General features: G+C 49.0%; 2 protein-coding genes across 6 annotated transcripts in view; one reads left to right on the forward strand and one right to left on the reverse strand.

Moving 5' to 3' along the window:
- Positions 1 to 2,628: 2,628 nt before the first annotated feature.
- On the reverse strand, positions 2,629 to 43,737 carry RPRD1B (regulation of nuclear pre-mRNA domain containing 1B). Of its 5 annotated transcripts, XR_008597079.1 has the most exons (9): positions 43,468 to 43,737; positions 35,216 to 35,345; positions 33,150 to 33,283; positions 23,595 to 23,707; positions 18,050 to 18,176; positions 16,612 to 16,787; positions 10,211 to 10,262; positions 8,357 to 8,563; positions 4,575 to 4,674 (listed from the first exon to the last, which is right to left on the reverse strand). XR_008597079.1 is itself a non-coding variant. In XM_054981090.1 (8 exons), the coding sequence occupies exons 1-7, from the start codon at positions 43,616 to 43,618 to the stop codon at positions 10,245 to 10,247; spliced, it is 849 nt and encodes a 282-aa protein (XP_054837065.1). In that variant the 5' UTR covers positions 43,619 to 43,737; the 3' UTR covers positions 4,575 to 4,674; positions 10,211 to 10,244. The 5 variants fall into 5 exon arrangements, 4 of the variants coding, with proteins under 4 accessions (XP_054837062.1, XP_054837061.1, XP_054837065.1 ...); XM_054981090.1 differs by lacking the exon at positions 8,357 to 8,563; XM_054981087.1 differs by lacking the exons at positions 8,357 to 8,563; positions 10,211 to 10,262 and having other exon boundaries at positions 2,629 to 4,674; positions 43,474 to 43,737.
- Positions 43,738 to 47,448: 3,711 nt separating this feature from the next.
- The window catches only part of TTI1 (TELO2 interacting protein 1), a 24,919-nt gene continuing 1,976 nt past the window's right edge, over positions 47,449 to 70,391 (forward strand). Inside the window, exons 1-6 of the mRNA XM_054979061.1 lie at positions 47,449 to 49,795; positions 52,244 to 52,444; positions 54,171 to 54,319; positions 57,781 to 57,921; positions 60,570 to 60,774; positions 62,567 to 62,654. Coding sequence (XP_054835036.1) covers positions 47,491 to 49,795; positions 52,244 to 52,444; positions 54,171 to 54,319; positions 57,781 to 57,921; positions 60,570 to 60,774; positions 62,567 to 62,654 — 3,089 coding nt within the window. The 5' untranslated portion in view covers positions 47,449 to 47,490. The remainder of the gene's footprint in view (positions 49,796 to 52,243; positions 52,445 to 54,170; positions 54,320 to 57,780; positions 57,922 to 60,569; positions 60,775 to 62,566; positions 62,655 to 70,391) is intronic.

Raw genomic sequence — 70,391 nt, forward strand, 5'->3', positions numbered from 1 at the left:
TTAAAAATAATCCATGCAGTTTCTCTGCAATCTCATAATCCTTTAATTATCCAGGGGTCTCACCATCACCTTACGCAGTTCCCTGCTTCTGATGCATTTACAGAAATTCTTCTAAGAAGCTGCTCCTCATATCCTCTTTTCAACTTCTGATTCTGTCAGGGCCTGAACTCCCCCTTTCTCAGTCAGGGAAGGCCTCTACTTAAAGCAGGGGTGGGCAATTGTTTTGGCTCGGGGGCCACTTTGTGGGAGCGGAGGTTAGCGGAGGGCCACACCTTTTAAAATGATTGCATTCATTAGTTAACTTTGCATTTCAGAAAAGGTATAAATTGTATCATAAAAATCAATAAGTATAAATTAAATAGTGGTAGTTTTATTCAATTTATTTATTGTGCTAATTTCGTATCATCTATAGCTGCAAGCACATTTAATTTTAGAATCAGTTTAATGAGACAAATGTACCCTATCATACTTTTCTACTGTCTTGGCGGGCCACAAAAAACTCTATAGCGGGCCGCATTTGGCCCGTGGGCCGCAATTTGCCCACCCCTGACTTAAAGGAAGCCTCTTCGTGCCTAGCGGGGCTTCCTTGACCTTACTTATGTAGCGCACTGGCCTCTTCTCAGATTGGATGGTGGTATCTTCCAAACGTCCTACTGGGATTTGGCCTTCATGATGCCTCTCCTAAATTTCCTTTTGGCCCTTCATCCGGAGAGGTTTCCTCACAGCCCTGCAACTGCACAAGCCATGCCCTCCGTGGCTGCCGCCTCTTCCGGGATGGCCGTGGAACCCTGACTTCGTGACTAGGACAGCAGGGCACCCCTCTGGGATCTGCGAACTGAGGAGAGCGTCTGAACATGCACAGAGTGTTGGTCACTCATACGTCACGCTCTGTCTTACATGCACCTGGGTCTTCTCCCTTCTGAATCAAGCCCTAGTCCCTTCTGCATAGGAAATCCCTCAGATTTTTACAAATCTCAGAAGAGACTTTCACAAATATTGACCTGTTAACATTTCTGATGCTGTAGCAATTAAGAGATCCAGAGGGGTTAGCCGTGTTAGTCTGTAGTAGCAAAATAGTAGAGTCCAGTAGCACCTTTAGGACTAACCAACTTTATCGTAGCCTAAGCTTTCGAGAACTACAGCTCTCTTCATCAGATCAGCATCTGACGAAGAGAGCTGTGGCTCTCGAAAGCTTAGGCTACAATAAAGTTGGCTAGTCTTAAAGGTGCTACTGGATTCTTTGCTATGTAGCAATTAAGACTCACACAGTTGTAAGGTGCCCAAATACCATCTACGCTCTCACTAGCAGTGAAGCTGAAACAGCAAAATACACACCCTGACCCCACCAACCCCAGACAGCAGAACGGAAATGTTACACTAAACCGTTACTGGATCAGCTTTCCGTAGCCAAAGCCCACTTTGTCAGGTACACGGAGTGTCATGTTCAGTTGGCAGAGATTTATGGTGAGGGCCCACAAATGGCAAAAGGGCAGGGTATTACAAAGAGACCCAGAAGGCACATTTCCTAGGAGAAGGCACATGATAATCACACTGCAGAGCACTGGTGAAAATGAGAGCCAGGCAGGACCTTCCCCAACCACTGACAATTTGGCAACACAGGGCAAACCTCCGCTAACCGATGAACCGTGGAGAAGGGCCCACACCCGCAGACTCGCAACCTTTTTGTTTCTGGGCTTTTGTTCACCTGTGGACTGCAATGGAATGTGCTACACCTCTGGGAAGCTGGGGCCTCCTGGACTTTTGGCAGAACCTCTCTCTCGCCCTCCCATGGGTGATGGTGGCATTTGGTATAAATCTCTCTGCCAACTGATGCTTTCAGGTGTGTAGCTGTGTTGGTCTGCAGTAGAACAGCAGGATTTGAGTCCAGGGGCACCTCAGAGACCAGGGTAGGAGCTTTCGAGAGTCAGAGCTCCCTTCTCATCCAACTGAATATACAGTACGCCTGATGAAGGGGGTACTGGCTCATGAAAGCCTCTGCCAAACTATGTTAGTTGCAGAAGACTAACCGCAGCCGACTACCACCCCTACAGTATTTGATAGCTTACCTTTAAGAACTGATCACTCCGTGGGGAAAACACCATCCATACACAGGTGGCCATTTACAAGATACTATTTGCAGTATGTCAAATAAATCGGAAAGTTCTACACTTAGCCAACTGTGACGAAGAAAGTCCAGCAAATTACTCAATCCCAGAGGCACCCCGCTGCTCGGGCAAAGGACACGCCCTCGGACAAGTGGGGATATCGAGGTGTCCTTCAACAGTTTGAATGCCATGCGCAAGACCCGCAGATAACGATAGAAGGTGACCCACTGCTGCCCAACACTGTTCTGGGCTCTGCTCTCAGTGCGGAGACTCTGCCCCGCAGGACAGCCCCCTCTTCCCCCCAGCACCAGAGGCAGGGCGCTTCTCGACAGCAGTTGCTGGGGGGACACAGGCAGGAGGCTGCTCGGCGGCTACCCTGCTTGTGGGCCTCCTAGAGGCAGCTGGCCGGTCACTCGAGCAAGCAGGGTGCTGGGACTGGGCGGGCCTTTGGCCTGACCCCGCATGGCTCAAAAGAGGAGACTGGAGGGCCCTGCTGCCTTTCAATAAAGAGCCACGCAGCCACTGAATGACACCCTCTTTATTCAAAAATATATTTATGAGACATTTCAGAATATACTGCTGCTTAAATGGCAGCCTATACCTCTAAGTTTAATTCTAAATCACTTCATATATAGATTTAAGAAAACGCTTTGATCTTGAAAGGATACCCGCCCCCACCGACTGCGAAGGTGCCCCGACAGACTCCTGAGCCTCCCTGATCTTGCAAGTCAAATTAAATCCATATACTTTCAGTTATATTAAAATAAAGCATAAAAATATTGTGCAGGGGGGAAAGAACCCAAGTCATTTCTATTTCTTTAGACCCAGAAGGTGGTACTCACAGCAAAGCCACTCAAATAATCAATCTGAGATGCTCAGACTGGTTTCTTTGCCCTAAAGGTACTTTGTTTCCAACTAGAAATGAGGCCAATTCATGAAGTCCCTTTTAACAGGCAACCCAGATGCAGGGGGGGGGGGGCTGGCCTGGGGCCTGCATGCAGCAAAACGGCCTCACGAAAGCCCCCCCCCCCTCCTGGTAACATTGTGATGCCACGTTCATGAAACCAACCTGGAACTTCTTCCAGCACCTCGTAAGTACTGGGCATGTGTGTGTTTGTGTACGCATGCACGCATGCTGCAAAGACTGACAGCCTCAGCAGGGAAGGAGGTTTTCAGTTTAAAACGCAACGTCTGAGCGCACCAAGCCTTGAGGGGCAACACACTGCCATGGCTGCCTTTGGCAAAACAAGGGCCAGACTGCAGGACACTTGCCGGCCCCATGAAGGAAAAGGCAGTCCCATCGAGGCGATCAAGGCTGGGAGAGGCCAATTGCCTCCTCTCAAACTGAAGGGCAAAGGATGCCAGGACCGCCCTGGTAACAGGTAGCCCACTAACAGCTTTTGATGGCGGGGGGGGAGAGGGGGGGGAGGTGGCTCTCCCCAAATAAACTAGTCCTAGCTTACATGAATGTGTATGTAGCATAATTATGCACTAGTATCACTGCAGGTTGGTGAAGGGAGAAGAACAGTCAGGGTGAACCAAGATGGATGGATGTAGATCAAAGATGGGCACTACTCATCTACCCCACGGGAAGTCTCCTCCACAACCTCTTGCTCAGGTGAGTGGGGCTACGATTTGAGGATTGTGGCCACACATAACAGCCTTCAAAGTTTAGCCCTTCTGCTAATGCTTACAGAGAAATTTAGACTGACAGTGTTTCAGAGAAGTGGTTTCTCTAGTGCTCAGACACACAACTGCAACTGATTCACATGGTGAGAAGAAAGAACTGTGGTGCCAACACAGACACAGACACAGGACAGCCTGCGCAACACTGCTTGGGGAGCAGCGCAAGCTCACGAGCAGCACTGCCAGGGGGAAGTGTGCATTCACCCAAAGGTCACGAGGACATGCTTCGGTCACTGGTGGCCCGCACACTGCAAAAAGACAGGTCACCTGTAAAGCAGCATCCTGAACAACTTGCGAAGCCCACCCAGAGATCAAGCTTGACACACAACAAACCAGTTCAGAAAACCACCCAATTCTTTTTATACAGGGGGGGCGGGGGGGGGGGGAGGCAAGCAGAAATCAACATTGTTTTTGCTGAAAACTCTCAGAAGTTGACACACACACATGATTTGCACAGTCTGCTGCAGAAACTGGAAGTGCTAAGGGGAACCAAAGACAACGTGAATGTTTGCCAAATACAAGTAAAGCTGTCCTCCTTTCAAAGGACTGGTAGCCGCACCCGCCCCATCAACATGAGAGGCAGCGTGCGCCGCGGAGAGGGCCAGAGGACGGTCTCTGTCACTTCCTTCCTATGTCGGCTTGCTGGGAGAATCTCCAGTCGTCATGTGAGTTCTGCTGACGTTAACTGGAAGGGGGGCAGGGAGGGGAGGGGATGCAGACCCCATGGCGGGTCCTAGTCAGTTGAGAACAGGTCCCCAGCAGACGGCAGAGGTGCCAATCCCCCGGTGACGTTGGGCAACAGCGACAGATCGGGAAGGCTCTGGATGTGGGATTTGAGCTCCTTGCGGACCTGAGTTACCCGAGCGAGCTTCTGCTTGTACTCCTGAAACAAACAAACAAACAAACAGAAGGGTTAGGAGGCGCTTCTTCCTCAGTCTCCCCATGGCTGCAGAGAGAGCCGGTTTACTGTGAGCACTACTCTCAAACCACCCTTTTAAGTGGCCATCCAGCATGAATGCCATTGTCAGTACAGACACGAGCTTCAATTCTACAACACTTGAACTGGATCCTCAGCACAAATGGTAAACGCCAGAGGGAGGCACGGATGCAGGCAGGGATAGACTGGAAGAGAGGAGGACAGAAGCAGCTTGGAAATAACAGGGGTCCCAAAAGAGGGCGTTTCTTCACTACACTAGCGACAAAGCCCATTGTGGGGGTGGGGGGGATACAACGGGCTCTAGAAGGAGCAGGGCAGGCGGGCCAGGCATTGCCTCCTCTGCGGCACTCTGATTTGGTTGGGGGGAGGGCAAGGTGGCCAGGCCTGGCATTGCCCCCTCCCCAGCACCGTGAGGGGGGCAGCAGGCGCCATGGTGGGCACCCGTGACTGGAAGCAGCTCGTTCCAACCCCACTGGCACTGGATCGGGCTGCTGCAGGCAGGAAACGCCTCCAGGGAAGGGGGGGGGCAAAAGTTGCCCTGATGGGCTCCTGTGCCCAGCAGCAGCCCATTCTGGCCCTGTTGGTGCTGGATCAGGGCCCTGCAGGCATGGAGTGCCATTGGGAGGGGGCTCCTGGCAGGCTCCTGCGTCCAATAGTGGCCCATTCTGGCCCCACTGGGGTCAGAACATGCTGCTGCCGGGGCCACTGCAAATGGGGAGTGTCCCCGGGGGGCGGCAACATGAGCCCCGGCGGACTCCTGCACCTGACAACATCTTGTTCCAGCCCTGTTGGCACTGGATCAGGCCGCTGTAGGTGAGGAGTGCCGCCAAGAGGAAGTGTCGGCAGGTGACCTGGCAGGCTCCTGCTGCCGGCAGTGGGCAGTTCCGGCCCTGTTGGGGTCAGAATGGACTGCTGCAGGCAGGGAATACTGCTGGGGGGGGGTATCAGGCACCCTGGTGGGCTCCTAAGCCCAGCAGCAGCCTGTTCTGGCTCCTCCTGAGGTAACAGAGGCCAGGTCTACTTGGCAAGCAAAGAACTAGAAGGTAGATCGGACCTCTGGGTTTACAGAGGCCAGGTGTACCAGCTCAGCAAAGGAATAGGAGGTAGACCTAGCCTCCACCGGACTGGCAAGGCTATGGGCAGTAGACTTGGCCTCCAGGAGTATGAAAGCCAGGCCTACCCTGTCAGCAAATCCATGATGAGTAGACCTGGTCTCCATAGGTCCAGAGGCCAGGTCTATTGAACCAGCCAAGGAAAGGAGGGAGACCTGGCCTCCAAGGGCTCGGAGGCCAGGTCTACCAGCTGGCAAAGGGATGGGCGACCTGGCCTCCGTTTCCAGTGGTGGGGGTGGGGTGGAGGAGGGGAGCAGGCAGCGGGGCGCTGCTGCGTCCAGTGCAGCCCCGTTCAGGGTCACGCCGGGCTGGAGGTACGGTCCCGTTTGGGGCCATGCTGGGCAGGCTGGGGAGCGCGCGAGCGGGGCGGCTCCAGCTCCTCCGCCCGGCAGCCACCCGGATCAGGCAGCTGCCAGCGGAAAGCGCACGAGGGGGGCAGCTCCGGTTCCTGCGCCCTGCAGTGACTTGTTCCGGCCCCATTGGCGGATGGAGCAACTCCCCTCTTCCCCCTCTAGGGGCGCACTAACGCGCCTGCTCTGGGGAATCTCTGTGAAACGCGCTTACTGAATTATGTTATGGGATGCCCAGGGGAGGAGAGCGAAGGATGGCATGACGTCCGTGGGGAGGAAGGAAAAGCAGGCTGGCTGGCCCTGAGATCTCCAGGTGGGCTCAGCACACCCCTGGCTTCCAAAGGCCCTTGCAGACCTTACACAGAGGACAATCCAGGCCTGCCACTCAACGAAAGTGTGCGCGCATTGCATTCAACAAAAAGAAATGCCCCCAACTTCAGCCACTGCCCAAGTGCTGCCCAGGTGAGTAGAAACTAATGGAGAAACTTAACTGGGCAAGACTCCCAACTTTTTTAGGCTTTCCACGTACCCACAAAACATCTGTTAAAAGACAATGTTCAGTCTAACACTGGCTTAAAGCGGATCCTGTCCTGAAGTATGAAACCAACCCAACAGCCAGGGAAGACTAAGACTTAAGGCTGCTGCGCAGTCTGTGCTATAATGGTCCAGACTGTGTGTGTAGGGGGGGAGCGGGGAACTGGCATAAGTCAAGGTATCCCTCTGCTCCCCCTCCCCAGCGCAGAAAGCTAGACTGTGCGGGAGAAAGCAAGGGAGATTCCGGCCCGCATCCAATTTGCATTTGACTGTCACCTCGCAAGGAGTCCACAAGTTTTCCACTCTCACCAGAAGCAAGCCTGATCCTCCCAGATCCCACTTCCCCTACAGTGATCTTGACTCTCCCTGTTTAGACACACTTTTACTTAACTGCTCCCTCTGCATTTCCCCCCAGTAATGCAATTTATCATTCTGGAGACTAAACAAACATAAACTTAGTTCTATCTGAAACATATGAAAATCACATCAAATTTAAGCACCCTCAGGCCCAAATGGACAAGGAAAATCCTTCGGAAGGGGCTGCGACTCAGCCTCCATCTACACGTTAAAGTCCTCATGTCTGTTGGAGAATCACCCTCCTGCCCTGTGGGGACTCAAAGCAGGCTATATTGTTCTCTGCTCCTCCGCTTCATCTTCTCAGCAGCCCTCCGAGGCAGGCGAGGCTGACAGCGTGTAACTGGCCCAAGGTCACCCAGTAAGCTTCCACTGCAGGGTGGGGATTTGAACCTGGGCCCCCCAGCCTGATGCTTTAACCACCACACTGGCTCTTGAAAAGAAGACGAGTGGGACAGAAACAGGCGTTCTATTCTCAACGTAAGACAATTAAGGCTTCTTCCACCGGAAAAAAATGGGGACAAGAGATGCACACCGTGCAAGGACGACTTAGTTTGGCTTTGCACTCACTAAGAACTTTGTCCATCTACATTTTGACCATGTTCTAGTTATCAGCTAAGGAGACCTACCCATTTATAAAATTCTTGACGGCTTTTCTTGTGAGAGAAGGCCTTAAAGCCACTTAGGTCAGCGGGGAAGATTGGCCCTCAGCAGGCGTGCTTTTCGGGACATGCCCAGAGAGGGAACAGAACCTGCAATTACAGGTTCCCACAAACAAGAGCGCTGGAAGGCTCCAGGCCTGCGACCAACCCACAGCACATTTTCCTCCCACCTTTCCTCCCGAAAGCTCCGGGTGGCGTGCGTTTGGCTCTCCCTTCTCACATTTTACCTTCACGACCTTCCAGGTTAAGGTGAAGTGCAGCTGACCCGGGATTGCCCAGCGACCTTTAGCAATGGATGTTTGAACCCAGGGCTGACTTCATTACGCTTCCCTCTTTCTTACACTGTTCGGGGAAGGGAAGCCGCACATACAGCACTTCCTACACAAGAATTCTAAAGGCAGAGAGGGTGGCAAGGAAACCCGAGGGCGGCTGGGTGACCGTTCCTTTCCCCAATTCACAGACAGGTACAGCCCTCCCAGTCCTTCGTAGATCACAACCTTCCAAGTCTTCTCAGGTGCCATCCAGCTCTGCCAATCTACTCCAAACCCGAATAACCATTTCACCACTGGTGCACCGGAAACACACAGCAGCAAACGCCACGGGACAAGTAACTTACACCCTGGTAGGAAGAGCAACCAGCAGCTGAACAGTTTATGGGCAAGCACTCCTAGCTTGCCTTGGGATGGGATGGACAGAAAAGGTGGTTTTTTTCTTGAGCTCCAGCTCTACTTGCGGACAGGAGGCCAACACAGATGAAGGTACAGATAGCTGACTGTCAAGAAGTAGCTGCCTAGAAAAAGGACAGGTGCTGATGGATGCTGTTCTGGGAGGGTGGGAGGAGAAAAGAAGAAGAAGAGTTAGAGGCCTTGCTCTCCCTTGCCCAAGAATGCAGGGCCTAGCAACGGGGGAGGCAGGGATGGTGGATCCTTTCCCCGGTCTCAGGGAAGATAAGCCAGGCAGACAGGCCAAAAAAGGGAGCCCGTAAAGGCTGGGGAAGGCACATTCCTAGCAGGAGGTGGTTGGGCTCCTTTTCTCTCTGGGCAGCTGCCTCTTTTCATCCCACCTGGGAGGAGACTGCAGAACAGTCCGTTCAACGCAGGGGACGAGGGTGGTTCTTTCTAGAACAGTCAGAACAGAAACTTCATTCTCAAAGCAGGAGGAGTCCCATTTGAAGTACCTCCTTGTATCAGCACCGGCAGGAGGATCTAAGAAAACATTCTCCTCCACCACCCCTATTCTAGGAACACCCTTGAGAACAAGGCAGGGAGAACAGCAGTGGCCCGACTCCTTAAAACAGGCTAATTCGTTCTAGAAACATTTTTGAAAAATCCTAGATTAGAACACCTCTGGAATTTCGAGGAAACCCAGGCTGACAACAAGACAAGGCCATCGTATAAGAAGCCAAGACCATTCGCAAGTAATTTTAAAAGGGGGAAAGCATTTGAACATATAACCTTAATTGCTCTGTTTAGCTCAATTTAAGATGAATTATAAAATGGCAAGACTTCTGTGCTCAAGCCAACGATCAGCGGATGCCTGGGACACACAGCAGACGTATGGGAATCTGAGACCCAGTGTCCCTCATAGCCTGGGGGGACCCTCTTTCTTTCACCCCCCCCCTTTTCCGGCAATTAAAGTGGTGGTTTCAACAGGGGATTCCAGCCCAGTCAAGAGGAGCACAGGCTAAAGAAAGATCTTCAGCTCCTGTAGGGCTTCTAAATCAAAAAGAGTCCAGTAGCACCTTTAAGACTAACCAATTTTATTTTAGCATAAGCTTTCGAGAATCAAGTTCTCTTCTTCAGATGCCTGATACAGAGTCTCTGTATCAGGCATCTGAAGAAGAGAACTTGATTCTCGAAAGCTTATGCTAAAATAAAATTGGTTAGTCTTAAAGGTGCTACTGGACTCTTTTTGATTTTGCTACCACAGACTAACACGGCTAACTTCTCTGCATGTAGGGCTTCTGGCAGTGCTGAGCTCACTGTGGGACCTAGAAGCGTTCTGGATCCACTTTAGGCAGATGTCTGGTGAGGGACAGTGTACCTGCCCCAATACCAGTCACTTTCCAGAATTGCATCATGACAATTTCCTAGGGTCAAGAAGAGAGACTACATTTGGAGTTCCTTTGTACAGCTACCATTACCCAAGTTCATGACAGAGCTGAAAAAGCCCTCGGGGGAGACCAATTAAGACGAGGGAGGAGGCACAGGGTGAGGGAACTGGGTGAGGGAACTGGGTGCAGCAGAAATAGAAGGTGCCTGGCCAACTATTCAGGATTTTAGGTAGGGAACACTGAGCAGTAACAGGATGAAAGTAGACTTAAGACAACTGAAAAAGTGAAGTATACACAAGAGAACAACGAACACCTCCCAGGACTAAAATAATTTGGGAGGATACTTGAAAGGAATCAATTATGCAGATATAGATCTGGAAACTGAAATGAATTAAAAGTTGCAAAAATCAGTATTACCTCACATTGGAAAAAATTAGAACCATCACATGTCTCAGAAGATCTGGTCCATCTAAATTAAGAGAAATGGAGTTTGTCAAAAAATGGACCCCATTTATAATGCTTTGGATCTACTATGTTCCAAGATAATGGTCGTCCTTATGCATTGCTGTCATATAGTGTAATTGTTTTAAGCAAGTGCTGTTTTTAATCCAATGCCAATGTTTTCAATCAAGGGTCATGCTTTCTGCAAATAAACCAAGGTGGTTTTGAACGGTTGCTTGAATCTGGTATAAGGGGGGCAATATTTCTCAGTAACTGACAGCTTCTCTGTTCTTTTTCTCCCCTGGAAAGCTTAACGGCAAACAAGCCACTAGTAACGGGGTGGGGTGGGGGGAGGATGTTTGCTGAAGGTCACTATATTAACTGCTCTAAGTGGGACATTCAACAGCTGCCCTCTAAGGGAGAGCTGGGACCGTTTCCAAAAGAATCCTTTCACACAGATTCTCACTAGAGGAAAATGAATCAAGAGACCCGAAGTTATACAAAAATGGCCTAGTTTTCAAGTTATAGCCTCCCAGACTTCAGCCCCCTCAAAAGAAGAAATGGTTGATACAAGAACTCGGGGGGGGGGTACACTACAAGGCAGGGAAGGTGCCGCCCAGGGCCAATGCAGACCGTTAAATGCTTAGCAACCGGTCAGAAGAACGGCACCGCTAGGCTGCAGCAACGGCTAGAGGGACAAAGAGTGAAATAAAATCATTAAAGAGCTTCAGAGCCAACTACGATTATCAGCAGTGCAGAAGGAAAGCAGACCACATCTGGGGGCTCCAAGCTGGACACACATCTGTTCTTCTGGTTTCCAGCATTCAACACAGCCTTCAAAAGCAGCCCCAAATCCACATGTGGCTCTAAATCCCACCCCCCAAATCCGCCCACTTCTGGACCCCCAGATGGCAAGGGCAGGAGAGAAAGGGAAGGTTAGCCAAGGTGTTTCAAATCCACCAGAGAGGAGAGATTCTGCAACAGAGAAAACCAACAAGGAGGGCTGCACGAAAGGCAACGGGGGTTTCCCGCTATTTCGCACCATGGCTGCTCTGCTGTAGATCACAGCCCTTCCAGCCGGACACGCTTGGCTAAAACACGCTCAGGGGCTACACCCAGATGCCTGCTTTGGACCGGCAGCATCTGGTTGGTCCATTTGCTCCTTAAAGGAACAAGACTGCAGCTGGGCTTCAGGAGGATGCGGGCAAAGAGCAGAGACCGCGCAGTACGGCTGCCCTTCCCAAGCCCCCTGGATGCCCAGACTAATAATGGCCGAGCAGGTGGATCTGGCAGCTGCAGAAAAGGGACCTCTTTAGACTCAGGGGCGCCACTTTCTAAACAGGGGGATTCACGCCCTTCAGACCAAAAGGAACACAGTACGAAAATCTGGAGGGAAGCATAAAGCTGAGGGAGGAAAATTTCAGGGGCAAACAAGTGGCTCCTCTGTCCCTGCAGTCCTCTGTGTGGGTGCCCCTAGTTTCACAGCAACAAACGGAGACGAAGCTCGAGATTGCTGCCCCAGCCCAGTCCTTTTGCTCCATGTTCTCAGAGCGACCACCACGGCAAGCTTACGCAGGAGTTGGTCTCTTCACTTGCTTGAAATCTGTGCCAAGTCTCAAGTACCATTCTCTAACGCAGCCGGCACACAGTGTACGAGCACTTACTGAGGCCTGTAGCATAATCTAGATTTATACACACAACCCCCACCCCCCACCCCGCCAGCTGTACAAGAACAGCCAAGGTCAGTGGTGCATAAATGACTGCTGGACTGGGGAGCGGGGGAATCAAAATGGCTCCCAACAAAGGGGCACAAGAAGGTCCTGCCAGTCAGGCGGGCATACAAAAGATCACTTTTGTTTGGAAAGTGGCCCAGGAATAAGACAAAGTCCTGCTTCGGTGATGCTGGCAGTTCTGGACGCTGTCTGGCACGGGTGTGGCCAGCGGCGATGCTCCAGGCTGCCGCCCGTGGTCCACTGCTGCCATGGCCTATTTCAAATGTTCCCAGAAAGTCAAAGGGTGGCCCCTTGGATACATGGCTTCAAAAGGAGATTGAGCCACTTCATCCAAGAGACATCTGTCAATGCTAGAAGCTGCAATGGCTGAAAAATGTCCCTGTAGATTCAGAGGCTGCATGCCACTGAATCCCAGAATGCCACGGGGCAACCTGAAAAACACACACCCCTGCTGCAGCAGCCCCTGTAAACATAAGCAACCCAGACTTAGGGGTCTGCCTGTGTGTGAAGGCCGTGTGTGCTGCTGGTGCAAAACCAAACTAAATCCAAATGGAGACTTATGCCAGACCCTGCTCGGGCCTCCCTCCTCCAAGGACAAGAAGTTCTCACAGTGCCAGGCCAGAGCACCTGAACCTCACAGGTCAGCTGTTGCATCTGTGCCAAAGTCCCTGTTCTCATCAGGTCTCCTCCCCCCAATCAGAAGGCACGCCTGTATTACAAAAGCAAATTTGGAAAACGCTCCATTTTTCATCAGCGAGCAACTGCAATTCTAACTGCTTTGGCCCACAAGCTAAATCATTATAAGTTTACTAAGAGGGCAACATGGGGAAGATAAGGGTATGATTGTAGACCAGGATTCGAATGCATTTTGTATTTTTCACTTTCGTTAATTTGAAAATTAATCTATCAGCACATAGACTGATAAGAGGAGAAAGAAGAAATGGAAAGAGAACACAAGAAGCATGTAGGATGACAACAGAGAGGGAAGAGAGCACATGCTAGAGAGCAGTGGAGGGGGGAAAAAGAGGTGGTTAACGTTGAAGGCCTGAAATAAGAAAGTTACAAGCAGTAGCAGAGATATTCCTTCTGTGGCTGAATCAAAGACAGGAAGAAAAACGGCCCTCGGAACAATCTGGGTGTCTTTGGATGGGGTCCATGAGGCTGGCTCTCAGGGATCCATGCTGCTAACAGTCTTTTGCCAATGCAAGAGCGACTCCAACTCAACAGAAGGCTCCTTAACCAGGAAAGCTCTGTCAGGGGCACAGATCCATGGGATCTAATACATTCTTTCCAGCTCTAAAAAAAATCCAAGTACTTTGTGAGGATAGATGTTACACTTGGCGGGGCGGGGGGGGGGCAGGGAGGGTGTTAAAGAGGAGAATGAAATTGAGAGGGCAGGTGGCCTTGCCTGGAGCAAGCTGGAGTCCAGCTCCCCTCCCTCAAGGTTTAACAAGCACTCCTGCTGAATGAAACATTTGCCACTGGGGAAAAAATCAAGGTTTCCAGAGCATCAAGGGGACTGTGGGAGGACAGCACTCCTAGTGACGTCATGAGATCTCACCAAGAGGAATTCTGGATTTGTGCCCAGCAACCGCCAACTGCTACATGGGGGATCTGGAGATGCAGCCGACCTGCCCCTGCCCTGAGCTGGGAGAAACGCTACTTAGGTCTCCTGCAACAGCAGGGCAGTGCCTACGTGCAAAGGCAGGAGGAGATGGAAAGGCCCTCCAGACCGAGAAAGAGGCCTTTTGCAAGCACATGGCCTTCCTCTGAGATGACTTCTTTCTCCGGGCCCCTCTCGGCAGAGAGCTGGCTAAACCAGAATAAACATTATGTGCTGTATCGGCCAGGCTCTCTGGACATATTTATGAACAGGATTCTTAACCGCAAAGAAGAGCAAACTATCAAAACAAAGGAAAATCCCGTTACTGGCCTGCTAAATGGACTCTATCCCTCTGCAAGGAAAGCTGGTCTGCACCCACGGGATAGAAGCTGCCCTTAAAAGGGAACAGCTAGGTCTAAGGAGTAAAAACTTAACCAAACAAAAAGCGACTAGGCTTGATAAAGGCAGCCTGCTCAGCACTTGCATAACATGCTAAATGGGATCAGGCAGACAAATTAAAAACCACAATGCATAAATTAAGCTCAATCCAAGTTTAGTTGAGGAGAGAATCAGGGAAGATGTTAAAGGCACAACTGAAATGGAAGGAAACTCATTAAAAAGATCAAAATGCAGCCTTAGGCAGCATTGCCTTTCCAAAAGATGCCACAGGGAAGATTTAGCCATTCAGTGAAACGGCAGTCCAGGCTTCAAGTCAGAAGCAACGCCAATGGGCCAAGGTGTGCATGGCAGAGTTCACATCTAATGCTACCTCTGAATAGCAAAAATGATGATCCCTGACTGTAAGAGCCCAGATTTTCTCTGGTACTTTATTTCCTACAGCCTCACTTGCTTCTCATACTTGCTGGCTGGCTGACTTAAAAACCTGGAAGACTCGTTCAGAAAAAACGCCCAGGGAACACCAAACTATGAGTTACATGTGGCAAACTGGGTAAGGCAAGAAGGCGCTATCAAATCTTAAATCAAGGTATGGTAGAAGTTCGCTGACAACTTCACACCTCTGGCTAGTAAAGCACAATAAAGCCTTCAGATAAAGCATGATGCGTACACATTTTAGTAACCCCCCCCCCAAGGAATGTGATTGAGCAGGTATTAGAACTTTACAGGCAGCTGTAATGGCACGTGCCAACTTTCGTGGCAACGGCACTATTGAAGAGATACAGTGTGAAGCTTTGTATCATCCCACTCCCCTTCCGGTGGGTTGTGCAGCCAGGAAGATGACAGCAGTTCAAGCGGCCACCACTCTTCAGTACTTTCCTCTAACAACATGTGTTTATGTGACAGATCACAGCACAAGCTCTCAGAGCCCTAGAGCAGGGCTATTTCAGGATTCCTTGAGCAACAGCCCGTGAGAAGCAAACCTTCATGGACAATATGGATTTACAGAATTTTCTGGCTGAAGGCTGACAGGCTCGAGAGACTGCTGACACAGTGTTTAGACAACCGCTGCGTTCATCCAGAAACTGGGATGAACTATTTTTTGCTACCCGAAAGGCGAAACATGCTTTGAAAATCTGGAGCACCCTGAAGACATACAGTTGCTTACCCTTATTTGATCACAGCACTGCAGGCATTGGCTTGGTTAGCTGAATAAACCCAGAGTTAGACTGGTAGACGGGAGGCAACTTTCTCTTCCCATGTCACTCTAGGAACTCATCTTGGCTTTAATAATGTCCTTTCTAATGGAGGCAAGTCGCTGTTTTTCCCAAGATCAGAACACAAAGCAAACTTGGCTGTCTTGTTTTACTGTCAAGCCCTGCCCCCCCCGACATTATGAAATGCTGCCACAGCCAGAACATTTTATTAGAAATCTATACAAAAAAACCTTCTCAACAGGGGGCCTGAAAATATCACTATACCAAGCATTTACCACCCTCCCAATTATGGGCTGAAGAAGTCAGTAAAACAGAATTTTGGAGGGGAGGGGAATAGAGAAAGGAAGATGGACAGAAGCTGTTCTTATTCTTATAAAAGCTTGGCATTTGCATGGATTAGATCCAGTGGAGGGCACCCTGCCGTATTCAGGGCTTGAGCGTGTTGGAGGGCCTCACTGGAGAGCCACTGAGGCGCTTCAAGCAAGGCCGCTTCCCACTCCCTCCCTCTTTTCGAGATGCCCAGTTACAGGGCTGCACCAGGCTCTGCCACGTCCCTGAGCTAAAGAGGCCTCTCCAGCGAAGCGAGAGGAGCTCACCCTGGCCTCGTGCAACTGCCCTTGCGTGGCAGCGAGGGCAGGAAGAGCTGTGGTCCAAGCGCTGAGCTGGCAAAGCGGAGCAGCCCCGTCTCAGCCTGCCTGGTGCCTGTGTAGGGAAAACTTGGGAGGATCTGGGCGTAAGAGCTGATTTGACAGCATTTCTGCACATAAATTACCTTGTCTGCCCTCTGACCGTCTGGGAAGGTGACAAATTCCAGCTCTCAACAAATTCCAGCTACTCAGGACCAGTTCTGAAAGCAATGCCTACAATTACAGCCCCCGAGGCAGTTGCTATGCAACTTGGGAAGCACGCTTACCAAGATTAAGCTCAAAGCAACATGCAGCTTTGCAGGGCAATGACAGCAGTCGCAGGAAAAGGAGCCCCTCTGGCCCAACCTGAAAAGGAGCCCCTCTGGCCCAACCTGAAAAGGAGCCCCTCTGGCCCAACCTGCCCAAGCACTGCTCTGCCCTGCTAAAGAAGGACTGCACATAATGCACCTGGATATCCTGCAGAGCACAGGCAGCTCTGTCTCGTTGCCCAGACCACCCCATTCCCAGGGGCTTCAGAATGTGAACTGCATTTGTCATGACATCCAGTCCACCAAGCTGTAACCAGGAAAGGCGCCTTTACTCTTTGCCCCAATATGCAGAAAGGAGATGCTGAATTACAAAGAACTGCCAGGGCTCCAGCTAAACTGATAAGCAGGCAGCCCAAGAACAAGCGGGGAGTCAAGGAAGCAGAAGTTTGCATTCGGAAGAAGCTAAGGTTGACCTGAGAAGTTCACACCTTTCAGGAAGGACCGCTTTGGATACTCAGTTGAGCAAAACTCACTTCCAGCTTCTTCTCTTTCTCCGTCAGCACGTCCTTCTGATTCTGCGTGTACTCAATCAACATGCGTGCCAGCTGGCGCCGATCCTCCAGCTCTGCCGCCAGTCGCCCATTGTACTCCGCGAGCAGCAAACATGCCTCGTCCACTGTCTTTGAAAGGCGCTCCGCTGCCTCTTTGTCTGTGTGCAAAGGAGACAGAAAATGTACATCAGCACCATTCAGCGAACCTTTTCTCTTGTTGGCAAAAGGCAGCTTCCCAGCAGCCAACCTCTCAATCTATGGAAAACGCTAACCAAAGAGGTTTTGAATAACTCCAGCAAACGACTGCATAGTTTTTAAAACAGAGGCCTAAGACAAGGCACGCTTTCCACTACTACTGCTGTAGCTAACCTTCAGCTTTGTTCTGGAGAGTCAAACAATTAGGGGGCAATCTGGGAAGCAGGTAGGGACAGACCGTGTGAAAGCTGCCCAGGTGAAACCAGAGCTCCTCAGACGGATGCGCAAGGCCTCCGGCAGCAGCTTAAGGGAAGCCTCCTGGCCCTTTAGCCCTTTAGGTGACCCCCACTGAACGGGTACCTGCAAGGCTCCCCGCTTTGTTCACCTGCAACTGCTTCCACTTGCCTGCCATCACAGGGGCAAAACGAACAAGTCCGATTATCTGAATTTCTCATTTGAACCTCCTGGGGCCATCGTGGCCTGATGCCACATGGAGGTTTTTCTCCATTCCAGAAACTCTAGACATGCATTTTTGTTTTTTTGGTTTCTACAATGTCATCCTCCATTCCTCCACAAATTGTGAGCAGCCCCCCCCCCCCAAAAATAGCTCATTTTTAAAAAAAAAAAATCTGAGAGGTGAAAAAAATATCTTTCCCAGCATGGTGTTGTTGAGATAGATTTGACAGAATATGATTTTAGAAGGTGAAAATTAATCACTGAGAGGAACAACAGTTGGCAGTGGTACATATTTAAAAGTTCAAACTGAAAAGTGATGGATGTGCGTCTGGGGTGGGAGGGGAACCGTCGACACACAGAGGCAGCGATCCATTTTTATGAAGAGCACCTGAAGCGCTGCGTGTTCTGTGCGTCATCAGGCTGCTTCCGACTTACGGGGACCCTGCGAGCGAACGAACTCTAAAACCAACTCTCGTTCACAGCTTTGCTTAGGTCTTACAAACTGAACCCTGACTGTTACCACCCCATCAACATCTATGCTTCAAAAGATGACAGCTGGGGCTGGATTGCTAGGCGGTATCTAAGCCATATTGTGGCAAAGAGTGGAAGAAACCTCAAGGGGAGAAAAGGGCTGAATTGCCCTGAGTCCCCTGGAAGGGAGGTGAGGGCTTAAAGCCACACTTGATCAAACTAAGCTAAACCTGTACACTCCGTTCCCTGAACAGAAGAGAGGCTCATGTCACTCAGTGCTGGTGCTTCAGATTCTTACCTGTAATCTTCTCTAGCAGGGACACGTCCTGAACCTCTTGGGGAAGAGAGGCGATTTTCTGCCGCACTGTGGCATCTCCCGATGCTGCATTTTCCAGATCTTGCAGTGCTTTGATCAAGTCTTCAGTCTGCACAGCAGAGAGATAAAAGACAGCACTGACCAACTGCTTCCTAATGTTACAGCTACCACGGTCCTGCCATATACATAGGCACAGCCATATCCAAGTACCTCATTTCTGATGCTCAGTTCTACGAGTCCTAGGAAGTGGAGTTCAAAAGATGTTCCCCACCTTTTCCGAAGACTCAAAAATCTCCTTCCAATGCTGTGGGCAACTCTTTCCCAGAGAAGTCTCCATCCCTAGCCCGCACTTTCAGAGATATATTACATGGAGCTAAGAGTTACTTTTCAATAGCATGCCTGTCTACCTTAAGGCAGGGTGAATGCTTGAACAGGAGGACAGCTGCAGTCATTTCTGAGGTGGACATCAGAGCCAGCCAAAAACGCTTTGCTGCCTCAAGGAACCTACAGCTTCTCACATCACATGTTGCACCATATGCACCAAGCAGACAGCTACCTCTTGACCAAACAAGAGTATTCACACATGCTTGCAACAAGTTGCCTGCAGCTCTGCTCCATGGGGCTGCCAGCTCAAAGTCTGCTGCCTGCAGCTCCTATCCAGGGGATAAAGATAGTTGTGTCCATAACAGATTTCGTTCCCTTTCCATTCCTGCCTCCTCCCCGCAGCCAGTCCTAGACTATTTTGCAAGCTATTTTTATGTATCTTGTTAAGTGAGGACCTGTACTTTGGTTATAAAGTGAGTCAAGTGCAAGGAAACAGAAACAGACTGGGCATCTGGACCTGGTCCAATGAAGGTAGAGACGTTTCAGGTATGTGCACCATTTAGCCATCTGTTTTTATCTGTTCTTCTTCGAAGGAATTCTGGGCAGCAGACATGGAGCTTTCCCCCTGGCCTGTCCTCGCAGCATCCCTGCGAAGTAGGCTAGGCTGAGAGAGTAAACCCAAAAGCTCTCCCCTAGGCTGAGCGAGTGGCTAGCCCTGGTGGAGTTTCACTGCAGAGCGGGAACTTGAACCCGAGTCTCGCAGGTTCTGGCCTGACAGTTTAACTACTGCAACAAAGCAACACAAAAGATTTTTGACTTTTGAAGACTGACTTCAAAATGTTCAGAAATGGCTCACTGGTCAGCCAGGAAGCAGCTGTAAAGAATGGAACATAGACCCATCCTGAGGAGCAGCCAATTATCCTTCCCCGCTCCCCGCCCCCGGCACCGAGACTCAAAGTTAGTTAAGGGGAGGGGCTCCAGAGTAGTGCAATTAAGACTTCTACTTGAATCTACTGAAGACATTTATAATTTTACAAAGGTATGAGTTCCCCTCACCAACGAGTTAATCACCGCTTCTCAGGCCCCAGCTAAACACATCCTCTATTTCAACAATAAGCAGCCCTTGCAAACCCTGTGCTACTGAGCAGGTTCTCTGGAGCACACTGCAGTTCAAGGGAGATGAGAGCACAGCACGCCCCTCGTCAGCTTTCAGTCGGCAATTTGAACTACACAGATGAGTACGAGGGAGAAGAAGAAAAGCCAGGAGGGGCGGAGGTCAGTTACTGCAACACTGGCCTCGTTGCAGCAGTCCTTCAAAGGCATCAGTGACTGAAGTAACCTAATAAAAACAGTTCTGTATGCCACTTTGCCTACAGCACATGCAGTGCTTGAAGCGGCCTACAAGAACAAAAACGTGCCCAAAATCCCAATTCCACAAAATAGCAACAACAATAGCTGAAAGCTTTTACTGGGAAAAAGTGGAACCCCCTTCAGTTTCATCTTGGCTCTACCTCTCTAAAAACACAAATACGTTTAATGAGCGGTGGTCTATATTTGTTAACTTTTGGCACGGCAAGTACAGGAAGGAGCTTGTCCCGATGTATCATAAAAGATTACTTTTCCTGTGGTTTCTTTGGCATTTTAGTTGAGGTACTGCATTCAGGGATGTTCTTATTTTTGTAGAAACAAAAAAAAAATCTCTGACACCTTAAGAGTTAAGACTGCCATAACCGTTTAACACTTAAGTCAGCTGCAAAAGGTTCCTGAACATGCCAAGTTTCCATCCACCGATGAACAACCAAAAGGACATGCTCGAGTTAGAAAAGATGCCAAAGAATGAAGAAATCATCAAACGGTTAGAGCACTTTCCTTCATAGAAAAGGATAATGGGATTTGGGACTTTCTGCTTAAAAAGAAGACAACTTTGAAAGCGGGATCATGGCCTGACAGAGGTTTACAGAATTATGTCCCGTGCGGCAAAACAGAATTTTTTCCCCTTTTCCATAATACTAAAAATAGTTAATGAAACTGAGGGCGAACAGATGCAGGACAGACAACATAAAGTACCTCTTTACCCATGCTATTCAGTATGTAATTGCCGATTTTATTTTTATGTTTGTAAGTGTTATTTATTGTGTTTTAAATTGTGTTTTTTATGATGCTGTGACCCGCCCTGAGCCCACTTGCGGGGAGGGTGGGATATACATCCAATAAAATAAATAAATAATTTATGGAATTTGCAGCAACAGAAAAGCTTTAGAAGGAGCCTGGGCAAGTTCACAGTGGAGAACTCTAGCAATGGCTATTGGCCATAATAGCTTAAATCACCTTGACTTTCAGAAGCAGTGTCTCTCTGAATACCAGATGGTTCCTGTGGCACCTATTTGGCCACAGATAGTACAAGATTCCAGACTAGTTGGATTCTGTCTAGCCTAGTAGAGCACCACATAGCAGTGATGTGGTTTTCTCAGAAAAATCTGAATTGTAAAATGTTCTGATGCCTTCAGTAGAGTCTGTTTAGCATGTTTACTTTGACTTCTATTTAATACAATTTAAGAAGTACCCACTGTTAATCATAGTAAGAAGTAAATCAAGTACAGCTTAAACGTTATATTAAAAGTTTTATGTGGAAATTAATGGCAATGTAGCATGCAGTCCCCTTACACTGCTTATTTTAAGACAGCAAAGGCACTGAAAACGGTGGGCGCACATCAGTTTTTAGCACCCCCGACACACTGCAGAAGGGGCTGGGCGCCCATGGATTTCAACATAATTTAACTCTTTTCCATAGAGGTGGCTGGGGCAACTCCGTTCAAGTGTCACTCTCAGGAGGATAATTTACATTACTTTGTTCGGTTGTTATTATTATGGTCACTACGATACTCCTTCCATCATGTGAAAGGAGGCACATAAGTATGCTTTCTATGTTTTACCAGCACAGCCAATGGGGTGAGTTAACAGCTTGATTTTTATTAGAACTGCACGTATTTGTAGCTTTGCTCTCCTCCCGCCCTGCCCCCCCCCCCAGCATTTACCATTTAATTAAAACATACAACAACCCTAAAGATAACCACCCAAAGGACATTAACAGCAGCGTAGGAACTGCCGGCCCTGCTTAATACTGCTCTGGGAACAGAATGCACTCATTGTTATTAATTTTATGGAACGATCAACCTTAAGAAATGGGAGACTCTCCACCCTACAACTCTGCCTCTAAGGAGAGAGGTCTTCACAACCTGAGAGAATCCCTCACTGCTTGCAAGAGGCCCTGCACGAGTCTCCCTCGAAGCGAAGGGAAGAAGCGCCAGGCTGCTCTGCTGCTGTCCAACGCAGGCAAGGCTTGCACAGGCATGCCAACCTGACGCCTGAAGCTCCCCCGTGACAATGAAGAACTCTCTAATAAGCAGATGCACTTCTGAACTTTAAGCAGGCCTGTCTGATCAAAGATGCCGCAGAAGGAATGAGCAGCATCGCGCACACACACACCAGAACTGTCCCCGGACGAGAGAGAGAGAGCACGGCCCTTTGCCTCGGTGCCTGAAAAGCTGCCGCCTGGCCTTGCCTGTTTCCAGCCTCCACTTCTACAAGCACACCCTAACCACTTGCGGCATTCCTCTAACTCTCCCCACTCCCTCAAAAACGCTCCCGTGCCAAGGGGTCAGACTGAGCTACCCCTGGCGTCGTCTGCAACCGAACTGTGTTACAAAACTCCACAAGATTTCTACCTCATCTTAAGCCTACCACAGTTTGAAGACCCTCCCCACAAAGTGTCAGCAGCAACTGTTGTGAAATGGAGTCGCCAATGAAGAGGAGGCCCCGCTCTTTTCAGAGATCTCCACCTCAGGGCACCTTCCTGGCAACCCTCCCCAACCATAAGAGCTTATAAAATACTTGCTCATTTGGAGAGATATGCCCATTCTCTATGTCATCTCAAACAAGGAATCCACTGGATCTTGATCTCATCCTGATTTAAGGTCTGAGCACAGAAGATACCGCAGAGGACAACTGGCTGCCACAGACCTTTGCTGGGAAAGGATGCAACGTTCAGCCCACCGGGATGGCGATGGGACAAACGCCTCCTTTTACCAAGGTGCAGAGGCACCAGAAACACTGAGCAGCCAGATCTCATGAGGAACTCCAGCAGTGTTGCAGCAGCAATATTGCTGTTGATCTAACTCAGAACTGCCAGGAGCTGCTGTAGCGTAGTAGTTAAGTGGCTGCGCTGCAAGTCAGCATTGTGCTGGTTGGAATCCCTCAACTGCCATGAGCTCAGTGGGTGGCCTTGAGTAAGCCTCTCTGCTAGAGCTGTATCGTGTGTAATGAGGACACTGGCTTTGTTCACCACTCTGCATGGGCACTCATTTGTCCAGAAGAGCAGCATATAAACACTTATTATGATGCTATTAGAATTCCACTAAACCTTCAGCCCTTCTCTGCCCCCTGCTTCCCGGAAGTCCCCAAACAGATCCCTGCTGCTTACTAACTTGGATTAAATCCCAGCCTTTCAGACCTGCGACTGGACCTTCTGGGCCCTGATTAACCCTCTGCTGTCCAGCTCCATGAGGGACGCCTAACAGGACAGTCCCTACAAGTTGTAGGGACAAATACGTTGTAGTGACATACGCTGTAAACCGCTCTGAGTGGGTGTTAAGTCATCCTGAAGGGCGGTATACAAATCGAATGTTGTTATTAATGTTATTATTACCTCCACTCTTTATTAAACACACTCCATTGCGGGTGGAGCGATCAGGCAAACTGTGTAGCCCAGAGACAGAGGCATCTGCTCTGCTAAAACTCACACCCTTGTGCCAACAAGCCACTTTTCAATCACACTGCTTTACAGAAGCATCTTTACTTTGGCCCAAACAGCAGACAGCTAATGTGCTTGACATGGCACCAGACTGAAGGTTATGGAACTTTCTGGACCTACCTACTAGTTATAGAAACCCAAGTGTACCATGCAGAGTGCAATATACAATCCAGCAATTTATTTTATTTTGGGCATGGACATTTTATGGAATAAAATTTGTTCTGTGTCCCTTTTAACCATGTTTCTGATTCTTCATCAGTTTCTGACGGTGTTAAGGAAATGGAATTGCAAGGGCACTGCAATGTTGCACTTGGTTAAGGGCTCCACCTGGTGGCGACATCTTTCCAAGCGAGAGTCCTTGTACGTCTCCCATCCTTGCCCTTCCAGACATACCAGAAGGGGCCCAGCGCTGGCATCCTGAGGGGAGTAGCTCCCTGGGTAATCATCATCTTCTTCCTCTTGTATCTGCTGAAATGTCCGCTTCAAGGACTTCTTCTCCTCTGTAACTGAAAAGAGAGACATCTATTCAAACTGAGACGAGTGACGTTTTCCTGCCACCACCTTCTGGGGAACTGAAGGAGTCAGGCACGGTTCCATCTTCTGTGCAAGGCACAGGCCTCTGTGAGCAGGTTTGCATTTTTTCCTCTTTAGATGAGCCCTCCAAAGATTTATACTAAGCCACTTTCATGTACCTGAATCCAGGGAGATACAAAGCTGCCTCTGAGCTTTTTGAAAAGGACGAAGGAAACCTGAGCTGGAGGAAGCTCCGTAACTCTTATCAGTTCTGCACTGACAAAAAACTACATCCAGTGTTTGTAGTTAAAGGAATAAAGGGCGACCGTTGGATTTCACCTCTTTTAATGTGCTCCAGTTAATCATTCTCAGGGGCAGATTCTTCCCAATCTGATGCTAGATAGTGACCCAAATATAACCTTGTAGGTTTCTATGTTTCTGTCTAGCATATTTTCCTTTAGAAATTAATTTATTATTCTATTAGTTATTGCTCAAGATCATTTGATCATACGAGTTCTGCAAAGGAAAGGAAGGCAGGAGCAAAGGGTCTGCTGCCAAGCACCTCAACACAAGGCACCACCCATTTCTCGTAACAGCTTCAGCGCCACAAAACGGCTGTCCCTCCAGGTGGCCACTGGAGTCCTGCCCCACAACTCTTCTTCGTTTCAACAGGGTCTGAGCAGTTAACGTTTCTGGCAAGAGGCAGCCAGGCTGAGCTTCACCTCCTGCATCTCGGCTGCTGAGAGAGCATTTGGAAGGAAGCTCAAGGTGGGAGCAAGTCCATTTAGCACGCTGCCAGCCCACTGAGACATCCAAAGCGTCACGAGTCCAAGACAACACAGCCTCCTCTGCTCAGGAAGACTTCTTGGCTCATGAGTCTCCCGCACAGGCACGCTCAAGGGCTTGCTACACTTCACCCCCGCCACCGCCAGCGTGAACCCATGCAGCTACACGCCATTACTGGCCTTCTCCATCACTACCCCAAGGAGGATGTCTCTGGAGAGATGGCATATAAGTTTTCTACATAAGGACTCTCCTCATTAACTTCATACGGATCAATGCTCTTGCTACCTCACACACTTCCCTGAGGAACGAAGAGTCCCACTCTTCTTGGAATAAGCCTAGTCTGCTATACATATTCTATTTGTAACAAAACTGAGTAAAACGTGCTCACTTTACAGAATAAAACTCTGCTAAACACGACCAGCCCAGACTATTTCTTCTTAAGAGTGCTACCAGATAGTTTTCGGCCACCAAGTGGAAAGATGAAGTTGCCTTCCACCTGGTGGAGAAACTAAGCGAGAAACGAGGCAAGGTAAGCTGCTGCTAGGGAAAGGAGCATTATTCACAGGCTATGGAAAGCAAAGAGTGAGTAAGTGTACGTACATCATCAGGCTAACTTCAGAAAGCAAGTGGGCGAGCCTCTTCTCCCCGCCTCCCCTTGCAGCCATCCTCTCCCAGTCCCACCTTGCCCAGTGAGGGGCTGCAACAGCAAATGCTCTGACTTACAATATAAGAGGAGGGAGACGGCTGGCCTTTCACAATTCCAGGAGCCCCGAATGCTATAAACTGCGTCTACTCTGAAAAGTTATATTTTCTGGGAGTGTTTTTCAATTCACTGGTTTAGCCCAAAGGACCTTCAGGCAACTGGCAACCATACAAGGTTTAGGTAAGCTAATTAAGTGATCTCTGACTTCTTGCACCTTGAAAGGGGCAGGATGAATAAGGCAAGATGAACAGCAGGCAATGTCTCTCTTCCATGTCCCATCTGTCTTGAAGGTGGGAGACTCCAAAGGCTTGTTTTCTCTATTTTAAACACAAGCCCACTCAGATAAAAAGGGAATTGTTTTACTCTTCCCGGAGACCCAAATGCAGCACAGAAACAAATCTGATCATAGTGATGCACACTCAGCTGCAGGTCTGTCCTTCTAAACTCAACTTCCAGACCCGCAGAAAGAATGGCTTACCAAGGGCTGGATAATACCAAGGGGAGACATGCGTGTGTGGTGACAAGAGGGCGCTCAAGTGGGAAGTGCTCACCCTGGAAGCCTCCTCAGCAGTGCTGCACAGAGAGGGGACCACTCCGCTAAGCCTTCTGGAAGCTGCCAAGAGCCACCAGATGGTTACTAAGCAGGCAGCAGCTCTCGCGACAGAGGCTGGAAAAAATCCACACCGCTTTCCCAGTCTGTGTTTATTCCATCTTAATCCTACCAAACGCCCAATGAATGCCAGAAGCTGTTTTACTAGAACCACCATCTGTTTAGTGAAAGACGTTTACTCACTTCCAACAGTACTATTCGGGTAGCATGATCACCAGAAATATATAGCTATATTGCAGAATGTTTGTGGTGCTTTCTAGAGTTAAGCAGGCCAGAGACATACGAAGCTCTTAAGAGTGGAAACAAATTAGAAATAGGGCAGGGAGGAGGTAATGAAATGTAGCGTAACGGCAAAATAAAGGCAACGGGAATGAGCTATGACTGGGAAGTCATTACATGGAATCTCACCTGAGAAGAAAAGCAGGTTATAAATATCTAAATTAATAAAAAAATCTCACCTGCCAATTCAATAGGTGGCCCTTGGCCAAGCCTCTTTCCTTTCACTCTAATTCCATCTACAAAAGGGGACTCCTAATACTGGCCTACCTTTCAGGGCTATTTGAAGAATTACTGTGATTATGTACGTGAAGCGCTTTGAGCAATCAAGTGTCCTGGTACAAGGCTGAACATTCCCAAAACAAATGAGTGCTCAGAAGATCCTGCCTGCTCTAACGTGTCCCAATAATCCCACGCCCATCACGAAGTCACAAGAACAAACTCCACCATGAAGATCCAGCACTTCCCTCGTTAGTCTCCCACCCTCTCTCTGTGCAGCACTTTTTACTGTCAACAGCTTGCTGCTGGCTTAACAACAACATAACATTCGATTTAGATACCACCCTTCAGGACAACTTAACACCGACTCAGAGCAGTTTACAAAGTGTGTTATTATTATCCCTACAACAACAAAGTGAGGTGGGTGGGGCTGAGAGAGCTCTGAGAGAGCTGTGACTGACCCAAGGCCACCCAGCTGGCTTCAAGCAGTGTGTGTGTGGGGGGGGGGGGTGGAAATCAAACCTGGCTCTCCAGATTAGAGTCCTGCTGCTCTTGACCATGACACCAAACTGGCCCTGTTTGCCATAACCTGTTGTGGCAAAGTTCCTCCTTTCTAAAAAAAGGGGTAATCATCATTTGCAATAAATGCAGACCTAACATGACCATCAAGGAGGTCTCCCCCGACAAGCTTCAGGGCCACAACCACCTCGCAACCAGGCTGCAACCCTGGTCAAAGAAGTGGCTGAAGGAGGAGTCTGCTGATTATGGGGAGAGGCTGCGGCTCAGAGGCAGCACATCTGCTTGGCATGCAGAAGGTCCCGGGTTCAATCCCCAGCACTTCCACTTAAAGGATCTGGTGGTATGTGACATGGAAAGGTCTTTCTCTGCCTGAGGCTCTGGAGAGCCGCTGCCAGTCCAAGTAGACAGTACTGACTGTCATGGACCAGCGGTCTGATTCAGCACAGGGCAGCTTCGGACAGTCAATTGTGCCCAAAGCCATCGCATCTTCCACACATTCAATTAGCTAGACTAAAAAGGGTGGGTTACAAACCTGCCTCAAGTTAGCTGGAGCCTTCCCTGTATGGAGCTGTTGGCTTTAAAAGGGTGGGGTCAGACAGCCCTCTCTTAAGGCAGATGGGTCCCACAGCTGGAAGCCAGAGGCCATTTGGGAAAGTACATGTCCCCCCTGCCATTTATAGCCTGTCCTTTCTGCAAAAATGCCAGGTTTGCCCCGGACAAAAGAACCTTCCTGAATGTAGGGCCATTTGCCTACATAGAAGGTGGGCACCTGCATACAGATGGCTGATAGCTGGAGGGCAAGGGATGCCTGACATGGCCTCAGAAATCTTGTCTGGAACGAAGGCAGCATCTGGCAGCATCAAGAAAAAAGATGAAGCACAAGCTGGTCGGAAAGCATCCACTGCCTCACTGTACAAAGGGGTCAGGTGTTCCTGGCTGGCTTCCAGAACACGGATGAAGCCTCCTGCAGTCGCCAGGCTCCTTTCCTAAGCGTCGCCAGGTCCTCCGACGAAGAACTTGAGAAAAGCCAACCAGCTGTGCTGCATTTGCTCTCTCCCAAACAGAGGGAGAAGCACAGATTTAAAGCTCCTGTCAGAGGATAAAGCACTGGAGGGAGGAAGTGGCTCTTGTGTTCTGCTAGTGGGGAACAGCGCTTTTGGCAATTCCTTGACTATACTTTAGTCCATGCCACAGAGGAGAGGACGAGAGATTTTAAATCTTGCTTAATACCACATCCTCCTGTGCTGGTCTCAAGACAACAGTTATGCGGGACTGCTCTATTAAAGACGAGTGATTTAGAGAAGGGCTCAGGAGCCAATGTATTAATTTGTGGATCAAAAGTTATCATCAGTTTACCAACATATGTGAAGGATGTGATTTCACCTCTCAGCTGAAACAACAACACACCACTGACATGGAATTACTCTTCTGTGTAAATAGATCCAGAGGAGTTAGCCGTGTTAGTCTGTAGTAGCAAAATCAAAAAGAGTCCAGTAGCACCTTTAAGACTAACCAATTTTATTGTAGCATAAGCTTTCGAGAATCAAGTTCTCTTCGTCAGATGGTTCGGATCATGCATCTGACGAAGAGAACTTGATTCTCGAAAGCTTATGCTACAATAAAATTGGTTAGTCTTAAAGGTGCTACTGGACTCTTTTTGATTTTTCTTCTGTGTAAAATGTGTGTGGCTGTTTTATAATGGATGCATTATTAATGTTTACATTGCTTCAAAAATTTATTCTATTTATTGTATATTTTAAAAATGTTGTGATCCACTTTGAGCCCACTTGCGGGCAGAGCAGAATAGAAATCAAATAAATAAATAACTCTGTCTCACCTGCCCTGCAATTTACAATAAAGAATCTTTCCTTCTGCTGCTTTTATTAAGCGCCATGTACATCGTGGAGATGCAAACTAAAAATCATCAGTAGTCAAACTCCTGTGGAAAGTCATGGCTGTCACCACGTTATGGCTGCTGCCGCCTGCAGTTTCATAGGGAAACAGAAAGACTTGAGCCTCATCCTAAAGAAGACGTCTGTAAGTAGTCGACGGCCCTGTTTCCAGCATCTCTATTCTCTGTTACCGACAAGACTAGCTTCAGAGCACGCCTGTTCAAGCAGGAAATCCCAACTCGGGGCACATGGCGCTGCTACAAGGGATCTAAAAGGACGGAATCTAAAATAAAATGTTTGCACTTCATTGAGCCTTTCCTTTAAGGAGATCAGAATAGAGTACCTGGCTCCCCTCCTCCACTGCATCTTCACAGCAACGACCTTGCAAAGTAGACTTGGGCGAAGACACAACGATGGCCCAAACATACTCAAGGAGATTAAGAGCACACAATATTTAGAGTGTCAGGCTAGGATCTGAGAGATACAGGTTCGAATCCCTACTCTGCCATGGAAGCTTGCGGGGTGACGAAGATAACATGGAGGAAGGAACAACGTAAACTGCTTTAAGTTTCCACGGGGAAGAAAAGAGGGGTAATAATAGCTGCATCTTTAATAAGAGAAAAATCCCCATGTCCATCTGCCCATTTCTGGCAGGTATAACTCATCAAGTAACAAAGCAAGGAGTCTCAAAATTAGCCACCTGCTTCAAAGCAATCGTGGGAGCTGCAGTACCAAAAATGAGAGCACACCCTGGCCCAGCTTATCTCCACACACACACACACACACGCTACATACATTGGAAGCGGAGGTTCTCTCTTTGTAGCAGCTGTGCAACACATCAGAAAGTAAAGCTAAACATTTAAAAACTGGCCAACTTCAAAACAATCATGGGAGCTACAGCGCTGAAACTGAAGCGAACCAGAGCATCCTGGCCCAAACGATCTCTTGCTGGATGATCGTAGGCCAGTCACAACACATGCTCTAACCTCCCACACAGGGCTGTTGTTGTGAGGATCAAATGGAGGAGAGGAGAACACTGGAAAGCTGCTTTGGGTCCACAATGGGGAAAAGGCAGAGTAGAAATGAATGAGACCTCTAACAATAAAATGATGTGCCTGCCTCTCTCGGTTTTATGTAGGATGCTCAAGAGGAGAAAGGAAACTGTATTTAAGCACCTCATAGAACAATGATTTGTGTGGTATATAAGGAAGCCTTACTAACTGTCACAAAATGGTGCAACTCTGAGCCTCAGAGAGAAGGGAAGAGCACGTGTGTAACACCCTAGGGGGAAGAGGCAGCATGAGTGTGGCACATTCCAAAGCACCCTAAGCCCAGAGAAGAAAGGGGAGAGCAGGGGCACGTTTCTAAGGGAGGTAGGGGTACACACGCAGGGCAGAGGGAAGAGCCCAGCAGGCCTGCAGGGGTAGGTAAGGAACAGACGGGGGGCTGGCAGCCAGCACTGGCTCCCTGTGGAGGAAAGGCCTCCTCTGCTGTAAAGATCTCCATGGGAGAAAAGGTCTCAAGTGTCAGTTAAGGGAGGTAGGGGGATAAAAGGCACCAGCAGGAAGCAGAGGACTGGCTCAGGCCAGAAGGTGAGGAGGAGAGTGGCCAGATATGTTGGGAGTCCTTGCAGCATCTTGAAGGAACTAGAACCTCTGTGAGACCCGGGAGGCAGCATCCCTACCCAGATATATAGCAGGCTGAACCTCCCGGGTCACCAACAGTCCAGCCACCGCAAGGCCTAACTGTGCAGGAAGGATGGAGCAGACTGAAGCTGTGACTAGAGGGAGATCGGGAAGGGCCCATGCCTGAAGTGGGCCTGGAACCTGGGTTGAAGCACGTGGCAGAGACAAGGGGACAACTGGGCTCCTGGCTCAAGCAGGACTCTTAATGGCATGGACTGGCTGCGAGAGAGCAGTTCAAGTGATGAGACTGTAATTCCAAGTTGTTGGGTTGTCTGTGCTGGAGATGTGGGAGGATCGGATACCCAGACGGAGGAGTGGCCCCTGGCCCGGGGGTGCCATAATGATTCGTGGTAGTATAATTAAGTTTGCTTTTTCATTTCCCGAAATCATTATTATTTAATTAATATTATTACTTATTTTATTCTATTTATACCCCGCCCTCCCCACAAGTGGGCTCAGGGCAGCTAACAACATTAAAAATACATTAAAATCACAGAAACATAAAATCAGTAATATTTTTTTTTAAAAATCATTAAAATAGTCCAGGAGCAGGCTATTTAGACAAATATTGGGAGTCTGTATACGGGCACAGCAGATGGCCGAGGGCAGCCCCAGAAGTGGTGGTCTTAGATGGAAGGAGGAGGATACCCGCTGGCACTCAGCCGAAGGCCCAGTGGAACATCTCCGTTTTACAGGCCCTGTGGAACTGTAACAGGTCCCACAGGGCCTGGATCTCCAGCGGGAGAGCGTTCCACCAGGCCGGGGCCAGGGCAGGAAAAGCCCTGGCCCTGGTTGAGGCCAGACGGATGTCCTTCGGGCCAGGGACCACCAGGAGTTGCTTTGTAAATTAATTATTTATATTATTACGGTATTTTGTGTGTTAGGTGCCAAGTTGCCTCCGACTTATGAAAGACCACCAAAAAAGTATATTACTATACGTGTGCGTGGATGTAAAATGGTGGGATATTAAAAGGTAAAGGTAGTCTCCTGTGCAAGCACCAAGTCATTACTGACCCATGGGGGATGTCGCATTACAATATTTTCATGGCAGACTTCTTACAGGGTGGTTTGCCATTGCCTTCCCCAGTCATCTACACTTTACCCTCAGGAAACTGGGTACTCATTTTACCAACCTTGGAAGGATGGAAGGCTGAGTCAACCTTGAGCCGGCTACCTGAACCCGGCTTCCGCCAGGATCGAACTCAGGTCGTGAGCACAGCTCGGGCTGCAGTACTGCCACTTAGCACTCTGTGCCACGGGGCATATAAATTAATGTAGTGTTAAATGAACTGTTACATTGTATTTCATACCAAAAATGCACAATATTTGAACTAATGAACACTCAAAGCTACATGTTGTTAAATTCAAGTATTCCAATTGATTTCTTCCATAACAAACAAACAAAACATATCGAGAATGTTTACTGGTAGAGAAGAAAAATATGGCCCAAGAACATGCAGCATGTGTAGCATGCAGGGGCAGAGCCCTCAAAATAATATTACAAGCTCAGCGAGCTATGGGGATGGCAAGTAAAAATGAGAAGGGGCAGCCCCTAGTGAATAAATATAACTATCTGTGAATTGCACCAGGGTCTCCCAATCTCAGCCTGACTTCAACCATGAAACCATACTGACTCTACACCATATGTCAGGTTCCGCCCCGAGTGCCACTATGCTGGGCACCGGCACACCTGATCTTGATTCTGGGAGGTCGTCTGGGACAACGCAGGTTATCACTCTGTGGAAGGAGGGGGGGTATACATCACCCTTGCTCCCTCTTAGTCCACTCACAGGCCTGCTCAACCTGACGGAGTCCTGGCTGCCTCCCCTTTCTTCCCGCCTTCCGAAGCCTTCGGTCTCGTCTCCTCCAGGCTTGCTCTTCCTCCTCTCCTCCATCTTCCACGTTCTTCCTCCTTCCAGCTCCTCTCTCCCTCTACCAAACTCCATCACACTCCTACACAATCCACAGTCCTCCTTCTCCCACTTCCTACTCAGCACCCCACCTTGTGAGTGAACATTCCTTATAGCCCTTCTTCCATTCCCAGCTCCACCTGCCAACCACGCCCCCCAGCCATGGTCCTGGCCATCTTAGGCAGCCACACCTGCGGTTGCTTTGCTGGCTGCTCCAGGCAGCCACACCTGCACCTTCTTTGCTGGCTGCCAGGCTTCCTCTGCTGATTGCCTCAGGCAACCCCACCTGGGGCTGCTTTGCTCCCAGCCTCATCTGGCTCTTGTTAACTCCCTCTAGCCTGCCTGCAAGATGGGGCGCAGCCCTGTGCTGTCTTTCCTCAGCTGTGGGTAAGGTTGCTGGCTGGCTTTCTGCTGGCTGGCCGTCCTCGTGTCTTCTGCCCTTTCCCACCGGTGGGGTCCCTTCCTGACTGTCCTCACTCGTCTGTGCTCCTAGGCTCCCACCGGAGGGTGGGGCTAGCTGGCTTCCACCAACCCCGTCTGACGCTCTGAGGCACCCTCAGAGGCTTTGGTGCTTCTCCCCCTCCCTCTATCGCTGTCGGGTTTTGGACCGGTTGTATCAGTTGGGGTGGCTGGGTAGCTGTCTCCCAGTTGTCTCCCGTCCCCTCCTCCCGGTAAGTCCGGGGGCTGAGCCTCAGACCCCGGACACCATAACCATGCTGATGCAGGAACCACTGAATTCATGTTAGCTACAGTGCCGTTGGCTACCGCTGCCTTAAACAGCAAACTATCAGCTGAGGGACTGAAACAGTGGTTTTAAAAAGCAACACACGTTTACCTTTGGGTTGGGGGCTACTGGAGTCCTCCATAGACAGTTTCAACTGCTGTATGAATTCGCTGCCATACACACTCCTTTCCTGCCAGATGTTCAGCAATCGTTCCAAGGGCTTCTTGCAGCCCTCATCTGCTTCTCTGAAAGGTCAGACATGTATACAGAAGTAGATTAAAACATGGCAAGTCAGGTGCTGAACACACAGAGGTGGAAGAGATCATTGGGGAGAGGACTGAAGAGAGACACTTTCATACTTGACCCTCCACAGAATCAGGAACGACCAAGGGGCGCAGCAGGTTCAAAAGCACAAGATGAACAAGGTGGGCTTTCAAGTAAAAGATGCCCGCCTCTATGCCAGCTTCAAGAGGCGTCTAGATTTGAAACAAAGCAATGGGACTATCTAGTCATCTGATATGTTCACAGTTTTAAAAAGTTATCCAGAACATACTAGCTCACTCTTATTCCTCTGTGCATTGGAGATATACTTGGTTTGTAGTCTAAGGTCTTCTCTAAATAGCACTGCAGCCTTTAACTGGCTGATAATGCATCCTCTGCCAGGAAATGACATACAGCTGCTCATTTGTGCCCATTCCCACCGTGAGAGAAGAGTCATCCAATGACAGATGGAGTGAACCAGGCAGGAAGGCAATCTGGATGAAAAAACACTGATAAATTCATAGCAGTTGAGAGGCTGACCTCACTTAAAACGGTGTTCAGACAGAGTGACAGCATGCAGAATAACTAACAACTGAACAATCCTGCCAACTGGGAGCCTGAGGGAAACAACTTGAGATTTCTGTAGGGAATACAAGTCAGTCATCTGAAAAGCAGTTATAATCCGTCAAAATGAGCAGCTCTAAGGGAAGTCAGATTTGCTGAAATCTGAAGAAAACATTAACGTGGGGCAGAAAGATCAAATGGAGTGCCCAGAGAAGTCAGCAGGAACACACCCAGCTTGTGCTAGTTTGTCGTAGGCATCGCCACAGTCCAGCTGCAGCTGCAAGGTTCTACAGCGAACATTTCGCAGGCTGAATGCCAATGCAGCCCTCCCCCCATCCCAGATGTGAGGTGTCTCCTCTCTCTGTCCCAGTTCATCTACTGGCTTCTCTTCCACCAGGCACCTCAAGGAATGCATTAGCAAGACTACCCACAGCAACGCTCCACTGCAAAGAGGTTTTGCTTGCTTGATCCCTGCCCTCCCTTCAATGGAGAGAAGTGACATGAACACGTCTTCTGTGCAAGTGAGCGTCCCTTTGTATAGCCTTGGAGGAAACACAGAGGATGGAAAGCAGCCAACACTACCAATGTGTGAACCAGGCTTCCCCCTCTTCCCTCCACCATGTTTCTGATTTTTGCCTGGCATGGACCTCACCACCATAAAGCCCATACAAGATTCCAAGTGTTCAGAAACCCCAAAACTTTGGAGGAAAACATGCAATTAGGTAAAACAGCAAATAAAAAGATTAGATTAACAGCATGTCTAGTCATGTGCAAACAGCCATTTAATCCACTCCCAACTGCTTTGTTTGTGATGCAGGGAGGGCAAACACACACACACACACACACACACACACACAAACAGAGAGAAGAACGTTAACCACCTGAGTGTTTCCCTGCTGTATCTCCCCCCTCCACAGACCTTTACTTTTCTACAACAGTATAGATGGAGAGCTAAGAAAAAGGATGGAGCTGGGAAGGCCTGTCAAATGACTTTGGACAACTCAGCTGACTCAAACTCATTAAATGCAACTTGCTTGACACTGAGGGCAAGGAACGAGATTGCTTCCTCCCACCTTGCACTCCCACAAGCTTGCCGGCGACTCCTGAGTGGCCACCACTGCAAACAGAAAGCAATGGGCCTTTGGGCTGATCCAGCACAGGCTGTTCTGATGCAACAGAATTCTCCTCCGGCAGGGCCAGCCACATTTTCCCCTGACGCAGCCAAGATCTCCATAAGAAACAAGAGTCTCTTCAGGTCTTATTTTTTGGAGCCAGCATATCAGGTTAGGGAAGTTTACTGTACAATCCCTCTCTTCCACTCAAACCTGAAGAGAAACTGAAGTTATACCTACCTGGCGACATGTGAAAAAGCATCCACAAGAACAGATTCAAATTCCCTTGTAAATTCGGGTCCTTTCCTTTTACTGTTCTGGATAACATCATTTGCCAGGTATAGGAAAGTAAGTTTCCGACTGGATTTTGCTAGTAAAGAAGAATAAGAAAAAATATTTGCATGGCACATTCAGCAACCAAACCGATTTCACATTACTTTCATTTATCATCCCAGAATCCAGATCACAGTTACCACTGCACACTAACAGCCAGGTTTTCATTTTGGGCTTCCTTTTCTTAAGTCGACAGTTCAATCCAAGTCATTCCCCATTTCCCATGGGGAGAAATTGTAGAGGTTATGTCAGATATCTTACAGAAAAATGTGATTAAGAACCCAGAATTGTTGTTATTAAGTATGAACCTAGAAGAATTTGATAGAATGGATAGAACAATGGTGTTCTATATGATTACTGCGGCTAGGATGTCCTATGCACAGTTGTGCAAGACTCAAGAGATACCATCAGTGGAAGACTGGATTTTGAAATTACTAAATATGGCAGAAATGGACAAGCTAACAAGGAAGTTGAAAGAACAAGATACCGTGGAATATGCTATGAGTTGGGAGAAACTTAAGAATTATGCGGAAAAAAAGTGGGACATGAAAGGCAAAATGTGGTCTTTGGATACTTGTTAAGAGGGGAGATCTTTACTTTATATTAGTTAGAGGTGAAAATATGAATAGTATATAAGTAAGAATGATATAGTATATTTTATATTATAATCTTGAAAGTAATATTAGAGACTTATTATAAACATGGTAGATATAGATATGTTATACTACTTGGACAACCTGAAAAATTAGCAGTGGCTGAACATAGCCTAACTCAAACAGGGCACAGTATCTTATTCCAGGACACCAAAATACTGGACAACACTTCCAACTACTTTGTCAGACTGCACAGGGAAGCCATTGAAATTCACAAGCATAAGCAAAACTTCAACAGGAAAGAAGAAACCTTAAGAATGAACAGAGCATGGTTTCCGGTTCTGAAAAACACCAGGCTAACAAAACAGTCTATACTCGACAAAAGCCCTGCAGAGAAGATTAGCACATCAAGCCCCAATCCATATGCAAAAGAACCTCCTCAGGATACAGTGAAGCCTCCCGCCATTAGCATTCCACACCCTGGGAAACTCTTACAGGATGACTCAGCTCAACCCCACCCCTCCTGAGTAGATACAAATGACCTGCCAACATCTTCTCCACACTGTGACACTGAGAGATCTCTGTCTTTTGGTGCTACACCTCTGAAGATGCCAGCCACAGCTGCTGGCGAAACGTCAGGAACTACAATGCCAAGACCACGTCTATACAGCCCGGAAAACCCACAACCATGTTATACTATATATTATAATTAATTAGAAATTAATATTATAGGAGATAGTGATGTAATGTAGATGAAGGGAATGGAAAACTGTTGGAAGTCAACTGAAAAGGGGGGGAATGGGTGGGAGTGATATAATGTGATGGATATTGATATTGAATATTATGATTTGTGTGTACTGACCCATCCAATAAAAAATTTGATGCTAACAAGTCATTCCCCATTTCTGATCAACTACAGAAGCCTGCCACAGTGACTTTAGTTTGTAATAACACAGTGGGCACCTCAGAGGTCAACCATTTATTGGCTTGGCTACATTCTACTGACAATCCGGCTATTTACCACACAAGAGACAGAAGAAGCCTCTTTACATCACAGAAAAATGTTGGCATTAACAGAACCGATCCAAGAGATCTAACTTAACGTGTTGTAAGCTTTTGTGCGCTGCAGCTCACTTCAGATACACAATGTGGCCTCACAAGGAAGTTCTATTATTGTTACCGAAGATTCCCAAAATTAGTTTTTGTACCGTGTCATTTTCTGTGCAAACACTTCTAAAGTTGACTGTTCAGATCATATATATATTTTTTACAAAAACACCCAAACAGAAGGCCAATTTAGCCTTTTCTTCTGTCCTGTCCCCAAAGTCTCATGCTGGATATATCTTTCATACATATGTATATCCAAAATAAGCTCTGCTCCCCTTTCTCCAGTGCTTGTCCAAAGACAAAATGTGACATTCATACTTTAGACAGCACCCGAGAATGATGGTGTACCAGTTGTGCTTCGAAGATTAAGTTTTGGTTTACCAACACTGGCCTAAGTTAGCATCCCATCAGTAATACAATGGAATTAACTGTGGCGTATCAATTCAGACATCACAACAAACCAGGCTGCACAAACTACAATCCCTGTTCTAGTTGCTAGGTAATCTATCTGACCAAAACTCAGTCAAGCTTTTATAACTGTGGTCTTCTTGCGAACTGCTCAAATGTATCAATTCAGACATTACTATCAATGCAACATATTCGGCCTCTGCCAGTTTCCCATAAGAAGGAAATACTTCTTTACTCAATGAGTGATTAAAATGTCCAGTTCACTGCCAGAGAATTTAGTGATGGCCATGAGCACAGAGAGCTTAAAAGGGGGATTTAGACAGATTCGCAGAGGACAGGTCTATCAGTGGCTACTAGCCATGGTGACTAAAGGGAACCTCCACCAAGAGGCAGTTATCCTGGGAATGCCAGGAGCCCTGGCATTCCAGGGAAGAAGGTCTGTACTTTAATGAAATGGTCTCAGAGGGATGCATCCGTAGAGGGCCAGGAACCACAGACTTTACTACTAGAGCCAGTTTGGTGTAGTGGTTAAGACCAGCAGGACTCTAATCTGGAGAACCGGGTTTGATTCCCCACTCCTCCGCTTGAAGCCAGCTGGATGACCTTGGGTTAGTCACAGCTTCTGGGAGCTCTCTCAGCCTCACCCATCTCACAGGATAATTATTGTGAGGATAATAATAACACACTTTGTAAACCGCTCTGAGTGGCCATTAAATTGCCTTTAAGGGCAGTATATAAATCGAATGTTATTATTACTATATGATACTGTGTACTTACTACCCATTGCTTTTGGTATGGTCCTACTGGGTAATTCTATGTTGTTTAATGCAGGTTAACATTTCAGCCTTAGAATTGCTTATGCTCAGTTTAAGCACTTCTTAAACTCTGTACTGGATTTCTGTTGGTTTTAAACCTTTGCAAATTTGCATTGATAGTTCCTATTACATTGTTTATTGAAATGTCTTTGAAACTGACTGTCCTGACTTGCACAGTGTAATCTTCCTTGAGTCTCGGTGAGAAAGGCAGGCTATAAACAAACAAACAAACAAACAAACAAACAAACAAACAAACAAGCAAGCAAGCAAGCAAGCAAGCAAGCAAGCAAGCAAGCAAGCATTATAGTTGACCCTCCAGAGTAACTGGTTGTCCACTGTGAGGGATCAGAACCACTGGTCTGATCCAGCGGGGCTCTTCTTACGTTCCTAAGGAGGAAACACCAAAACTTTGAGTGGGGGAGGGGAGGAGAAAGAAGAGAAGCTAGAAGCTATACTTTATCAGATCATGGTACAGTTCGCGCACTGGAAACTCAATTTCTTGGCACATGTGGACCTGACTTGGGTTGGGAGCACAACAAACAGGAAAAGGGTGCTGCATTGAGGATGCTTATATGGCTGCACACAAATGTCCCTAGTGAAGCAAGCAAACCACCACTCCTCACAGCATTTCAAGCTAGGAAAACAGTGCGAGAGAGAAGGCTTAAAGCACCCTCTACACCCACATGCTGAGATTTCTGATCTAAGCAAGGCTCTCCCAGGGCACGTGAGTCAACCAGCCGGATGGAGTCCGTAACGCAGCCTGGCCCCAAGACGGGACCTCTGTTGTTCACCATCAGCACCTTCAGCCCAGCAATCATAACAATTCACAGAAAGGGTGTGGAGATGATGCCTGACACAGCTAAGGAAAAATAGCAGCTTCCAGACAAGGAAGAATATTCTGGTGCTGAATGAATGCCTACAAAACCCCTCATGGAAATGCATCACACGTTGCTCGTATTTGACAAGACCTCAAAGCTCAGCAAAGATGAAAAAAGGCTTGTAGTGCCACATCAAAGTGAGAGAAGCTCTGCATACTCAGAGCGTCATTAACACTTAGTGGCAATATTCATACTACTGACTCTACCCGTGAGCCAAGTCCATTCTTTAACCCCAGTTTCATGGACATCCCATCCCTCCAACGAGCCACACATTGTAACATGGGGTGGCAAGGGAGGACGGCAACAATTTTTGCGGCATCCAGGCAGCAGAAAGATGGAGCCTGCTGAATACCAACACTCAAAGAGAGCTACGAATGGAAACAAAGTTCCTTAATCTGATTTCACTGAAACTCACTTGGTGTGCTGTTAACATTTAACTCAAATGTTCTTTGCTACATTCTATTTAGACCCAGCAAGATAGGATCAAAGAACAAATAAACTGCTCTTGAAAATGAAGACTGGACAATAGAACATTCTGTGCAATGGAGAACAGACAATCCATGCCCACTGGCAGTGAGCCTAGAATTGAGTGAACTGAGTTTCCTGAAGATGTTCTGGGTAAACAAATACATGGGCAATACATGTGGCAACTTCTGGAACAACTAGGAAGCCGTTCCTCCAAAAAAACCCTGGGGAACTGTAAGGCACCAAGGAAAGAGTGCTTTTAAAGAAGGCCTCCCCGCTGAGAAAGATCAACTATCCTCTACATACCCATGGATAGCAGGAACACCTTCAATGCAAGAGAACATTAATCTGCTCTCCAAGACCAGGTTGAATCTTAGCATTTCTCAATTCCAAAATTTACTTACACTGTGCGCTGTAAAGTTCTTAATTTCACTGGGAGTTTTTTTTAGGGGGCAGGAAGTGATTTTGGAGTGGAGCACACACACGCTGGCAAAAAGATATTGTATGGCAGAAGATGATACAGGAGCAACACTTTAGGTGATAGATATGCAAAAAGCTGTATCAGAACTGACACGAGCAGCAACAAGAAATGAACACCTTACCAGACCAGACCTTGAAGTATCTACAGGATGAGTTGCTAAATGGTACGACAAAAAGATATACAGGTACTCCATTACCTTTCACACTGGATTTGCTCATTTAAATGGATCTTTAGCTCAAACTAGTAATCAAGGAAAATGACTGTAGAGGGAGTCTCTGGATGGCAGCATGCCTCACCTTTCTGAAATGCTGTCAACAAGTGCCTCTCACTGGCTCAGCCCTGCAGCATAAACAGTTGTTGTTTCTGAGCCCAAACTTTGCAACAATTCTGAGTTCACACCTTCCTCTTTGTCCTGTGACGGCAAGCTCAGTCGCTGCTGCGGGAATTGAAGGGCCACAGCCTGTCACCTATACAGTGCAGCTGAATTTCTGGCAGAATTTCAGAAAGGTGAGGCAGCCCATCATCAGGTGATTGAATTCTGCAGCCCCTGCCCTTGAAATGAATGGAGAAGCAAGACAAATGAACAAAGTAATGGAGCGATCTTCAACAAAACCTCTGTGCCTCACCTTTCATTTCCTTTCTCCCAGAGCTGACACTGGGATTGATTCTAGTAAAGTATTAAAGGTCCTTTTTGGTTGCCCCAAGCCTCAGCTCTAGCACAATTTGCTACTCAAATACATGAACCTATGCTAAAAAGATAAAGCAGATTTTAACTGGGCTGGTTGCCACACACCACGTCCAGTAGCCAAAATGGCTTAACATTCTTGCCCCAGTGACAAAATAATCATGTCCCTTTTGAGGCCATCAAGTTTTTCCAGAGGAGTTGTAGATTTATTTGATTTAAACTCTGGTCCTAAAAGTAATAACTGCTCAGGAATTACACAACTTTAAAGTTAACTAAGAAGAAATTGAAACGGCTGGAGATTTTCTGTTCCTTGGCTCAATCATCAACCAAAAGGCAGACTGCGCCCAAGATATCAGAAGGAAATTGAGACTTGGAAGGGCAGCCATGAAGGAACTAGAAACTACCCTTAAGGAAGTGTTGGGGACCAAGATCAAGATAATCCACACAATGGTAATCCCTATTAAAAACATAGAAATATAGAGCTCAAAGCGTTACCAATGGGCATCTAGTCCAACCCACTGCACATTGTAAGAAATTAACAGCTATCTCCCCACTCACCTCCCCCAGTGACCTCTGCTCTATGTTCAGAAGAAAGCAAAACTATGTATGGGTCATTATGTATGCATGTTAAAACAGACACTGAAAAAGCCAACAGGAAGAAAGCTGATTCATTTGAAATATGGTGCCGGAAGAGAGATTTATGGATACAAATAAGACAAATTAGTAGGTTCTAGATCAAAACATGACTGAATTCTCCCTAGAAGCTAAAACGATGAGATTGAGGCTATCATACTTAGGCCACATTATGAGAAGACTCACTGGAGAAGACAATAATGCTAGGAAAGGTGGAAGGAAGTAGGAAAAGAGGAAGACCCAAAATGAGATGGTTTGACTCAATAAAGGAAGCCACGTCCTTTAGTTTGCAAGATCTCAGCTGGGCTGTTAATGATATGACATTTTGCAGGTTATTATTATTTTTGCACACATTCCCCCACCTCTCAAAATGAGAAAGATTAAAGTGATAAAGTGCTCATTTGAACAAGGCCTTTTGAAGATACCATCCTGCAAACAGTAAACCTGGAGGCTACCTGTACTCGCATATTCTCAGTGGTGCCCCCCACCAGATAAAACAGTTCACTTAGAGAGATCAGGAAGGCCCGTATTCCACAGTTACTATTACACAGTCTACATAACATTGAACTCTCTAGGACATTTACTACAGAAATAGGATGCTGCAACCAACTTTAATTTGTGCTCCTGGATTTGAGTCCAGGGGACCTTAGAGACCAACAAGATATTCAAGCTTTAATTCTGAGAGTCTGAGCTCTCCTCTTCAAAGAGACACGGAGATCTCAGCCAAAAGGCGGGTGAAGTGGTACAAGAGAGGTACAGTGCAGATCATGTTTATTCAAATAGTATTTTGCTTATATAAAATGGTGTTTATTCAGCTTTCACTCGCTGGAGTAAAAAACTGGATAACAAGTGGCCTAAACCTGTTGAAAACTTAGAATTTTTTTTATACTGTAATGATTTTTATTAAATTTTTGACATCCACCTTGAGGCTTGATGAGAAAAGCAAATTAGAAATACTATAAGCAACAAATAAGAGTGAGAAATGGCAATTGGGTCAAGATCCTTAGGAATCTGAATCCTGCTGAACCCTACTGAGAAATTCCTGGAGATTTGGGGGTGAAGCCTGAAAAGGGACCTCAAGAGGGCATAATGCCTTTGAGTCCACCCTCCAAAACTACCATTTCCTCCACTGGATCTGATCAGTAGAGTCTGGAGATCAGTTATGATTCCAGGAGGCCTCCAGGCTGTACCTGGAGGCTGGCAACCTTAGTGATGGGGAAAAGGTGAGCATTAGCACCTTGTAGAGTTGCCTGTTCTGTGTAGGGAAATATCTGGAGATTTGGGGGGTAGGGCCTGGGGAGGAGAGGGATGGGAAAGGGGCTGGCGCTCAGCAGGTTATAATCTCATAGAGTCCACTGTCCAGAGGTGACATTTTTTTAAACTGCAAACAATACAAAACCGAATTACTCAAAAAGACTTTTGTATTGTAGGTCTCAGGTGTTCCACTATGAGTTAGGGACTATAGACTTCACCACTATGTTGTCTTACACACTATCCATTGTTCTTAATATGTGCTCTTTCTTATGAGTTATCTGTGCTTCGTGTTGTCTATCAGCCTGAGAATTGCTTCTGTTTCAGCACTTCTTCAGCTCCATATTGGATTCCTGCTAATGCTTTGTCTCTGTAAACTTGCGTTTATTTATCCTATGGCATTGTTTATGGAAATGTCCTTGATGCTGCCTGTCCTAATCTTACACAGTGTAATCCGCCTTGCGTCTCACTGAAAAAACAGACGATAAATGACGTAAATAAATAAAATTTCTCTAGGGGAGCAGATCTCTTTCACCTGGAGATCAGTTGTAATTCCAGGAAAACTCCAGCCACCACCTGGAGGCTGGAAACCAAGGCACCTTCGCACAAACCGCCTAAAAGCTGGCAGGCTTTTAAAATTGAGATTCCCTTTTAAAAACTAAAAGCCTTTGACTAGCGCTACTGTCCCGACGGCGGAACAAGCGGAACGAAGCCTCTGCCCGGCGCGGCGGCCCCTTTACCCGCCGGCTCAGCCATGCTGGCTTTCCCGGGGCGAGGGCCGGGCCAGGCCGGGCGGCCGAGGGGAGCTCGCCCGGGGCCTGCCGCGCACGGCCACCTCCTCACCCTTACGGAGCTCGCGGTGCCAGACGGTGACGATGGGCCCGGCGTGCTTGCGGTGGTGGATGAGCCACAGGCTCAGCGTCTGGACGCTCTGCTGGGAGTTGCTCAGCTCCGACAGCTTCCGCTCGAGCGCCGACTCCGAGAACGAGGACATGGCGCGGGGGAGGCCGCCGAGGGCCCCGGCCAGCCCGCTGCGAGCTCGGCCTCCACCGGCCCAGCCCGGCCCTCTCCGGGCCCGCTTTCCCTCACAGGCAACCAACCGCCACAAAATGGCCGAACACCCTTTCGCGCCGGCGCCGCCGAAGGGTTAAAGGGCACGTCGCTACGGGTCGGCGGAGGGGAAGAAAAGCAGCAGAACGCGCGCGCGGGTTGACGGGCGCGACGGCCGAGAGTCGGCGGCGGCGGCACGAAAGGGCGCCAGACAGCTTCGGCGCATGCGCATACCTCATACTTGAAGCCCCGACCCTCTGCGGGCGACGCGTGCGCAGTGCGCTCCGAGGGCTGGCGCGTGCGTAGTGTTGCTCGCCAAGTTTGCAGGTAGGTAAGGGGGCGGATGGGGAATCCGGCCGTGGACAGCCCCAACAAGAAAGGGGGGTGGGGGGTGCATGCAAACGATTTAGCGGGATAGGTAAGCCAGGAAAGTCTCTTGCAACAGGAGCGTGCAAGGCAGAGCACGTGTGGATGCGCACTCCCGCGAAAGTTTCCTGCTGGAATAAACACGTGTTCTGTTTTCAGGAGCTCTGGGCTAGGGTTGCCTTTGCACGCTGAAGCTTCCAGCTAGAAGCTTGGCTGGAGTTGGCGTTGCCACCAGCCTCCAGGTGGGTCCTGGAGATCTCCCGGACTTACAACTGATCTGCGTACTAAAGGGATCCCTGGCCCTGGAGAAAATGGTTGCTTTGGAGGGTAGGCTGTTCGGCATGTATTTATTAATGATTAAATTTATGTCCGCTCTCCCTGTAGGCGGGCTCAGAGCCGATAACATCATATATCGTGTAATCACAATAGAGTCACAATAAAATCACATTAAAAAGCAAGTATAAAATTCAGCAAACACAGACTCTAGGCAGCAGCCCGTATTGCATGACCCCGACCAAATATTAACCCTGCTGAACTCAGTTCCCTCTCCAAATCCTGCCCTCACAGGGCCTCACCCGCAACCCTCCAGGAATTTCTTAACCTGGAATTGGCAAGCCTGGAGTGTTGGTTTGCCTGGCCTGTGCTGCCCCAGGATCTGGTTCAGAGTCAGGCAGCTTTGCTGGGATGGTGATGTCTTCGTGAGCACGCTTGAAGCTATGAACCTAAGCTGATCATGAGGAGGAGGGCAGGAAGGGTTACACCAGGGCTTAGTTCTCGTGGCCCCTTCTTACATGCCCAGGGTAAGGTCGATCGCCACTTTGGGGTCAGGAAGCCATTTTCCCCAGGCCAGTTTGGCTGGGGATCCTGGAGGTGTTTTGTCATCTCCTGGGCATGGAGCAGGGGGGTCACTTGGTTGCGTTGGAGTTGTGAACTTCCTGCATTGTGCAGGAGGGTGGACTAGATGACCCTGGGGGAACCTTCCAACTCTGTGATTCTATGAAGCTGCTGGATGCTGAGCCTGTTAAAAATTCAGCCTTGACTCTGTCTGGCAGCGGCTCTCCAGGGTTTCATGGGGAGGAGGGAATTTCACAGGACCTGCTACCTCACCCTTTGAGCCGAAGTTGCTGCTGGAGGTTGCCCTTGGGGCCTTCTACATGCCAAACAGATGCTCTGCCTCTGAGCCGTGGCCCACACCCTTTGCCTGCTGCGAGTTCCAGGTTCAGTTCCTGGATGCCTGAAACAGATGTTGTGGCTGAGCGTTTTCTGCCTGTTGCCTGAGCAGTCAGCGTTGTTTTATTGCAGCAGGTGTTTTTCCGGGATATAGCCCTCTCTGTCAGATGTATGCAGTTGTGTTCGTTTATGTTATTTATAGTCTACCTTTCTCACCCACCCTGGAGTGCATATGACATTTCTATGCAACATTCCAAGGTACGCAAAATAAGGGCAACGACCGTTCACAACACCAGCAGTTGGCAAGACTGCTGTGAACAATATGGCTTAAGCCACAATAAAACGATCAAGCTTTGTTGCTTCGGGATAGCCTCTTAAGCATTTAGGAAGCTTGCTCACCCTGTGGATAACAGCAATCTCACGGTCGTCATGTTAATATTGATGCAAGCATTTCAAGTGCTCAGAAGCACTTCGCCCAAGTCACTTGAGTAGCAGGTTTCCAGGGCCTTTCCTGGCACCTCATCTCAACTTCGAAGCTTCCCTCCCTGGGCCGTTTTTGCCTCTCTTCTTCACATGCCTGTTCTAGCCCAAGGCAGCCTGCCTAGAGCAATTGGAAACCCACCTCCTGAGTCACCACCCTCAGAGGTCATGAGAGGGTTGTGACCCACAACGCAGGCTGTTTCTAAGCCGGTTGCCAGTAAGGCAGCCAATGGATGGCATCCTTCCCATCTGGACTGATTTGAGAAATGCTCCTTTGGGAGTTTCCAACCAGGGAGGAAGGTGATGGGAAGTGGGGGTCTGGAGGCCTTCTTCAGCTGCCAAGCATGATTTTTTCCCCTCCCTCCATTATGGGAAGTCCGCTGGCAGCAGCACTGGCATTTGGAGTCGTGGGTTCTAATTTTTTTTTAATTAGATTTTTAGTCCACTCTCCCTGCAAGCGGGCCCGGAGCAGAGCACAACATCATAATATACATAAAAGATAAAAACAATGCAAGCAATTCGATGTATTACATTTAAGTGGCCTCACTGAGTGGTTTAGGTCATGCCACTCCTGGTACCTTGGGCTTTAAAATGGGGATAAAAAAGCTGACGTTCCAGGAAGGATCGTCCTGGTAATGAATCTCTTCTCCCTAGACACATTTAGAGAAATTCCGTAATTGCTTGATCAACGTGTGGGTTGCCCTGATCGCGTGTCCTGAGTTGTCCGCTCCAGTAAGGGCTCGCTGGAGCTCTCAGTGAGCTGACAAGTCCTTGTGTCTTCTTTAGCCAACGGGTCTCTTTGGGAACTGAGGAGGCCTTTGCGCTCCCTGCATGCACGGCTTGGGGGCTAGCATAGCTGCAGTCTAGAAGAGTGAATTGTTCTGTACTAAGGGCAGAAGCAATGCAACACTTGTTTTGGCGCTGCCACCAGAAGTATCTTGCTACCCAGCATGGTTGGACCAAATGGTTGGCTACATCAGTGGTTAGTTCTCGTGGCCCCTTCTTACGTGCCTACGATAATGCCGATCACCACTTTGGGGTCAGGAAGCAATTTTCCCCAGGCCAGTTTGGCGAGGGATCCCAGTGGTGTTTTACCATCTTCTGGGCATGGAGCAGGGGTCGCTGGGTGCGTTTGTTTGTGGGAGTAGTTGTGAATTTCCTGCATTGTGCAGAGGGTTGGACTAGATGACCCTGGAGATCCCTTCCAACCCTTTGATTCTATGAAATGGAGCTGCCACTGCAGTATTTCAAAGGAACTTGCAGTTCACCAATCAATATATCTGTGCTGAGGAGGACCCGTGGCTGAGCATATGCTCTTCGCACGTAAGGTCATGGGTTCAGTCTCCAACTTCTCCATTTGCCAGGGTTTCAAGTAGCAGGGGTACGAAGGGCCTTGGAAGAGTCGCTGCTGGACTGAGTGCAAGGCAGAACCAACTGCTGGCACCCAAAAGGAAGACTTGCCTTTGCTCTCCCCATATTTTGAAGAGGGCGATGGGATATTGAGCACGCGGTCTGCAGCACTGAACAGCTTTCACGCACTCTCCATCAGAGGCTGGGGGAAGCCACGATTCATTCTCTTTTGGAGAAGCATGGCTGCTGCCAAACACTTGTTGAGAGCCAGGCACGTGCTAGGCGCTGTACAAAGCACCGGCGTGGCCCGTCTCCTCCAAGACGCCTGTTAGGAACTGGGTATTCTCTGTTAAGGGATTGAATGGAGCTGCTCTCATGGGACTTTTTTCCACCTGTTCACAGGATGAGGACGGAAGGAGTGTGAGAGGAGGGCCGCAGCAGAACCCGGCTATGGCAGTCTTCGACACCCCGCAGGAGGCCTTTGGGGTCTTGCGCCCGGTGTGTGTGCAGCTGACCAAATCCCAGACGGCGGAGAATGTGCAACTCCTCCATTCGCGGCTGCAGGCCGTCAGCGATTCTGCTTTGCAGGAGCTGCAGGAGTACGTCCTCTTTCCGCTGAGGTTCACCCTCAAAATGCCGGGACCCAAGCGAGAGAGCGTCTTCCAGGGGGTGGTGCAGTGCTTGACCTTCGTGCTCTCCACAACGTGCGTGAAGAAGCCGGACCTGCTGCAGGAGCTTTTCTCTGAACTCTGCGTCTGCCTGGCGTCCCCTTCCGCTCCTCACCAGCTGGCCCCGCTGTCGGAAGAGCTGAAGCAGGCCGTGGTCCAGGCGCTGTTGGCTTTGCTGCACTCGGCTTACGGGGATGTTCTCTTGACCCTGTACCAGCCCTCTACCCTTCCCCACTTGGGCTTTGCCGTGTCCTTGTTGTTGGCTTTAGCGGAACAGGAGAAAGCCAAGCCGGTGAAGATCTCCGCCTTAAAATGCCTGCAGGCGCTCCTGCTGCAGTGCGACTGCCCGGAGGATCACAGGCCCCTGGATGGAGAGGAGCTGCGACGATGCGGAGACCTCTTTGCTTCTTTCCTCCCCGGCGTCTCCATCACCCTCTCCCGGATTATCACTGGGGATGTGAAGCAAGGTCATGCGGTTGTCGTCTCGGCCACCAGGCTCTTCTCTCGCGCCCTAAGCGTGGTGATGGCGGATGAGCAGCTGGCCCAGGTCCCACCAAAGGGAGAGGAGTCGGCCTTGGGTCCGAGCAACAGATTGTCGGAGCTCCTGGTCCACAGAGGCTCAGACTGGGCGAAAAGCACCGCGGCCAAACTCTGCATCCTGATCAGGAAGGTGGTGGAGAGAGTGTCTGCTCACCCACACTGGAAGGCAAGGAAAGAGCTGGTGGAAATGTCCTCTCTCCTTATGGCTACGTGCGGCCGGTCCTTGGTGGGATCTGTTGGCCAGTTTGTGAAGGCCTTAGTTGGTCTTGTCAATGACGAGAGCCCCGAAGTCCAGAGTCAGAGCCAGGAGGCGCTCCGGAGCATCGCGGCACGAGGGGCGGTGGCGGAGAACAGGCGCCTCGCAGACCTCCTTTCGGAGGAGCTCCACTCCCTCACCACCGCTCTTCCTCGCTTAATGAGCTCCCAGGACGACCAGGGCAAGCTGTCTACCTTAAACCTGCTCCTGGGGTACCTGAAGCTCTTGGGCCCCAAGATGAACATCGTCCTTCGCTCCACATCCCACCTCCAGCGCCTCTCCAAAGCATTAATGCAGGTTCTGGAACTGGATGTGCAAGATGTCAAGATTGTGGAGGAGAGGCGCTGGTGGGGCCCAGAGGGCTCGCGGGAGCTGCCTGGAAGTTTGATCAGGCACCTGCAAGAGGCGAGCAGCCAGAGGAAGAGCTTCCGCTTCTTCACGGAGGATCGCATTTTCTTTCTGCTGCAGCAGGTTTGCCGGGTTCTCGGCTACTACGGGGACCTCTATTTGCTTGTGGACCACTTCATGGAGCTGTACTGGGAGTCTGTTGTGTACCGGAAACAAGCGGCCATGGTTGTCAACGAGCTGATCGCCGGAGCAGCAGGGCTGAACGTGGAGGCCCTCCATGAACGGGAAAGCGCGTTGGGCAAAGAGGAACTCAAAGGGGTCGTTGCTTCCGTGCTGGAGGAATACTTGGATGCAGCCAATTGGCATTTGGTCACCAGTATCCAAGGGGAAGATCTCGATGCGGAACCAGCTGTGAAACATTCCGGTCTTCTGGCTGTCCCACCTGAAGCACGTAGCCCGCTCCCTCCTCCCTTGCATTCACGACTCTCGGTCCATTCCATGAACAGCAGCATCTGGCAAATTTGCACCCAGCTAGAAGGAGTTGGCTCTTTTGCTTTTGCACTCCAGAAGGACTTCCAGGGGCTCTTAATCTCCGTACTTTACCCTGTTCTGGAAAAGGCTGGAGACGGCACGCTGCTGGTCAGCCAGGTGGCGTTGGGGACTTTGATGGCCATCTGCCAAGCCTGTGGGTACGACTCTGTCCCTGATCTCATCCGGCTAAACGCTGACTACCTGGTGGACGGCATTTCCTTGCACCTGCGCCATCTGGCTCACGAACCCCGTGCCTCTCGGGTCCTGGAGGCCATGCTCCGGCACTCGGACGCCGGTGTGCTGCCTTTGGTGGGGGATGTGATACGAGACGTCCTGGCCGCACTCGATCGGGGTCACAGTGACCGCACCCCATTGTTCCTTGGGGTTATGCACACGCTCATGACAATGCTAGGTAGTTAAAAGCAGGAACTTTGCAGCTGTTGCCCAACAGGGGACCTTCGATTAATTAGTTTTCTTCCCTGCCCCAAGGTCTTTGCGCAGGTCGCAATGCATGTTTCAGTTTGCTCTCGTAGCAACTTGGCGAGGTCAGCCTAAAAGGGCCAGGTAGCTAAATGGAGATATTGCCCAGTGTCTTGGATCTGTAATGTGCTTTCTCTATTAACATCAGTGGTGTGCTGTGCATAGACTAGAAAGACTGGATGGAGAGAACCGTTTCTCCCTCTTCCGAAATACTAGAACTGGAGGGCATCCAATGAAGTTGATGAGCGGTAGATTCTGGGAAAGCAGAAAGAAATGCTTCTTTACATGACAAGCGTTTAAAATGTGGGATTTACTGCCAGAGGATGCAATAGGGGTATGTGGGTGTGCATGTGTGCCATCAAGTCACAATCGACATATGGCGACCCCAGCAAGGGGCTGCCAAGGCAAGTGAGAAGCAGAGGTGGTTTGCCAGACCCTTCCTCTGCAGAGTCTTCCTTGGTGGTCACCCATCCAAGTATTCACCCTGCTTAGCTTCCGAGATCTGATGAGAGCGGGTGATGCCATGTTGCCTTCCCTCCCACCATAAGTATAGACAGGAAATCACACAGATGCACAAAGAAGAGTTTTATCAGTGGCTACTAGCTATAGTCTCTAAAGATAACCTCATTTAGAGGCAAGAGGCCTTTGATTGCCCCGACCTGGATAGCCCAGGTGAGCCTGATCTCATCCGATCTCAGAAGCTAAGCATGGTCGGCCTTGGTTAGTAATTGGATGGGTGACCTCCAGGGAAGACCAAAGTTGCAGAGGCAGGGAACAACAGACCACTTCTCTTGGTCTCTTACCATGAAAAGCCCACCAGGGGTTGCCATAAGTCAGCTATGACTTGAGGGCACTATCCACCCCCGAGCCTCTGAATAGCAGCGCCAGAAGGCAGCATTAGGGAAAACCATACAAGAAGGACGAAATCCAAGGAGGCTATATATCCCATTCATTCATCATCAATAATCACATTCATCAAATACCAAAGTCGTGAGTGTAATTATACATACACAATAATCCTTTTATAATAGAAATAACCCCTTGCAAACCACCAGTTTTCAAGTATGACCCGTGCTTCACAAAACAATGTGCAGGTGTGTTGCTGCCCGTCGGTTGGGACCACCTTGTCCACGACGGCTTGTTGCCTGTAAAAAATGGAAAAAAGATGATTGGTGGATTATAATGAACTGTTCTATATAAAATGGACATTGTTTTGTGAAGCACGGGTCATACTTGAAAACTGGTGGTTTGCAAGGGGTTATTTCTATTATGAAAGGATTATTATGTCTGTATAATTACACTCACGACTTTGGTATTTGATAAATGTGGTTATTGATGATGAATGAATGGGATATATAGTCTCCTTGGATTTTGTCCTTCTTGTACAGTTGTGTATTGGAGACTATTCCCCTCTTGTTGGCTTTCGAAAGTTAGGAAAGAGCCTTGGGCACTGGGCCCGCTTCTTGGCCTTCCGGAATAACTGGTTGGCCGCTGGGTGAGACGGGATGCTGGACTAGGTGGACCCTGGTCTGATCCAGCAAGAGGCCTCGTCTTGCCTTCCAGGTAAGTTTGCTTAGCAGTGCAATCTGATCTTTGCATTTGAAGAGGCAGAGAGAACAGTTTGTATCTGCCAGTCTACATCTCTGGGTACACGGCATTCTGCATGACTGGAGATTCTTTTCCTAATAATGGACTCCAAATATAACCTACCCAAAAGATACTAGTTTGCGTAGTGTTAAGAGCAGGGCTCATTTTGAGGGGGAACGCTCTGGAACGCCGTTCCGGCAGTTCTCCCAACAGGACATTTGGCCATTTTGGGACATTTCGGCCTCGATTGGGGTCCAAACAGCCTGGATTGGGTTAGTGCCGGGCGGGGGAACCCTCCCCCTGCCCAGCACCGACTCGATTCCACTGTTTTGGCCCCGATCTGGGCCCAAAACAGCCATTTTAGGCCCATTTCAGTCTCGATTGGGGCTGAAATGGCCTGGATCGGCCCTGATCCAGGCCCAAATGGGCCCAAAATTGCCACTTTCAGCCATTTGGCCGGGCTGCAGGCCAAAACTGCCAGGATTGGGTTGATGCCTGGGAGGGGGCCCTTTTCGGCCTGGATTGGGGCCAAAACCGCCCTGATCGGGCCACTGCCAGGTGGGGGAACACTCCCCCGTCTAGCAGCAGCCAAATCCCCACCATTTCGGGCCCGATCAAATCAATTATGCTAATGACACACTTCCGGTGATGTCAAGGGGCGCAACATATGCTAATGAGTTCCACTGATGGGTTCCTGCAGCTCTTTTTCTACGAAATGACCCCTGGTTGAGAGAAGTATGTGCGGTATGTGCGGCATCGCATCCAGAGCAATCATGTTACCCTCCTTCGACAGATTCCTGGTTTGTGGTTGGGCATCAGGCAGAGGGGACTTGGGAGCAGAAAGGTGGCCCCTTAACGGGAGAAACTGAACCGCAAGAGAGGAGGCCTGCGGCTGGGCCCACCGTGGAAGAAATGGAGGCCTTTTTCCTGGAGTACGTCCGGCAGAAGCAGGTTGCAGAGGGCGAGCTGCCAGATGTTGAAGACGAAGAGCAAGGTGAGTTCAACCCTCCCGAGTCCCTACTTGGACACCTGGTCTGCATCCTTCTGCCCCCATTGCGCACACATGCACACACACACACAGGTGAAGTGTATAGGTGAATGAAAAAGTATTTTAAAGGAACACTGGCCGTGTTGTGCCTTGTTGAACTGGCAAATAAGGACACACAAGTTGAAGCCCGGCAAGAAATGGCAAATGAGATGTAGCCTCATAGGGTTGGAAGGGTCCTCTAGGGTCATCTAGTCCAACCCCCTGCACAATGCAGGAAATTCACAGTTGCCCCCCACCCATACACGCACAAGAGAGAATAAACTGTAACAAGAATAAATCTCCAGACTTGCTGTTTGCCTCCAGGAACGAGACACTCTCAGTGGCTGAGCTGACCAACTTCCCCATCTCCTATTTTCTTTTTCCCTCTTTTAGCACCCTCTCTACTATTCTCAGCATGCTGCGCCTCCTAGAGCCTGCTCAGTCTTCATCAGGCTGCAAAGGTGGGGTGAGGGAGGAGGGGGACTTAAAATTTTATAAGGAAGGGCCTGCATCTACCAATGCAGCTAAGAAAACTTAGGCCTTCTTAAGAGGTGGCGGTGATCTCTAGATTCCCCTTGCCCCAGTTTCTTCTTGAGGATCAGCAGTGCGGGGAGCAGTACACAGTGGAGGTCTGCAGTGCAAGGGGCAATGGGTAGGAATTGCCACCCTATCGTGAGAAAACTTAAGCGCCACGAATACTTTGCCCTTGTCCATGTGCTCCACTCGCTCCTCTTTCCCTCTCTTCCCTTCTTGTGTGGGACGTAGAGTAAAGCAGTGATGTTTGAATGGGAGAAGGGAGATCGGTTTATTTGCTCCCCCCAGACTGTGAAGGGGATGAGAAGGCAGCATTATTGATAGACACTTGACCCTGAGGTTTGTGATTAGAGGCAAGCAGCTGTGTGCCTGTTAGGCACTGCAGGGTGGTGGGAGCTAAATAATTTTGGAGAGCCAGTTTGGTGTAGTGGTTAAGAGCAGCAGGACTGTAATCTGGAGAACCGGGTTTGATTCCCCGCTCCTCCACTTGAAGCCAACCTGGGTGACCTTGGGTCAGTCACAGCTCTTCCAGAGCTCTCTCAGACCCACCTATCTCACAGGGTGGTTGTCATGAGGATAATTATGACATACTTGGTAAACCACTCTGAGTGTGGCATTAAGTTGTCCTGAAGGGTGGTATATAAATTGATTGTTATTATTAATGTTATTAAAATTTCCCCACCTGCACCCAAATATTCCCCTCCAGGAGTCTGTAAACTCTCAAGAGGCCTGAGCAGATTGCATTTCTCCCTCACCTTATTTTTGTCCCCCTTTAATAAGCTCTCAGCCTCTTGCAGCATTCTGAGGGTAGTGAACATCTTCGGTCTTCTACAGTGTTTTGGGGGGCACTGGTGTTTTCTTTCTTTTTAATTTGCAAGCTACTTTTTTTATACACTCAGGGCGAAGCTACAAGTGACGAATGACACTTGAACGGCAAGTGTATTTCTCCCTGTTCACTTGCTCTCCACTCAATCCACTTGCTGTTCAAGTGTCATTCATCACTTGTAGCTTGGCCCTCAGAGACCCCTCCAAGTATGTGAAAACCCCAACTTTGCCTGCACCTGGGCCCGGTAGCTTTAAGGCTGGCCATTAGTGCCTACTTGCAAGCCCAAAACTTACAGCCAAATCTGTCCCCCTCTCTCTATTTTCCTTTTCCCAGGAGAGCATCTGCCTGATTTAGAGTCTGAGTCAAATGACCAAAGCTCGGAGGTGGAGAACCCATTGCCAGCCCACGCCCAGATCGCCAAAGAAGTGATGGAGCGCTGTGTCCACTTACTCTCGGACAAGAGCCTTCGCGTGCGCCTGAAGGTACTCCTCGGAGCAGGCAAAACTGTCTTAAGAATTCAGCCCCCAGGTCCATGGAACTCAAAATCTCCGAGCAAGGGTCCTCCTCTAGAATCTCTTAGAATCAGAGGGTTGGAAGGGACGTCCAGGGTCATCTAGTCCAACCCCCTGCACAATGCAGGAAATTCACAACTACCCCCCCCCCGCCCTCATACTCCCAGTGAACTCTGATCTTTGCCCAGAAGATGGCAAAACACCATCAGGATCCCTAGCCGAACCCCGTGGCCTGGGGAAAATTGCTACCTTTACTTTACTTTACTTTAATTGAATTTTTATACCGCCCATCTCCCGAAGGACTCAGGAAAATATAAATATAATATAAAATAAACATATTAAATAATTTAACTCAAAACAGGACAGTTCAGTTAAAACACATTTAGGCCAGCCCCGCTTGTTGGAATAATAACGTCTTAAGGGCACGGCGAAAGGTGTGTAGGTCAGGGACCATACGTATCTCCGGGGGCAATTCATTCCAGAGGGCAGGTGCCCCGACACAGAAGGCTCTCCCCCTGGGGGTCACCAGCCGACATTGTTTGACCGACGGCACCCTGAGGAGGCCCTCTCTGTGGGAGCATACCGGCCTGTGGGAGGCTATCGGTAGCAGCAAGCGGTCTCGCAAATACCTAGGCCCTAAGCCATGGAACGCTCTGAAGATGGTAACCAGCACCTTGAAGCGCACCCGGAAGACCACCGGAAGCCAGTGTAGCTCGCGCAGGAGAGGTGTTACATGGGCACGCCGTGTCGCTCCCATAATCACCCGCGCGGCCGCATTCTGCACTAATTGCAGCCTCCGGGAGGTCCTCAGGGGGAGCCCCATATAGAGAGCATTACAGTAGTCCAGACGGGAGGAAACGAGGGCATGGGTGACTGTGCGCAAGGCATCCCAATCCAGAAAAGGACCAGGCGAACCTGATAAAAAGCCCCCCTGGCCATGGCTGACACATGATCTTCTAACGACAGCCGTGCATCCAGGAGGACACCCAAGTTGCAAACCCTCTCTGTGGGGGCCAAAATCTCGCCCCCAATAGACAGCGATGGAACCAGCTGGCTATAACGGGGCGCCAGAAACCACAGCCACTCAGTCTTGGAAGGGTTGAGTCTGAGCCTGCTTCTCCCCATCCAGATCCGCATGGCCTCCAGGCACCGGGACATCACGTTAAGGGGATCATTGGGGTGATCCAGGGTAGAGATGTACAACTGAGATGTACAACTGACCCCAAGGTGGGGTCTTCCTCTCTCTCTCATTGGCCTAGTGTTTGCTCTTGGAGGCACTCCCTGTCTGGGCTGCTGCCAGAACCCTGACGCTCAGGGATTCCTCCCCTGCTGAAGGAGAGGAAGAGAATCCTACCTTGCATATCCAGCCTTCGCTGGAATCCCTGCAAGAATTTGCTGTGGGAAGAGAAGTGCCTCGTGCGGCTTTGCGACGATCCGGGGCTCGCAAGCCTTTGTTTCATCCTAGTGCGGGAGTGAGAACGTTATTCAGCCATCCCGGGTCTCCTGCCCAGCCAGGCCTTCTTTTTCCACTCTCTAATTCTTTTTCTGGGTCACTGCCTTCTTGAGGATTTGAGCCTCAAGCACTGGGTTTGAATCCTGGCTCTGCAGTGGATATTCCCTGGTAACCTTGGGTGGGTCACTCTCTAATTGACCTGGTAGAGTTGCAGTGAGGAGAAAACGGAAGTGAGGAGAATATATTTATTTTTGGTTTTTTAATTTTATTAACGTTATTTGTAGTCCGCCTTTCTCACTGAGACCAAGGCAGATTACACTGTGTGAGTGAGTAAAGTCAGTTTCAAAGACATTTCAATAAACAGTGTCATAGGGTACATAAATGCAAATTTGCAAAAGTTTTAAACCAGCAGAAATCCAATACGCAGTTGAAGAAATGCTGTAACAGAGCATAAGCAATTCTAAGACGGACAGGTTAAAAAACACACCCACAGCACCAGACAGTACCCAGTAGCAAAGTCTACAGTCCCCATCCCTTGACTGAGGCATCTCTCTGGGACCACTTCCTTACAGCACAGCCGTCCTATCTCAGTAAAAAGGTTGTAAACCACTTTGGTTCTCCAATGGCATGAAAAGCGGGGTATGAATATCAAAATAAATAAATATCAAACACTTTGCAAAAGAGCAACGTTTCTACCCCATCCCCCAGGTCCCATGAGTTCTGGCCCATCTCACTTCAGCAACAGTTGGTGCCTGCAGAAGAACATTATTTACTGATCTCAGCAAACACTCGGGCAGGTTGGTTTAGGTGGAGGCGATCCTTTTGATGCACCAGGCATGAGGTATTCAGGCCTTTAAATGTTAATCCCTGGACCTTGGATTGGGCCCAGGAGCAAATTGGGGCCAGTGCAGCTGGAGTAATGTTACCTTTCTCAGGCCTGCGTGCAGGTCCCAGTGAGGACTGTTGCTGGTACATTATGGCCCAGTCGCAATTTCCAAATTGTCTTCGAGCGCAGCCCCGCGCAGGGTATATTGCAGAGATGAAACAAGTATGTCAGCAAGGCAATCCTTGCCTTCCCCCTTCTGTACTGTTTTAGGTTTTAGATGTCCCGCCCGGTGTATGGTTGAGGTTGCCTGGGCCTCTGCCGGCCTGGTAGAGGAGGAGTGAAGATCTGAGTCCTCCCTAGTCGTCCACCGTCTCGCTTTCCCGATTGGCGGACTGATTGCCTCCAACTAGCTAATTTGATTGCTGCTATCTTGTATATAAACTGTTTTATAATTATACTGCACTGTTTTGATACTGTTGTTTTAAATTGCTTTTAGGATGTAAATTATATGGAGTGTTTTTACTTAATGTAATCCGCCCTGAGCCTGCTTTGTGAGGAGGACAAAATAAAAATCTAAAGTAAATAAGTAAAAATAAAATAAATAAGTTGGTAGACCAAGATGGGTAGCCGTGTTAGTCTGTCTGTAGCAGTAGAAAAGAGCAAGAGTCCAATAGCACCTATAAGACTAACAAAATTGGTGGTAGGGTATGAGCTTTTGTGAATCACAGCTCACTTCTTCAGATACAGCTAGAATGTGAGTCCATCTGTCCTTATATCGAGAGTGGAGTGATTTCTGATGCCAAATGACAGTAGCCAAGGAATGACAATAGCAGGTGAATGACAATAGCAGGTGTAATTGGATAGGGTGGGGTATGCAGAGGGGTGGTGGGTGTGGAGAAATCAACATTAGTGATGAGACAGGAAGCCTAGGTCTTGATTCAGTCCAGGCGGGTGCAGTGTCAGCTTTGTTATCACTTGCAATTCAACACTCTGCAGTAGACCAGCTGTTGGTGTCTGAAGAAGGGAGCTTTGACTCTCGAAAGCTTACACTCTGAAAATCTTGTTGCTCTTGAGGTGCCCCTGGACTTAAATCCTGCTGTACTTCTGTAGTCATGACTCCTACCATTCAGTCTACTGTGTTTCTCCCCCCAGGTTCTGGATGTCTTGGAGCTTTGTGTGACGGTGCTGCATCAGCATGAAAACCACCTCCTCCCATTAGCTCATCGGACGTGGCCTGCCCTCGTGACTCGCCTGACCAGCGATGACCCTTTGGCTGTGCTCCGAGCCTTTAGGGTGAGCCTGCTCAGAGCCCAGGTTTTCTGCATGGTGCAACTCAGGCCTTTCAAGAAGCGGGTGCTGGTCCCTGGCCACCCACATTTTGCTTCTCAAAGCTCTCTTCTAATTGCGACTCTGTTGCCAACTTTCCAAGCAACATTTTGCAGGCTTGACCTGCCTTCTCTAGGATTGGCCAGTTCTGGTCTCAGAGGCCCTGCTTGCTTCTGAAGGCAGAGTGAATTACATTCTTCGTTTAAATTGTAATTTTAAAAAAATCCTTTGTAACTGCATCTCCATAGAATGAATCTGATGTCCTCAGAATAATCTGTACGACCGTGCCAGAGGCTCAGAAAGAATTGCAACACTTGTCTTTTGGCTTCCTGTGAGTGGCTCAGGTTAGACGCTGGTGAACTCCGAGTCTGGCTAAAATGGCATTTGAGTTCTTCTTTAGTTCCCTTCCCAGAGGCTGGTGTTTCTCCCAGCTGTCTCGCCCACCTGAGCTCTAGCAGCAGCCAAGACAATAAAGCATTCATTTAGGAGGATGCCCTCCGGGTCTGGCACTTCTGAGATCCATCTTGCTGATCTTCTCAGGAGAGCCTTTGAAGTGCAAATGGAGCCGGTGATTAAAGCCAAGCAGAAACGAGCCCTGTAAAGCAAGCACTGCCAGGCCAGCCCTGTGGAGTTAATCCTCCAGTTGGTGCAGGGAGATGTCTCGGGAGCCGTTTGGATTGGGGAGGGGCGGGAGAGAGGAGAAGCCAATTCCAGGAAACAGAATTACTTTTAACGTTTCGCGATATGCTGCCGAACAGCAGGGAAGGTGACCTATTTCGTTATGAAAATCCCTTTGATGGTAGCCTCTGTCTCAGAATTGGAAAGAGGAGGGAAAGTGCAGTCCTGCAGCGAGCCCCAAACTTTCTGTGTACGCAGTGGGCCCCAATCCTGGGCTCGACTGAAGGTAAGATCGGGGCTGTCTTAAATGTTTCCAGCTCTTTGAGATTGGCTGCCTCCTTTTTATTTTGAGTCTCCCAAGCATTGTCCTTTTGGCTGTGCTAATTTATGTTTTATGTTATTTATAGTCTTACTTTCTCGCTGAAGTCAGTCAATATGATCAATAACTGGGACATTCAATAAACTCTGCAATTGGATATGCAAATGCAAAATTAGCCGAAATTTGAAAACAAGCTGAAATCTGATATAGAGATGGAACAATGCTGAAACAGAGTATAAGCAATTCAATGTGTCATATTAAACAGTGCATAAACTACCCAGTAGGAATATAATTACAGCAACAGACAGTGTATGATAGTATAGCGTACAGTCACTATCCCTTTATGAGTGCATGTCTCCGACCCATTTCCTTAGAGTACAGCCCTCCTACTCATGTAAAAAAGCTCTCCTGAATAATTCCAGTTTGTCCAGTTTATGGAAAGCCAGGAGAATGGAAGGCCGCCTAACCTCACCAGGCAGGCCGTTCCGTAAGGTGGGGGCCACTACAGAGAAAACGCACGTGCAGGCAGCTGTTGATTTTACCCATTTGTAGGGTGGCATGTGTAGAAGGCCCAGTCCAGATAAGCAGAGCTGCCACGGTAGAGCATAGGGAGAGAGGTGCTCCCCTAGATACGAGGGATCAAAGCCATGAAGGGCTTTGTATGCTTTTGTCAATACCTTGCGTTGAGCCCAGTTAACTGATAGATAGTAGCCGCATTAATTTGCGTCTCTAGCAGCAGTGCTGTATCGAGTATAGGCTCTTAACTCAGAGTGGTACAAGGGTCAAAAGGCACTGGTTGGACACTTGTCAGCTTCCCTCAAGTTTTGATGGGAAATGGAGGCAGCTCGGCGGAATGTTGGACAAGCGACAGTTGAAAAGTCCGTTGGACAGCAGTCAGCCAAGCTGCAAGAGCAGGATGCCTACATTTCCCATCAAAACTTGAGGGAAGCTGACAAGTGTCCAACCTGTGTCAGGCGTCACTTGTGGTCCCGCTCTGAGTCTCCAAGGGTCAACGGAACCCCATCAAAAGCGGGGAGCTCCGTGTCCTTCAAGATCTCCGCCTTCCAAACCAGCCTCTCGTCCATTTTGTCTGGATTCAGTTTCCGTTTGTTCGCCGGCATTCATTTGTCCGCAGCTGTCAGGCAATGACTCAGGACCTCTGCAGCATCACCTGGACGTACACGTTGTGACAGCTGCCTGCCACAATTGTACATGGTGGCCAAGCCCTCCATATTTGGGGCGGACGTGTGGCTTTTTCTGTGGTTAATTGGGACAGCCCAAACATGGTGCAAATCCATGCAGAAAGGAAGAGTGGCTGGCTTTGGGCACAGAGAACGGAGGCATGTTGCATGAACAAGGCCTGTTCCCATGATCCTTTTGGCTTTCGTAAAAAGGCACCCCTCCTAGTGAAGTGCTGCGTGCTAAGAAAAGAGGGCAGAATGACCATATTTGAAATGATAAGGCAGTTAAAGACCTGATTTGAATTGCTACTTAAAAGTGACAAAGCACCTGCCCTGATTTTGATTTGGGGGTATTTTAATGCGGTGATCAGAGGCCTCAATAAGGGAGCGTGCAGGATGCTGCTGCTTCCGTTTGGCAACACACAGGGAGAGTACAAATCCTGAAGGTAACAAGGAGCATTGGGTGGCCTCTTTCACAATTGGGACCTCTCCGGCAGGCGCTGTGCACATTAGGAGCCCGGAGTGGTGACTTCTTGCGGCAGCGGTTTTCCAAGGACATCCTGCCCAAACTGGCGGGCTCCCTCGTCACCCAGGCACCGGTCAGCGCCCGTGCCGGGCCCATCTACAGCCACACCCTGGCCTTCAAGCTGCAGCTGGCCGTGCTTCAGGGCCTCGGCTCTCTCTGCAGAGCTCTGGATCTTGGTGAGTATCCAGGACGGGAGATCAGGAGGAATTGTTGCTGTTGTGGGTTAAGGATTTTATGCCGTCCTGTCTTAAGATTCTTAGGTTGGGTTGTTGTATGGAAAGCCAAGAGATAAAGGAACCCTTTGAAAGTAGCCGTCTTGGTCACACAGAAGGTCGAATAACAGTGCAATCCTAAGTAGATCCGGATGAGTTAGTCGTGTTAGTCTGCAGTAGCAAAATGGCAAAAAGTCCAATAGCACCTTTAAGACTAACCAACTTTATTGTAGTATATGCTTTCGAGAATCACAGTTCTCTTCATCAGATGCATCGTCAGCTTCTGAGAGCCACAGCTCTGTTCGTCAGATGCATCTGACGAACAGAGCTGTGATTCTTGAAAGGTTATGCTACACAATAAAGTTGCATCTGACGAAGAGAACTGTGGCTCTCGAAAGCTTATGCTACAATAAAGTTGCATCTGACAAAGAGAGCTGTGGCTCTCGAAAGCTTATGCTACAATAAAGTTGGTTCGTCTTAAAGATGCTACTGGACTCTTTTTTTTTTATTTTTTAGAAAAGTTTTTTATTGGGTTAGAAGATGCTACTGGACTCTTTGCTGTCCTAAGCAGAGTTACCCTAGTCTAAGCCCTTTGATTTCAATGGGCTTAGACTGGAGTAACTCTTCTTAGGATTGCACTATAAATCTCAGGTACCAAACCCATTCTGCATTTCTGGACTGACAAATCCTCTCTCTCCCATACCCAGCCTTCTTCGGCATTGGCTTTCTGTTGGACGGGGCAGTGTGTCTGCAGGCCACAGTTCCATGGAGAAAGGGATGCCGGGTGCAGCGTTCAGCTTTCTGAGACCATTAGTGTTAACTTAAACACACACAGAACAAAGTTTCTAGTGTTTGTGTTAGTAAGATGTGCTTAAAAATGCGTGGACAAGGCTTGCTGAAATATCAGAAAACAGAGAAGTTAATTGAACAAGATTTTCAGTTACTGGGTTTTGGTACCCTGCATAGCTACACATGCACACATGCATGCATGTTCCTTGCCCCGTGGTCAGCAAAATCAGGAAAAATATATGCAAAATAAGAAAGTCCATGGAATTTACATTACCTTTATGGAGAATTTCAGTTTCTCTTGCATTCTGCCCTGGCTTAGACCTCAGTAACCTGCTGTCCTGGTAGGGACTATCCTCAGCCATTGTCTTGCCTCTCAAGGGCTAAACTGCAGCACCCCCAGGCCCTCCAGGGTAAGTCTCGCGTTCTGCTTGGCCCAGCGGAGTAAACAGTGCTCGGTGTGTCTGGGCCTGCAGGCGGCAGTAGAGAGAAATTTGCCGCTTCATAGAGCTGAACAGGCCCCAGTTGTCTTTTCACACACACACCAGGAACTGGTAATAGCTGCCTCCTTTCTCCCCAGTGAGGGTAGTAGATGCCCCCCCACCACAACTGAGAGGCACGCAAATTCTCCAGTGTAAATGTCGTCCTGCTCTTCTGTGTCTTTTCTGATGACGCTCAAAGCTGGAACCTGGTAACTGTGTGAGGTTTTTAACTCTGGGTGGTGTTTATATGCCAAGTGCATTGGGGAGCCCTTCCTTTCCCAGACCCCACCCCAAATTGCCTCTTCCCACGTCAAGGGCCTGAGAGGTTTGACCAGCACGAAATGCCACCGGACTGGTCATCGTCCTGCCTTCAGGGGCACGTCTGCCTCTTCCTGCTTGGACAACGGCTGTGCGAAGGGTGGTGGGGATGGGGGGGGGGGATGCTTCCTGCTTCCTGCTGATGTGTCTCCCTCTTCTCGTCCTTGCAGGTGAAAATGACCTCCATGATGTGGCCGACGCCTGCCTGCCCTACCTCAGCGTCAAGCAGCCGGTGAAATTGCAAGGAGCTGCCTGCAGGTAAGGTGCATTTTTAGAGCATCATGCAATTAAAGATGCAGAGGAGTTAGCCGTGTTAGTCTGTAGTAGCAAAATCAAAAAGAGTCCAGTAGCACCTTTAAGACTAACCAATTTTATTGTAGCATAAGCTTTCGAGAATCAAGTTCTCTTCGTCAGATGCCTGATACAGAGACTTGTCAAATATAGGAGGGAGGAGGAGGGGAGGAGAGAGGAGATGCAATTAGGGGGGAGGGGGAGGGTGCAACCAAAACATTCCTTTGCTAGTAAATGTAAACATCTCCTTTTGGTGTTGGGGTCAGTTGGAGTTTGCCCTGTTAGTTTGTAGCAGCAAAACCAATTCCAATGCAGTATAAGCCTTCGATAACCACAGCTCTCCCCATCAGATGCATCTGACAAAGAGAACTGTGGTCCCCGAAAGCCCATGCCAGGCGTCACTGGGCTCCCCCAGACCCCACCTCTGTAAAGGAAATCTGTTACCTGTGATAATGTGATAACCATTCATAGTCCCTATTCAGTTCCAGCTTGACAGAGTCAAATTTGCATATGAATTCCAGTTCAGCAGCCTCCCGTTGGATTTTGTTTTTGAAAGGTTTCTGTTGAACCACAGCGACCTTTAAGTCTTCAATGGAATGTCCTGGTAGGTTGAAGTGTTCTCCCACTGGTTTCTGGACGTTTCCATTTCTAATGTCAGATTTGTGTCCATTTATTCTTTTGCGTAGAGGTTGGCTGGTTTGTCCAATGTACAGAGCAGAAGGACATTGTTGGCACATGAGGGCATATATCAGATTGGAGGATGAGCAGCTGTAAGAGCCAGAGACAGTGTAGTTGATGCCACTGGGTCCTGTAATTGTATTCCCTGGGTAGATATAGGGGCAGAGCTGGCATCTGGGTCTGTTGCAGGGCCTGGTACCTGTGCTGGTGACTCTGCTGGCCGATTCATGGTTGTGAGTGAGAAGTCGTTTAAGATTGGGGGGCTGTCTGTAGGCAAGGAAAGGTCTTCCACCCAGGGCTTCTGAGAGAGAGGTATCATTTTCCAGGATGGGTTGTAGCTCACTGATGATACGTTGGATGGGTTTGAGCTGGGAGCTATAGGTGACAACCAGTGGTGTTCTGTTGTTAGTTCCTTTAGGTTTGTCCTGGAGCAGACTGTTTCTGGGTACTAGCCTGGCCCTGTTGATTTGTTTCTTCACTTCATTTGATGGGTACCGTAGTCTCAAAAATGTTTGTTGTAAATCTCTTAAGTGTGTGTCTCGGTTGAGAGCATTGGAGCAGATACGATTGTAACATAAGGCTTGGCTGTAGACAATAGACCGAGTGGTATGTTTAGGGTGGTAGCTGGAGGCATGTTGGGGGGCTGTCTGTAAGTGTGAAAATCTGGCTTTTGCGGAAAGCCCCTTTCCGGCTCTCCGAGTTGTTCTGCTTCAAACTATGCAGAGCCCCTCTCGCTTTTGTACATTTCAGCTTCTTTAGCCGTTGATGAAACTGTGTTTTGTTCGTTTATCGCTGCATTTCTAAACCACTTTTAAACCAAAGCAAATGGCAAGAAAGATTTTTTTTCCAAAGCGGTCCATACAAATGAACCATAGAAAACAGCTCAAACATCACATTAAAAAGGTTTCGTGTTAAAAGCCTGCTGGAAGGAGAAAGTCTTGGCCGGTCTCCTAAAAGGCAGAAATGAAATCGATGTATTGTCGAAGGCTTTCACGGCCGGAGAACGATGGTTGTTGTGGGTTTTCCGGGCTGTATTGCCGTGGTCTTGGCATTGTAGTTTCTGACGTTTAGCCAGCAGCTGTGGCTGGCATCTTCAGAGGTGTAGCACCAAAAGACAGAGATCTCTCAGTGACACATATGCAAAAGAACCTCCTCAGGATACAGTGAAGCCTCCCACCATTAGCATTCCACACCCTGGGAAACTCTTACAGGATGACTCAGCCCAACCCCACCTTCCTGAGTAGATATAAATGACCTGCCAACATCTTTTCCACACTGTGACACTGAGAGATCTCTGTCTTTTGGTGCTACACCTCTGAAGATGCCAGCCACAGCTGCTGGCAAAACGTCAGGAACTACAATGCCAAGACCACAGCAATACAGCCCGGAAAACCCACAACAACCAGAAATGAAATCGTCGCACCTCCCTCTCTCCCGCAAGGCCTCCTAAGGGAGTTTGTCCCACCATGTTGGGGCAACCACTGAGCACGTTCTGGTGTCCTCCTGTGACGGCATCCACAGCAGGGCCTGAATAGGAAACTGAGCCAGCATTGTGGGTTGTCCCCCCCCAGCCCACGCGTAAAACCAGCATCCTGGTACGTGTGATAGTCATTCCCTGCTCTGTGATTTCAGCCCCTGTGTATATGAGAGCGAAGTTCTCAAGAGCTTTTCCCTGCGAACTGCCTTCTGAGTCTCCATCCATGTTCTTTGCCAGGTTTCCAAAGCAAGTGCCTCCAATTCAGCTCCGTGGTAAAACTCCTGCTCTGGAGTGATGGCATCCGAGCCTGCCCTCTAAGGGGAAAGAGGTGGCAATGCCCAAGTGGCAGAACGGGCTGCAGGTGGTCGATTCTGGTTTTGAATATTCCTTTGCTTAAAGAGCTCTGTGGGAACAGGAACGTTGCACCCCCTCTTTGCTTGGAGTGCTGCCTTGCTCCTTCGGGGAGTTTTCGACATAGGAGAATATTCCAAAATGTGATCCTTTCCCCTGCAATCCCTTCGACCGCGTCATTCCCAGCTGATTTCCTTAAGTGTCTCAGTCAAGCCCCAGATAAGAGATGAAGTTTTCATTTTACCTTGACTTGATTTACTTTGTTTTTAGCTCTCCTTTCTCACCGAGACTCAAAGCGGATTACCAAATACAATTTTTTTTAAAAAAATCAGTTCAGGTAAAACACAATGCGGTGAGAGGGAAGGCGGCGCAGTGTAGCCTGATCTTGTCATATCTTGGAAACTGAGCACCATCTGTACTTGGGAGTCCACCAGGGAAGACTCCGCAGAGGAAGGCCCTGGCAAACCACCTCTGCCTCTCCCTTACCTCCAGAGCCCCAGCAGGGGTCGCCATAAGTCAGTTGTGACTTGACGGCACTTTACACACACACACACAATGTGGTGGGACTAGGATTAAAGAAGGGGAAAGAATGCTGTTAAAGACATAAGCAAAAAGAAAAAAATGCAGAAAGCAGGTTGCAAAATAAGCATTGCAATAGACTACTATCTTACTACGTTATAAAGCTGCCCTTCTTGGACGGTTCCATTCTGCTACGCTGCTCTAATCCCTTTATGAGAATGCCCTCCTGAACATTTCTGTTCGTTCTCCACATTCTGTGAAATGATGGCAGCGTGGAGCTTTCCTGACCTCCTCAGGCAAGCAGTGCCACAAAGTGGGAGCCACTGCAGAGAACGCGCATGGGTACACAGCTGCCAGGCTTTGCCCATTTGCAGGGTGGTTTTGGGCTTAGCAAGGCAGCAGTCTGCCATGCAGACTAGGGACCAGGTTGGGCTTGACCCAGCCATATTTGCTGCTGGTGGAAGAGTGAGGACCAGAATTCCATTTGCCCACCTCTGCTGGGGATCAAGGGACCAACATGAACAAAAGCCACGTGGGTGCAATCCGCAGTAAGGATGGGAACTGGGCATGATCACTGATCCATTCCCAGCTAGACTGACATACTGCAGGCTAATTGGCGTGCCAGGCTACCCAGTCCCATTGCGGTGGCTTGCATGGCCTGTCCAGAGTGGCCAAAGGTCTGACCCTGCTCAATGCCAGAGGGATCAGCTTGGACGAGGGAGCCATTCAGGTCAGAAAGTGAGGTGGGTGGAAGCAGGTGCCCCCCTCCCCGTCCGACAGTGTTCCAGCCTTGGGTGCCCGCTCGCACGTGCCTCTTGCCAGCTGGGATGGAGAGTTCTGCCTAGCAAGAAATTCAATAAACCGCGCATAAGCAAAGCAAACACAAGACGTAAAGACAGCAGCCAGATTAACCCCGAGATCTTTTGCCATGGAAACAGAGGTTGCTTGGAAACTGCCCAAGAGTCCGTTTTTGGAAAAGTGCAGAGTCAAGTTGCTCCATCGACTGCCAGTGTGGTGCTTGCCTTGGGCCACAAGAGGAAAGGGCTTGTGTTTCCCCGGCTGCTCTGGGTGGCTGAAGAATCTCTGCATGGCTGTGCTGGATGGGGGAGGGCCTTGGAGGATTCGGGGCGGGGCGGGTGGAGGGGCAGCGGGCAAAAGCGTCTCCTGCAGCCAGGCTGGTTTGGGCAGCTTCTGTGCCTCTCCAGTGGTGTTTCCTTCAATAGAGTGGCACAAAGGGACCAGGCCCAACTACAAACAGGGCCCTTTTGCTTGCTGAAATGAGAGTGGAGAGACAGCCAGCTCCTTTAGGGTCAAGGCCCAGACAAAAGCGCCCGCCCGCATGTGTACACGTGCAGTGCAGTGGCCCAGGACTCAGAGGCAGAGAATACAGTAAAGTCCCCTGTTCAGCCTTTGGTATCTCCTGCAAAAGGAAATTGGGTAGGATAGCTTGGAAAGGGTGGGGACTTTGGAAAGTGCTGCCGCTTGGAGCAGGAGACAAGAGGGGCTGGGCGGGCCTGTGGGTTGGCTTGGGCATCCCTGTTTATTTTTATTTATTATTTATTTATGTCATTTATAGTCGGCCTTGCTCACTGAGACTCAAGGCGGATTACACAGTGAGAGATTAGTACAGGCATTATCAAGGACATTTCCATAAGCAATGCCATAGGGTTAATAGATACAAGTTTACAAAGACATGGCATGAGCAAGAATCCAATACAGAGTTGAAGAAATGCTGAAACAGAACAGAAGCAATTCTAGGACTGACATGAGACCACATGAAGCACAAGTAGCTCATAGGAGCACCTATTGTGGGCCTTCCAGGGCCTTTGGTTCACCTCTGCAAGGAACAGGCAGCTAGGCGGGCTGGGCCCTGGGCCCGATCCGCTAGGGCTCCTCTCACATTCTCCATGTTATAAGGCAGCTCTGTACATCCGTGTCTGTGGATGTCTGCTGCTGCTGTTGTGGCTGAGGGTGGGGTGGCAGCACAGCATGCGGAATTGTGCCCTGGAGCCCTTCAGAAGCCTCCGAGCACCCTTTAATTTAGGCAAACTGCGTGTCTCGGCCTTGCCAGCCGAGCGGAGAAGTGTGGTTTCTCATGTGTGAAATGGGAATGGCGATAACCTCAGTCTCAGCATTGTTGGGTTTGTCCCTCCATACTGGCCCCCACCTTCTCCTTCCAGGCTTCTTTTCCCAGTGTTAAAGTTGAAAAGAGTCCAGTAGCACCTTTAAGACTAACCAACTTTACTGTAGCATAAGCTCTCGAGAACCACAGTTCTCTTCGTCAGATGCATCTGACGAAGAGAGCTGTGGTTCTCGAAAGCTTATGATGCATCTGACGAAGAGAGCTGTGGTTCTCGAAAGCTTATGATGCATCTGACGAAGAGAGCTGTGGTTCTCGAAAGCTTGGACTCTTTTCTATTTTGCTACTACAGACTAACACGGCTGACTCCTCTGGATCTCTCTCCCACTCTCTCTTCCTTGGCAGCCTTCCCCCCACACTCACCCTGTTTTCCTCTCCCTCCCTTTCTCTCTTCCCCCCCCCCTCTTTCCCCCCCTGCTCCCCCTGATTTTCAGCCCACCTGTTTTTCCCTCCCCCTCTCTTTTTTCCAGACTGTTCTCCCTGCCCCCCCTTTCTGCACTCTGTCTGTCCTTTTCTGTGCTTTGCCCCACTCACTACTTTGTAGTCCTGTCCCAGCTGCTGCTGCTGGAATTGCCTAAGCCAAAGATCTAGTCCAGTGCGTTGACTGCTAGGAAACTCCACAGAGGGGACTGTGGTTTCCTAAGATATCGGCCGGCGTTGCCTCGTTTGGAAAGAGTTCAACCCCCTCTCCACTCTTCTTTCAGACTTTTTGTATTTCTTTGTAAATGTGCCTTCTCTGTACCTGGCATGACTGTGTGGATATACGTATCTGCATTTTTGGCCATGTTCAGAATTAGATACAGTGACAGACCAATATTGAACGGCCCTAAAACAATCTCCTCTCCGAATCTGCACCTTTATGTGAAAACGCAACTAAAGCTGAACTAACCCCAGTTCTTGGCATCGTGTGGCTTGTTTGGATAAGACTGGTTTAGCCCAAGAAGTGCGGGTGCCTGGAATTAGGGCGAACAGTGCAGTTCTAAGAAGAGTTACTCCAGTCTTAAGTCCAGTGAAATCAATGGGCTTAGACTGGAGTAACTCTTCTTCGGATTGCACTGTAACTCCTTCTCCTGCGGCAGTAAAAACCACTCCCAGTAAATGAAAGTAATTAGCAATAATGAGCATTTACATAGCACATTTCCAAGTGCTCAGGGTGCTTATTGCCCACTCTGAAACCTGTAATACCAAACTACAAACTGCCCTAATAATCCTGTATTTAGTGGGGGGGGGTGTTTAAAATGCTTTTCCTGGAGATAGGAATTTGAAGGCTAAAATGAATAAAATGACAGACTAAAGAGTGTAATGAACTAACGGGACTGCTAGTGGATGTGGTGCTGTTTGGCTTTAAAAGGGGACCAGATCAGTTCGTGGAGGAGGGGGCCAGCAGCGGCTACGAGCCACGGTGATGAAAGGGGGGCGTTCACAAGCAGAGGAACCTCTGAATCCCAGGGGAGGCCTTGGTCTCTATGCCGTTAGTTGGTCCTCCAGGGCTGCTGTTTGGCCACGAAGGGAAATAGGAGGCCGGACCAGATGCAGCGCTGGTTTGGTCCACCAGGCTGCTCTTCTGTTCTTAAATTCTTAAAAGTCCAAGTCAGCGCTGGCTGTCAGATCCCCAGTTGTCAAGGATCAAAAATATAGATTGCGAAGCAACCCGTATGAATTAGCATCCGTTTGCATCGATCCGGCTGTAACAGAGTGTCAAGGAATCATCTCCAGGGTCGCATAACTGTCCCCGGCCAGCCGATCAGTAAAAAGAGAAGGAAATCAGTATTGACAAGATCAAGAAAAAGTAGTTTGATTTAAACGTTACACAGAAGGGGGCAAGACGCGGCGCGCAGCCGCTGAGCGGACATGCAGCCGGAGACTTGCAGGCCAGGAACAATGGCCAACACACACACGTGTCCTAAGTAACTTCTGCTCGCTCCTAATCACAAGTGCAGAGCAAATGGTACAAGCTGTTTATGGGGCCATGCAGAGTGGGGAACCGAGTCAGTGTTGGAGGCGTTTAGAGCTCTTCTTACGGCATACCTGCCTGGTGGAACAGAACACAAGCTGGTCTGTTCTGTGTTTGTGCCCGGGAGGAGCTCTACCTGCCTAGAAAAGGTTGTGGGGCAAGAAAGGAAAATACCTAGACGTGGCATGGAGATTGTTCATGGCAGACCAGAGGAAGGGCTTGTGTGGAGCAGATCAACCAGCCTTGCTAGCTAAACCGAGCCTTGAGAGTTTCCGGAGGCGGCAGCCGCAGGCCCAGCAAGGGGGTGGCCACTTTTGGAAAGAGGACACTGGTTGATGGCCGGAGGCCTGATCTGGCAGTGCTCCTCTTGTGTTCTGATACAGGAAGGCCTGGAGTTGTTTTCCGCTGCCCCAGAAGGTTGGGCCGGAACCAGCGGGCTGAAATTAAATCAAAAGGGTTTTCGGCTAAACATTAGGAAGAACTTCCTGACAGAGCGGTCCCTCAGTGGAACAGGCTTCCTCGGGAGCTGGTGGGCTCCCCTTCTTTGGAGGTTTTTAAGCAGAGGCTTGATGGCCACTTGACAGC

Source organism: Eublepharis macularius, chromosome 5 (assembly GCF_028583425.1).
Source record: "Eublepharis macularius isolate TG4126 chromosome 5, MPM_Emac_v1.0, whole genome shotgun sequence".
Lineage (NCBI taxonomy): Eukaryota > Metazoa > Chordata > Lepidosauria > Squamata > Eublepharidae > Eublepharis > Eublepharis macularius.

What these genes read in the sequence shown, in the direction of transcription:
- RPRD1B (XM_054981086.1), bottom strand. Translation starts at nt 43,618, where the DNA reads ATGTCCTCGTTCTCGGAGTCGGCGCTCGAGCGGAAGCTGTCGGAGCTG. An exon ending in CCAGCGCTGGGCCCCTTCTG is followed by an intron (nt 18,177 to 23,594) that starts GTATGTCTGGAA and finishes TCTGCTGTGCAG; the next exon opens with ACTGAAGACTTGATCAAAGC. An exon ending in CCTGCTAGAGAAGATTACAG is followed by an intron (nt 16,788 to 18,049) that starts GTAAGAATCTGA and finishes CTTTGCACACAG; the next exon opens with ACAAAGAGGCAGCGGAGCGC.